Source organism: Tachyglossus aculeatus, chromosome 5, assembly GCF_015852505.1.
Source record: "Tachyglossus aculeatus isolate mTacAcu1 chromosome 5, mTacAcu1.pri, whole genome shotgun sequence".
NCBI lineage: Eukaryota > Metazoa > Chordata > Mammalia > Monotremata > Tachyglossidae > Tachyglossus > Tachyglossus aculeatus.
The window spans coordinates 93,028,751-93,100,839 of record NC_052070.1 but is presented as its reverse complement, the minus strand read 5'-3'; positions in this window follow the sequence as shown (position 1 = coordinate 93,100,839).

The following is a 72,089-nucleotide window of genomic DNA, read 5'->3' as shown; positions in this document are numbered from 1 at the left end:
CGGTAGGACTCCATTTGAGTTACACACACTGTGGGAAGCCCCTAGCTCCCACCCACGAGGATTTTCCACTTGGAAGGAATCCATTCATGTGTTCCATACCCTTGGGGAAGCGCATGGCTTCCAGCCCCACGAGCGTCCAGCGGGACGGGACCCTCACCCATCCATCCCACGGTTCCTCACTTGGTGCAGGCAGAGGGGGCTTATCACGCTCTGGACAGAGGCGCCCTGCAGCCGTCTGCTGCAAGTCTCGATCCTCAGATACTGATGTGGAGCAAGTTACAGGGTTAAAATGATAACCTGGCATAGAGAGACCATTGCCTAAAGGAGAGGTGGAGAAATGAGGCTGCTTGGAGAAGCAGCGTGGCTCAGTGGAAAGAGCACGGGCTTTGGAGTCAGAGGTCATGGGTTCAATTGTCAGCTGTGTGACTTTGGGCAAGTCACTTAACTTCTCTGTGCCTGTTACCTCATCTGTAAAATGGGGATTAAGACTGTGAGCCCCGCGTGGGACAACCTGCTCACCTTGTAACCTCTCCAGTGCTTAAAACAGTGCTTTGCACATAGTAAGTGCTTAATAAATGTTATCATTATTATTATTATTTGACATGTTTTATTCATTTCATTTGATAGTATTTATTGAGAGCTTACTGTGTGCAGAGCACTGCACTAAGCGCTTGGAAAGTACAATTCAGCACTAGAGAGAGACATATAATAATGATAATTATAATGATGGTATTTGTTAAGTGCTATATGCAAAGCACTGTTCTAAGCACTGGGGGGAGACAAAGTGATCAAGTTGTCCCACGTGGGGCTCACAGTCTTAATCCCCATTTTACAGATGAGGTAACTGAGGCTCAGAGAAGTTGTGACTTGCCCAGGTCACACAGCAGACATGTGGTGGAGCCAGAATTTGAACCCATGACCTCTGACTCCAAAGTTGAGCTTTCTGGAGGTGGCAAAAGATACTGAAGTCAAAGTTGGAAGTCACTTGGAAAATGTTTACTTGTACATATTTATTATTCTATTTATTTTATTAATGATGTATATATCTATAATTCCTTTTATTTATTTTGATGCTATTGATGCCTACATGTTTTGTTTTGTTATCTGTGTCCTCCATTCTAGACTGTGAGCCTGTTGTTGGGTAGGGAAGCAGCGTGGCTTAGTGGAAAGAGCCCGGGCTTGGGAGTCAGAGGTCATGAGTTCTAATCCCAGCTCTGCCACTTAGCTGTGTGATTTTGGGCAAGTCACTTCACTTCTCTGGGCCTCAGTTCCCTCATCTGTAAAATGAAGATGAAGACTGTGAGCCCCATGTGGGACAACCTGATTACCTTGTATCTACCCCAGTGCTTAGAACAGTCCTTGGCACATAGTAAGCGCTTAAAAAATGCCAACATTATTATTATTATTATTAGGGATTGTCTCTATCTGTTGCCGAATTGTACTTTCCAAGCACTTAGTACAGTGCTGTGCGTACAGTAAACTCTCAATAAACACGATTGAATGAATGAATGAAAGAGGACTCATGGAACAATGATAATGCTGATACTATTGGTAAAACTGGGAAGGGAAAGCTTTGAAGAAAAGACAAGAAGCTACCAGCTTAGTGAGAGTTTGAACCAAATGGAATGATACTAGGCCAATGCAATGGGAAAATGTTTAATAATAACAATAATAAAAATGGCATCTGTTAAGTGCTTCCTGTGTCAAGCACTGTTCTAAATGCTGGGGTAGACACAAGCTAATGAGGTTGGACATATTCCCTGTCCCACATGAGTGTTACAGTCTTAATCTGTATTTTACAGGTGAGGTAAACGAGGCACAGGGAAGTTAAATGAAGTTAAGGATAAACAATACCAGGCCTATCTCCCCAAACAGAGTGAGGCAGGTTTTGGTAGGAAGATGCTCACACAAGAATCTGAAGAGTATTGCAATGTGGAAGGACTATTAATGAAAGTTCGGCAGAAAGGCTAATAGCTTGGCAGTCCCCATGGTCCTGGTAGAGGTGGTGAGAGAGGATTAAGGGGTAAAGACTGTTCAGGTAAAAGAAGTCCAGATTCTAACTCCCCACTCAGAGCCGCTACTCTGGACGAGCACATCCAAACCAATGTTTCTGTAAAATGTCTCTCTTTCTGTCAAACCCCCTATACCATCACCCCTTAGTGCTCTACTAAATGTGGTAGCCTTGCTGTTTGATAGGTGATTCCCACAGCAGGAATACTGGGCCCCACAATTGCAAGGCTAGAGAAAGATCTGGATCCCTTTAACTGATTCCATTTTCAGTACAGAGGGAGAGTGAAGAAATATGTTCTGCACCCTTCCAGCTAAAGAGGCAGGTGAGAAAAGAGAGGAAGATTCCCCTCAAACTGTGAGGGGCTCACAGTCCTAATCCCCATTTAACAGATGAGGTAACTGAGGCACCGAGAAGTGAAGTGGTCTCCCCTTTCTAGACTGTGAGCCCGTTGATGGGTAGGGACCGTCTCTATATGTTGCCAACTTGTACTTCCCAAGCGCTTAGTGCAGTGCTCTGTGATGGCGGTGGTTGTTCCGGATGGCCTCCAAGTCGCTGGGCGACTAAAGAATTAGACAGCATGTGACTGCCGAAAGTTTTAATAAAGTTTTATTGGTAAGGCCGAAGACCGAATAGGGGGTAACGCACCTGGCGGGCTCATTTCCTTAAGGGAAAAGGCCCCGAGTGCCCGATACAACAGGCTTATATACCACTGTTGCTGATCACAGTGATTGGTAGATTTGAAAACAGTGGGGACTGGATTGGTGCAGATTTGGTACAGAGCTGGGCGGAGTCTACCTCCTTATTTGGTTTGGTTCCTGGACCCAGCCAGTGGGCTGCAGGGTCTAAGGCCCATACCAGATATGGCAACAGAACCGTGTACATTCAAACAATATCTGCAACCTTTCCATGGTGCATGGGGGGGGGGGGGGGGGGCATCATTCTGCACACAGTAAACGCTCAATAAATATGAATGAATGAATGAATTTGCCCAAGGTCACACAGCAGGCAAATCAATCAATCAATCATATTTATTGAGCGCTTACTGTGTGCAGAGCACTGTACTAAGTGCTTGGGAAGTACAAGTTGCCAACATATAGAGATGGTCCCTACCCATCAGTGGGCTCACAGTCTAGAAGGGGGAGACAGAGAACAAAACATATTAACAAAATAAAATAAATAGAATAGATGTGTACAAGTAAAATAGAGTAATAAATATGTACAAACATACATATATACAGGTGCTGTGGGGAAGGGAAGGAGGTAAGGCGGGGGTGGATGGAGAGGCAGAGGGGGGGGAGAGGAAGGAGGGGGCTCAGTCTCGGAAGGCCTCCTGGAGGAGGTGAGCTCTCAGTAGGGCCTTGAAGGGAGGAAGAGAGCTAGCTTAGTGGATGTGGGGAGGGAGGGCATTCCAGGCCAGGGGGATGACGTGGGCTGGGGTCGACAGCGGGACAGGCGAGAACGAGGCATGGTGAGGAGATTAGTGGCAGAGGAGCGGAGGGTGTGGGCTGGGCTGTAGAAGGAGAGAAGGGAGGTGAGGTAGGAGGGGACGAGGTGATGGAGAGCCTTGAAGCCGAGGGTGAGGAGTCTCTGCCTGATGCGTAGGTTGATTGGTAGCCACTGGAGATTTTTGAGGCAAAGACTCCAGTCCACAATGGCCTGTCAGTTGACTGGCCCATTTGAGGGGAATCTTCCTCTCTTTTCTCACCTGCCACTTTAGCTGGAAGGGTGCAGAAGATATTTTTTCACTCTCCCTCTGCACTGAAACCGGAATCAGTTAAAGGGATCTAGATCTTTCTCTAGCCCTGCAATTGTGGGGCCTGGTATTTCTGCTGTGGGAGTCACCTATCCAACAGCAAGGCTACCACATTTAGTAGAGCACTAAGGGGTGATGGTATAGGGAGTTTGACAGAAAGAGAGACATTTTACAGAAACATTGGTTTGGATGTGCTTGTCCAGAGTAGCGGCTCTGAGTGGGGAGTTAGAATCTGGCCTTCTTTTACCTGAACAGTCTTTCCTCTACCCCTTAATCCTCTCTCACCACCTCTACCAGGACCATGAGGACTGCCAAGCTATTAGCCTTTCTGCCAAACTTTCATTAAGAGTCCTTCCACATAGCAATACTCTTCAGATTCTTGTGTAAGCGTCTTCCTACCAAAACCTGCCTCACTCTGTTTGGGGAGATATGGCCTGGTATTGTTTATCCTTAACTTCATTTAACTTCCCTGTGCCTTAGTTTACCTCATCTGTAAAATACAGATTAAGACTGTAACACCCATGTGAGACATGGACTATGTCCAATTTGATTAGCTCGTATCTATCCCAACACTTAGTACAGTTCCAGGCACGTACTAAGTGCTTTACAAACACCATAAATACACAATTTCATTTTTTAATTGGCTTAACACATACCATTATTTTTATTATTGGAATAAGAGCTGGAGATACAAAAGGAAGTAGAATATGTATGCCCTCCCTGAGGGCCTCTGATGAGAGTATACTATCTCCAAACAGTTCATTCATTCAATTGTATATATTGAGCACTTACTGTGTGCAGAGCACTGTACTAAGTGCTTGGGAAGTACAAGTTGGCAAAATATAGAGATGGTCCCGTACCCAACAGCAGGCTCACAGTCTAGAAGAACTATTCAACAACAGAATCCAAGATGTGTTAGTAATTTTAGTTTCTATTAAGCTCTCACTAGGTTCTAAGCTTTGGGGCAAGTGACCAGTCAACATTTTAGGATATCTGAAAAACATTGACTCAAAGCACAGATTACAAGTCTTTTTGACAAACATTTTTAAGGACAGCTTAGACTGAGGCACCTTTTTTTTTTCCCAAACTGATATATGTGCCCTTCTACATTTAAAATGAAAAGTCCTCAGACAATCCTAATCACATTGTCAGTCAGATAGTCATCTTCTGAGAGGGAATCCTTCACCTTTAAGAATGCATGTACAATAGTGATATGTAAGCAGCTCAAAGACTCAATACCCCCTTTTTTTCTGAAAAGCAAGTCTGGGTTAGGAAAAAATCAATATGTTGGAAGTAAAGGTCATACGAGGAAAAGTGACATGAAACAGAACTAAGGGAACAATATCCTTCATGAAGCCTGTTTGAAGTTTTCTTTCCCCTTGTGCTAGTGTCTGTGCAAATATACTTTCTCTTAGAATAGAAGGCTATATTCTTCCCCCAAAAGCCATATTTTAAATATTGATCTACTTTACAGGGTCCTTCTTGTATATTATATTTGTCCCATTGACTGATTCTGTACATTTTCAAAGTATAAATGGTAAAGGGTGTACGGTTATCAGAATTTTTAGCAATATGAGTATACCCCACCCACGTACTGCCTATCTTATAACAGTTCTCCATTTACTTTTTCAAGTGGGCCAGCTGTACGACTATAGTCCTTAAAAGGGTCAGGAACATCTCCTTATTTCCCCACTCTCTATACTTATTGCTTGGGTATAGTTTTAAAGTAGTCCATGAACCCTTTTCACTCTTGCAACACATTTACCCACAATTAACAATCAAGCCGTCCTCACTCCATTCAGACTCCCATTCTCTCTAGGCCTCATTTTCTCTGCCTCTCTCTTGATCTGCCATTGTGCCGAAAGCTGTTTGTGCCATCGCAATCTGCCCTCCTTACCAGCCGCACAAGTATGGGGAGGAGGGGGAAAGCACATAGCATTCAGATGCTGAATAGCAAATTGCTCTTGAGTGTCCTTGCTTCCCCCATCGCTCCCCCTCCCTCCAGGAGAACAAGGGGGGCCCTGAAAGCAACTATACATTTTGCTTAGTGCTCTTGAAAACAAGCGTTTCACACCTGAAGCCTTTCACGGCAGCCCAGAAGCACCCCTTCAAACCACTTAATTGCCAATTGCTTCAGAGCTCGTTGTAAAAGTCCATTATGTCAGCCAGCTCCATGGCGAGTGACAAAGTATGGGAAATGAAAGAGCGCTTCTTCTTCCAGGGCCAGTGCAGCATTAAATGTCCCCAGATCACTAGTTTTCTTCTTCCTGGACAGCGATTGGCTCCAGTAGAAGGTATACACAGAATTCCATCTAGTACGATTTTTAAATGAAAGATGCAATTTTCCTTGTGTTCTTTGTCAAAATAAAATAAAATAGATTCCAAATGGAGTCAAGAAAAATATCTTCACACTTAGCACATCTGTGTTCATGGACCTAGGCTGGTGTCATTATCAAAAATGAGCTGCTTATCTACTTTTCATTGGGGAGAGGGAGGGAGGAAAGATGCTTTATCCTTGAGGGCCTATGAACCAACAATGAGACAGCCATTTGAAAAGAAAGATTACCTTGAATACAAATGCAACTGAACACTTATTTTGTATACAATCATTTTAAAGTTGCAGTTCTGAAAATTATTTATGAATATCCAGCTTTTCTTTTTCAGTGAGCACAATTTAAAAAAAAAGAAAAACAGTTTCCTCTAAACTTCTGTTTCTATAAAATGGTTAACAAAGGAAAGTAAATCCCTTGGATGCAAACTTTATTCATTATTATTAGGAAACTGATGCTGCACAGGTTATAGAGTCACATTAATAAAATATGATATGAGGAGAGAGGGAGAAATAGTTCAAAACTGCAAAAGGCTCACCTTAGGTATCTTTACATTTCCTTAGTGTCACATGTTTCTTTTTTTTTCCTTTATAAACATTCTAATTTGTTATGCTGCTACTCTGTTTTAGGATTCCAAAAAATCTGATTGGCTGTGTTTAAGGAACGTTCCTTAGGGATGTTTTAAAATGATCTTAGGCTTGGAGCATATTATGTCTTTTGGCTTTAGGCACATTTATAATTCTGTACTTTGACTTGTACCTTTGAAATTTGGGCTTTTATAGAATTTCTTGATCTCAAAATAGTATGGTTTAGTAAATATTAGAAATTGATTTTGGCATAAAATAAATACAATTCAGCTTATATCAAATTTAACATTTTTCTGTAGTAAATATGTTACGTTGCATATACATAACTCAGCCCTACACATCACCTTCTTTAGTGTAACCTTTCCTATTGAAGAGTATTCCTGTGCTTTCTTTTGCCTCCCACCTCTTCAGTGCTATTTCCCTGCACCTACCTCCATACTCCTCTAATAAATTGGGTCAGAGCAACTATTTCAGATGTCTCTGGCTGGTTTTGCTAGATTCTTCTCCTCCTGCCTCCCTGCCTTCCTGTCATGATATGCTCCTGTACACTGGCACTGCCCTCTTCTCATTGAATTATGCATACTGTGACCTGCATTGGATTTTAGCTGTGCCATGCTTCGGTCTTTGAATGAAATAGAATAGCGAGTATAGCAAACTAAGATGCCTGGTGAATTAGAGAAAGTACTTTAGAGTGAAAGGTGGAAAATACAAGATTAAAAGTCTTAAACAACATGAGTATGTAGACTGTTTCATTAAAAAAATCCCATGCTCATTCTAAAAAGGGACTCCTTTCTACAACTGGCTGCTGCAGTTATCTGCAGTGACCACATCTAGTATTTCTGAAATCTATTGTCCATTTCATGAATTTGGCACATTAAGGTGGGAATAAATTTTGATCAACGATGTGATTCTTTTCTTTATAACTATTCTCAAATTACTCTTTGTTCATGTTCATCAATTTTCCTGACAGAAATGACTGAAGGATATATCCTCCCAGTTGATTTCCAGGGTGCTTATTTATGCTATGATATATAGATTTAGACACCTGTGAATATTTTTATTCTGGTTTTATGATGGAGGTGATGAATATTTCTGAAGCTGGGGTTCTCAAAATAAGGCCATGTTTACACAGGGCAAATACAACAACCACTTGAAAAAAATGAATGCACTCTATCAAGGTTATTGATGGCACAAATGACATTTGATTTGTCATCCAGCTAACATTACATGCTTTGCCTCTAGTATTTTTTGTAGCAGTGCAGTAAAATTAGGACTCAGTATGTGTGGCTCAGTGGAAAGAGTATGGGCTTGAGAGTCAGAGGTCATGGGTTCTAATCCCAGCTCCGCCCCATGTCTGCTGTGTGACTTTGGGCAAATCACTTAATTTCTCTGTGCCTCAGTTACCTCATCTGTAAAATGGGGATTAAGAATGTGAGCCCCACGTGGGACAACCTAATCACCTTGTATCCCCCTCAGCACTTCACACATAGTAAGCGGTTAACAAAAACCATCATCATCATATATTGTATCTTTTCCATGAAGTTGTGTCATCATGGGTACCTCTTAAATGGACTGGTGTTTTCCAATTTTGAGCCCTACTCCAAGGGTACTGGTGATCCTATGCTCCCCATTAGCTCTCTGCTGGGCATTAGATGAAGAGATAGAAAATTTATGAATGAATCTCAGTCTGTTCCACTGAAGTGAGTCTCAAATTGTACAAAAACTACCTCTAACTAATAATCTTCTCCTATTCACTGGAGACTGATAAGAGTAAATGAAAGGAACTATATTTAACATTTCCTCCACTGGTGTCAGTGATGTTGTTTACATTCAGAGTGGATAGGCATTTACATTAGATGACAGACTTTTTTCTTGGCATTTGTTAAGCACTTACTATGCTCCAGGCACTGTACTAAGTGCCTGAACTCTGGAGTAGATACATGATAATCTGGTTGGACACAGTTCCTGTCCCACATAGGGCTCATAGTCTTAATCCCCACTTTACATATGAGGTAACTGAGGCACAGAGAAGTTAAGTGACTTGTCCAAGGTCACACAGCAGACAAATGGTGGAGCTAGGATTAGAACCTAGGTCTTCTATGTCCCAGGCCTGCGCTCTTACCACTAGGCCATGCTGCTTCTCTGCCAGCTGTTAAATAGATATTCCCAACTCTCTTTTTACAGAGGTACTGTGGCCTTCCTTTGCACCATGACCCTCAGAAATGTCACTGTGGTGATAAATCCTCATAGTAAACTATCAACATGAACAACTTCTAGATTCTTGTAGGAGTCTTTTATATTGTCAGTCAGAATTACTTCTGATCATCTTCCTTGACTGTCTCTTCTTCCAGATCAGCAGTATTTGAACAGAGCCAGGCATTACTGATCCATAAAGGGACAATTCCCTTAAATGGGAGTTCCAGGCAGAAGAGAGGATAGGAACTCTTAGTCAACTGTGAGAGAGATGAGACTGAAGCTCAGTGAGTAGGCTGGTACTACAGTGAAGTGTGTGAGGTGGGTTGTAGTGGAGGGGGAGCAAGGATAGGATGGGGAGATAGCTGATTGAATGATTTGAAGCTGATAGGTGTTTCTATTTCGATGTAGATATGGATGGACAGCCCTTAGAGGCTACTGAGGAGGAGGGAGATATGTACACAATGATTTTTTTTTAAATGAAGATTGGAGAGGAGAGAGGCTAGCCACAGGGAGTTCAGCTAGGGGCCTGGTGCTGTAATTGAGTTAGGATATGACAAGTGCTTGGATCTGCATGTGGTATTGTGGATGGAAAGTAAAGGGTGAAAGATGAACTGACAGGACTGAATATGACTGGATAAGACTGACTGAATATGTGGGTTCAAAGAAAGAAGTCAAGGATAATGCTTAGGTTGGGTGCTTGAGAGACGGGTAGGATGGTGATGTCAGCAGTGATGGGAAAGACAGGAGGATGAGAAGCTTCTCGAGGGAAGGTGAGGAATTCATGTATTAACTGAATTTAAACTGAAAAAATTGATATATAACTTGATATATATTGGCCTTGAATAATCTTTATCACTGGGAAACCCCATGATGACTTTCATCATGAACCTTTCTTGTGTCATCCCTATTTAGCAGAGCCAATTACATTGTCTTTATGTTGGAAAGAACTAACAGGGATAACCTCTACCCTATTGTAACTTTCTGTCATCTGAAGCCTTTGGTTCCATTAAAAATAAAAATGCAAAATGAGAAGTTGATTCACCAAAATCCTACATTTGCACAGTTAAAATAAAGCCATTTTATGAAATCTCCAAGCAGTATATGTGCTTTCAAGCAGTTCCCTGGTGGAGATGAAAAAATATACAAAAACAAAAGATTGTCATGTAAAAATATATTTTAGCAATATTTCTAGCTTGGTCCCAAATTACAGAGATAAGTATTAGCACTACATAAAGAAAATGAAATCTTAATGTTATTATCCAAAGCTATCCAAGCATCAGACTGAGAAAAACTTGTCATTTTTGTCTTTTAGATTTAAGTGGATTTTAGGATCAAACTCTCTAAATGAAACAGAACCTTGGTAATTTTTGGCGGTTTAGCTTTTTATGAAAAATGATAAAATATCCTCAAAAATGCTTCAGTGAGGAAAGTTCACTGAAGTAGAAATTTTAACAAGAATTTCTTTAGTGAAGATTCCACCTCCGACAAAATCTCTTTGAGGATGCATATTTTCGCCCCCACTCTCAAATCTAATTTTAATGTGTGTACAAGTAAGTGTTGTTTAAGGAAAGTAAGTATGTACGTGTGGGTGACTGGCTTAAATACTTGGGAGGTTTAAATACTTCCTTTCTTTATAAAATTACCAAACACAAATATTTGGGAACTAGATGAGCTCACATCCCAACGAAAGCAACATGACCTTATTCTTTGATGACGCAAATTTTAGTAATAAATTATTGCAGATTTGGGTGTTTACTTTTTGTGAAGATAAACTAGGTCATGATCTCCTCAGCACATGTTTCATTCCTAGGGTACAGTTGCCTTTGAAGTCACAAAGTCAGATGATTCTTTTTGATTTTTATAAAATTCAAAATACAAGTTTTTCAAAGGCAGGCAGTCTTTGGAATGCTGTGTGCAATGCCAGCACTGCATGGATGTTCAATAGCTACTAATTGATGGTTCAGTTATATCTAGAACAAAGCAGTCAGTCATAAAGAGAGCTTAATAAACTATACGACCTGAGACTTGAAACTGTTGCATCTTTGTGGAGAACCACAAAATCCATGGCTGTTGGCCTGATTTGAGACTCAGTTCTCTGGATTTTCAAGAAACTATTCTCCACCCTCCTGAAAATCTGGTTTCACTTATTCTAAAAGTCACTGGATCAATAGACTCTCAACTGCTTCCCAAGATGGTCTTGATAGAGGAACTCTTAGAAAGGATGTGCTTTCACCATTCATCTCTTCACCATGAACCCAGTCTTAGAAAACTGGTCATTCATTGTGCACTCATAGTGACTTATATTGAGTGTGTTCTGAGGACAATTCACTGCAACAAGGGCTTGGTAAAGTGTAACAGCACAGACTATCCCCTCTCCACAAATAGCTAATACTCTGAGGGGAAGGGGAAGCCTACATTTAATCTAAGAATATGGCAGTCTCTCATCAGTCAATAAATGGAATTTATTGAGCTTTTACTAAGTGCAGAGTACTGCACTAAGCAGCTGGGAGAGCATAATACTTGGAGAAGCAGTGTGGCTCAGTGGAAAGAGCACGGGCTTTGGAGTCAGAGGTCAGGGGTTCAAATCCAGGCTCCACCAATTCCAGGACAGATGCAGGGAGTAGGCAAGGAGTCAGTGGTGAGAAAGATAAGATTGGGACACAGTGAGCAGGCTGACGCTAGAGGAGCTAAGTGTGTGGGCTGGGCTATAGTAGGAAAGCAGCAAGGTAAAGTCAGAGGGAGCAAATGATTGTATACTTTGAAGCTGATGGTAAAGAGTTTCTGTTTGCTACACAGGTGAATGGGCAACCACTGGAGTTTCTTGAGGAGTGGGGAAATATGGACTGAACATTTTTGTAAAAAAATGATCTGATGACATAATTGGGGAAGGCCTCTTGAAAGAGATTCATTTATTCAATCATTTGTTGAGTGCTTACTATGATCAGAGCACTGTACTATGTGATGCTAGTAATTCTTTGAAGGTGGAGAGAGTGGTGATCTGGTATATATGGAGTAGGAGGGAGTTCCGGGCTAGGGGGAGGATGTAGGAAAAGTGTTGGCAGCAAGATAGATGAGATTGAAGCACAGTGAGTAAGTTGGAGCTAGAGGAGCACAGTGTGCAGGTTGGGCTGTAGTAGGAGATGAGTGAGGTGAGGTAGGATGGGGCTAGCTGGTTGAGTGCTTTAAAGCCAAGGGTAAGGAGTTTCTGTTTGATGTGAAGGTGGATGGGCAGTCACTGGAAGTTCTTGAGAAGTTGGGGAACATGGACTGAAAATTTGTGTTGAAAAATGATCTGTTCAGTAGAGTGAAGTACGGACTGGAGTGCTGAGAGATAGAAGACAGGGAGGCCAGTGCAGAGGCTGATGCCAAAATTAAAGAGGGATGGGATTAGTGCTTGGTTCAGCATGGTAGAATTTCGGGGGCAGATAGGAAAGGGAGGATTTAAGCAGTGCTATGAAGGTAGAACTGACAGGATTTGGGTGACAGACTGAATATGTGGGAGGAATGAGAGATGAGTCAAGGACAATACTAAGACAAGCCAAGGGAGCAAATGAGTTCTCCAAGAGAATGGGTGTAGATGGGAAGTAAAAGAGGACTTAAAGCTGAGCCTTGATGGACTCCCCACTGTCAGAGAGTTGGGGGCAGAGGAGGAGTCAGCAAAAGAAATTGAGGAGAGGGCAGAAATAGGAGAACTAAGGCAGTGTTAGTGAGGCCAAGTTTGGATACAGTTTCAAGGAGAATGGGGTGGTATACAGTGTCATAGGCAGCTGTGAGGTCTAGGAGGATTAAGGTAGTGGAGAAACTGTTAAATTTATTGAGAAGACCCAACTTTAGGGAGGGTTGTTTCTGTGGAGTGAAGGGAGTAGAAGTCAGATTGGAGGGCATATAGGAGAGTATAGTAGGAGAGGAAGTGGAGATAGTGGGTGTAACCAACTTTCTCAAGAAGTTTGGAGAGAAATGGTAGGAGGGAACTTAGGTTACTTTTAAGAAGGGGTTATACAAGAATACTTGAAAGCAGAGGGATGGAAGCTGTTGGAAAGTGAGCAGTTGAAAATGGCAGTCAAGGACGGAAGAAGGGAGGGGGCAAGTATCTTAAAATTTATGAAGGTGTGGGGTCTGTACAGTGCTCTTCACACAGTAAACTCTTTATAAATATGATTGAATGAATGGGGTCATAAGCACAGGTGGAGGGGGGAGATTTAGAGAAGAGGTAAGAAATCTTGTCTTGAGTTATTGCAGGGAATATAGGGAGAGTGAAAGAGGGTGGAGTGGGTGGAGACTGGAGAAGAGCAGGGGAGATTTTATGAGGATCACATCTGATGTTTTCAGTTTTTTAGATGAAGTATGTGGCCAGGTCATTTTGGGGAAGAGATTTTGGGGTGGGGGTCAGGAGGTTTCAGGAGGGAGTTAAATTTCTGAAACAGTTGGTGGCAGCAGTGAGTATAGGATTGAATTATGAGGAAATATTGTTGGTGGGTAGTGGAGAGGGGTGAATCGAAGCAGATAAGAATGAATTTAAAGTGGACAAGGTTAAAGAGATGTTTGTACTTCCTTCAACAACACTCCGCAGCTCGGGCACAGGAGTGAAGGAAGTGTAGCGTGGAGGTGATCCAGGGCTGTGGGTTAGTGGTACTAGACTGGCAGAGGGACAGGGGAATGAGGGCGTTTAATTCAGAGAAGAGGGTGGTATTGAGTGTGTGGATTTGTGCATCAGGAGAAGGTAGTTTGGGTATGGAGACCAAATGGGGCAGAGGTAGTTGTATATTAGAGGGAATCAAAAGAACTGGCGGTCTCGGTGGGAGAGACAAATCTGTGGGGGGTGGGTGTAAGGAAAAGAGACCAGCTGAGGAGGTTGTGGTTTAATAAAGGATTTTCATCATTGGTGAGAGTAGAGATTGTACTGTTACCAGAGATTATCAAATCAAGAGTTTGTCCAGGTTGGTGAGTGTGTGAGGTCGGATGGGGCAGGAAGTCATTGGAATAGAGGAGTGAGAGGAAGTGGACAGTGGAAAGATCATCAGGGACATTCAGATACATATTGAAGTCCCCAAGGATCAATCTAGGGGTGGAGAATGAGAGATGTGAGAAAGGGGTCAAAATGGGTAAGAAAGTTGAAGGAGAGGCTTGGGGAGTGGTAGATGACAGTGACTAGTAATTGGAGTGGGTGAGAAAAGGTGGATGATATGGGCTTCAGAGGAAAGGAAGAGGGGGATGGGGGAGGTGGAATGATGCAAAACAGCCCTGAGAATTAAGAAGAAAGCCTACTCCTCTCCCTGTTTCAGTGAGTCTGGGGGAATGGGAGAAGATAAGGCCTCCTTCTAGAGAGAGTAGCAGGAGAGGCTGTCTCATCTGGGAGAGCCAGATTTCACTGGTGGTGAGGAGGAGCAGTGATTGGGTTAGGAACAGGTCACTGGTGAAGGGAAGCTTCCCTATAATGGAGTGGGGCTTCCAAGGCCACAGATGGCCGAGGGTGTGTGGGGTGGGGATGGTGCAAGGGGTAGGAAGGTGTTGAATGGGAGTGAGCTGGTAGGGGTGGGCAGAGATCAAGGAGGATGGGTATTGGGCAGGGATGGGGGGGTATCAGAGGGAGGGGATTTAGGGTGGTGCTAGGGCATAAGAGAAAAAAAGTACAAGAGCTGCTGTAGTTGATCTGTAGACCCGGGGACCAAGACAGGTTATCTCTAATAGGTGAAAACATAGATGGGGGAATCCACAAGTTCTGAGCTGTGATTAGCAAGTCATTAAAGTGTCTATCCAGAGTGAATGGGCCAGCACTATCAAGTAGCATGGTCTAGTGGGAAGAACCCTGACTAGGAGTTAGAGGACCTGAGTTTTAAGCCCGTTTCTGACAATTGCTTGCTGTGTGGCCTTGGGCAAATCACTTAACTTCTCTGTGCCCCAGTTCTCCTGTTCTCATGTTCTCCGTCCCACACAGACTATGAGACTATAGTAGAAGTAGCATGGTGAAGTGGATAGAGCGCGGGCATGGGAGTAAGAAGGTCAGGGGTTCTAATCCTGCTCTGCCACTTGTCTGCTGTGTGACTGTGGGCAAGTCACTTCACTTCTCTGGGCCTCAGTTCCCTCATCTGTAAAATGGAGATTGACACTGTGAGCCTCACATTGGACGGGGACTGTGTCCAAGTTGAGATGCTTGCATCTACCCCAGCGCATGGTACAGGGCCTGACACATAGTAAGTGCTTAACAAAAACCATTATTATGCACCCCATGAGGGATGGGAACTACATCCAACCTGATCAATTTGTATCTACCCCAGCACCTAACATAGTAAGCACTTAAAAAATACCATTAAAAAAAGTTGCAGTTATTGATGGGTGATTTTCACCTTATCTCCTTGGTGATAGCCACACTCATTGTGTGAGGGAATGGAAGATAGATGGAGGAAGTGGAGGGATTGGTGATTCTTTACTCAAGCAGTCACAGGTCCCTGGTACATGGATAGGAATGGGGAGAATGAGGGTGCCTGTGTCTCCTCTCTTGGTGCAGTTCTAGGCCCCCGGTTCACCTGGGGGAAGTGATGAGAGGGAGGGGTCCAGGGGGCCGGGGTAACTTCCTGCTGGGCAGTCCCAAACCTCCAGTGATCAGGGTCGGAGGGGAGGGGGAATGACTCTCCCCTTTGCTCAGTTCTCAGGCACCCATGTGCAAAGGGCAACTCTTCCCCTCTAATTGTAGTTTCTCCAAGCCAAATCATTTTTGCATTCCACAAGCTATACTATTGTTTTAGCCAGGAACTACTCTCTGTCTTTATTATTACTATATTATAATCATCATCATTATTATATTTAAGTGCTTACTGTATGTCAAGCACTATTCTAAGCACTAGAGTAAGTATATATTAATCAGGTCAGATGTGATCCCTGTCCCACATGGGGCTCACAGTCTTAAGTAGGGCAGAATAGGAATTCAATTTCCATTTTACAGATGAACAGAATGAGACACAAGAGAAGTTAAATGACTTCTCCAAGGTCACATAGCAGGCAGCTAACAGCTGGAGTAAGAACACCGATCCTCTGACTCCCAGGCCCCTGCTCTTCCCATTAAACCACACTTTTTCTAATATTATATAGTTTAGTAGATCATTCAGGAGTATTTATTGAACACACACTTTATGCAGTGGATATCTTCAAACATTAGTCTGAAATTTTCCTAGATTTTCATCCTTACATTCTCTGAAGAGGAAAAATATGCCCTGGTTTTATGGTCAGATGGAGTTGCATGAAGATTGCAGTTTTATACAATGTGATCCATCAACTCATGCACAATTCCAATGTCAGTGACAGGAGGATAATTGGGTCAAGGATTTATATGTGGTTAAATGATTTAAGTTATTTTAACCAGATTAGTGGTTAGAGAACATCAGTTAAAAAATAAGTGGAACCCAGTGATGTCCAAGGGCATTTCTGTTTTAATCCACTGCCTGCCATTGTCACTGTACAGGTATTTTGACTCACATATTTTTGTGAGGCCAAAATTCATGTTGAGTTCAACTGGATGTAAATTCTCTAGAGGTGGTTTCTGCCTTTTTAGCAGCCACCTTCAGAACTGACTCAAATGGGACTTGTGTCTTTGGAAAATCCATTGGTTGGGCAATAGGTCTTGGGGCGTGATTTTCATTGGTGGGAATCTCAACCCAGTTATGGAGAAGGCTTGAGAACGAGAACATTAACAGCATAAAAACGTTCCGTTAACCCAAATGCCCTCTTGGTGTGGACTTTCCAGTTCATTCATTCAGTTGTATTTATTGAGTGTTTACTTATGTCCAAGACTGAACTCCTTGTCTTCCCTCCCAAACCCTGCCCTCTCCCTGACTTTCCCATCACTGTTGACGGCACTACCATCCTTCCTGTCTCACAAGCCCGCAACCTTGGTGTCATCCTCGACTCCGCTCTCTCATTCACCCCTCACATCCAAGCTGTCACCAAAACCTGCCGGTCTCAGCTCCGCAACATTGCCAAGATCCACCCTTTCCTCTCCATCCAAACCGCTACCCTGCTCTTTCAAGCTCTCATCCTATTCCGTCTGGACTACTGCACCAGCCTTCTCTCTGATCTCCCATCCTCGTGTCTCTCTCCACTTCAATCCATACTTCATGCTGCTGCCCGGGTTGTCTTTGTCCAGAAACGCTCTGGGCATGTTACTCCCCTCCTCAAAAATCTCCAGTGGCTACCAATCAATCTGCACATCAGGCAGAAACTCCTCACCCTCGGCTTCAAGGCTCTCCATCACCTTGCCCCCTCCTACCTCACCTCCCTTCTCTCCTTCTACAGCCCAGCCCGCACCCTCCGCTCCTCTGCCACTAATCTCCTCACTGTGCCTCATTCTCGCCTGTCCCGCCGTTGACCCCCAGCCCACGTCATCCCCCGGGCCTGGAATGCCCTCCCTCTGCCCATCCACCAAGCTAGCTCTCTTCCTCCCTTCAAGGCCCTACTGAGAGCTCACCTCCTCCAGGAGGCCTTCCCAGACTGAGCCCCCTCCTTCCTCTCCCCCTCGTCTCCCTCTCCATCCCTCCCGTCTTACCTCCTTCCCTTCCCCACAGCACCTGTATATATGTATATATGTTTGTACATATTTATTACTCTATTTTACTTGTACCTATCTATTCTATTTATTTTATTTTGTTAGTATGTTTGGTTTTATTCTCTGTCTTCCCCTTCTAGACTGTGAGCCCGCTGTTGGGTAGGGATGGTCTCTATGTGTTGCCAACTTGTACTTACCAAGCGCTTAGTACAGTGCTCTGCCCACAGTAAGTGCTCAATAAATACGATTGATTGATTGATTGTGTGCAGAGCACTGTACTAAGTGCTTGGAAAGTATAATTCGGCAACGATTCGGCCAAGACAGGTCTCTTTTCCAGAGCCTGAGGGTGTGCAGGTTGACCCTGCAGACAGGACTGTGCATGCAGGGAGGTTTAACCCAGGTATAGACTTAAGGGCCCTGGGTCTTCTCAGTCTCACAGTCAAGTCAGACAGAACCAATTCGCTGCATAGATTCCCAAGTCCTGTTTCCAGAACCAGCCTCCATACTTCGAGTGCAGCTTTGTCTTAACTATCCTTCCCCAAAAACTTAACCCCTTCACACATGGTCCACAGTTCAATCGCTCACTGGTGGGGCAAGTCTGGGAATTGACTTGACTGTGTCCAAACTACAAGGGGATAGTCCTCAAGGCCAGGGAGCTGCATCCAACAGCATCACAAAGACCTCCTCCCCCAGCTCTGTCACTTGTCCGCTGTGTGACTTTGGGCAAGTCACTTCACTTCTCTGGGCCTCAATTACCTCATCTGTAAAATGGGGATTTAGACTGTGAGCCCCACATGGGACAACCTTATTACCTTGTATCCACCTCCCAGTGCTTAGAACAGTGCTTGGAACATAGTAAATGCTTAACAAATATCATTATTATTATTATAAGTAGTAACCCCTCAAACGATGCCGTAACTCACTAGGTAATCAAAATGATGGAGCTTTGGAGAGTTAAAATGTTTGATGAATTCCCAGCCTGCTTAAGGAACATTTCCAGACTAAGCCCCCCTTTTCCTCAGCTTTCTCTCCCCAGTGCCCCCACTCGCTCTCTTTGCTCTCCCCCTCCTCCACAGCACTTTTATATGTACATATCTATAATTCTATTTATATTAATGTCAGTTTACTTGTTTCAATATGTATATATCTATAATTCTATTTATTTATATTGATGCTATTGATGACCGTTTGCTTGTTTTGATGTCTGTCTCCCCCCTTCTAGACTTTAAGCCTGTTGTGCGCAGGGACTGTCTCTATTGCTGAATTGTACTTCCTAAGAGCCCAGTACAGTGCTCTGTGCACGGTAAGTGCTCAATAAATATGATTGAGTTATCTCCAGTTGACTTGATCCAGGATTTACATTCTGAAAGACCCCACAGAACATCTAAAATAATATGCATAAGTGTGCAGTTGGTTAAACCCCACATTGATATGTGAGAAAATGAGCATATTTTTGTAGTTGGGGATGAAAACCATATGATCTTTTAGACTGTGAGCCCACTTTAAGACTGTGAGCCCACCTTTTAGACTGTGAGCCCACTCTTTTAGACTGTGAGCCCACTGTTGGGTAGGGACTATCTCTATATATTGCCAATTTGTACTTCCCAAGCGCTTAGTACAGTGCTCTGCACACAGTAAGTGCTCAATAAATATGATTGATGATGATGATGATCTTTTAAGGTGAATTCCATTTTGAAGGTGTGTTTGATTGGAACATGATTCGACATGGGAGAAGGCAGGCAATAGCAAGAAGATGTATTTAAGTATATTTATTGAGTGCTTACTATGTGCAGAGCACTGTACTAAGCGCTTGGGAGAACAATATAACAATAAACAGACACATTCCCTGCCCACAACATGTACGATGGTACATAGCTTAGTGTTGGGGGACAAGAAGTTCAGGGGCAAAGGGAGAGTAGATATGCCTGGATGCAGGATTGGGCTGGGTGTAATAGGAGATGAAGAAAGTTAGTTACCAAGGGACCAGTAATGAAAGTGCAATGAAATCCACCATCAAGAAGTGATGCTGACCCAGCTAGGGTGGACTTTAGAAGGGCAGACTTTGCCAAGGGCAAAGCAGAGATTGAGGATGATAATTCTTGAGAAAAGAAAAAGCAAGAAAATCGATCCTTAGCCGAGGTGAAAGAGAACAGAAATGAACAGAACAGATAGCCCAGAGAGTATGTGGAAGAAGCATCAGTGTGACTTGCTGCTTCTTCATAGCATGCAACCTGGACATTTTCCTCAACTTACCTCTCTCATTTAGTCCACATAATCTGACACCAAATTCTATTGGTTTTATCTTCACGATATCTCTCCATCTAAACATCTACTACATTGACTTAAGCACTTATCATATCCTGCCCTTGATTACTGCATAAGCCTCAGTCAATCATATCTACTGAGCATATACTGTGTGCAGAGCACCATGCTAAGCGCTTGGGAGAGAACAATATTACAGACACATTCCCTGTCCACAATGATTATACAATGGAGAGGGAAAAGAAACATGATGAGGATGCTGACCTTGATGATATCCCTGCTACCTGTCTCTTTCCACTCCAGTCCATACTAAACTCTGCTTCCTGGATCACTTTTATGAGAAATGATTCTGTGCATGTCTCCCCAAACTCAAAAACCTCCCACAGTGATTACCCATCTAACTCCACATAAAATGGAAACTCCTCACCATCAGCGTTAAGGCACTAAATCAGCTTGCCTTGCACCACTTCTTCTACAACCCAGCTGGCACCCTTCGCTCTTCTAACATCAACCTATTTATGATACCTCAATCTTATCTTTCTTATCAGTGGCCCCTTAATTTCATCCTCCCTCAGGTGTGGAACTCCTGCTCCCTTCATATCTGGACAGATCACTACTCTTCCCATCTTCCAATCCTCACTAAAATCTTATCTCCTCCGGGAAGCTTCCCCTAAGTCACCTCTCATCTCCCCACACTGTATTCCAGGTTGGAAACTCCCTTCTTCCCTCTCCACATACAACAGACCAAACTATTCCTGCATTAAAATCTCTCCAATATCCAACCTTCTTCCACAAGCTTTTCTTAATTAATTTCACAGGATTCTGAACTTTATCAGGGAATGTGACTGCTTATTGTTATATTGTACTCTCCCAAGTGCTTAGTACAGTACTGTGCATGCAGTAAGTGCTCAATAAATACGACTGAATAAATATTATTGAATGAATACCAGCCCTTAAGTCAACTCTAACACTGTTGATTTTTTTTTACACTTTCTTTAGCACCTTCTTTAGCACTTTAGCACTATTTGTACTCATTTCATTTTGACCACTCTATTATAAATATTATTGTGTTTGTGGGCAAGGAACATGTCCATTTTGCATTCTGTACTTACTAAATGCTTAGTACAGTGTACTGCAACAAGTAGGCTCTCAGTATGTGCTACTTTACTACTTCCAGCAATTATCACATGGAAACAAGTGTCCGATGACTTTTTCTTTAACTGAAGCAAATTCTGGCTTGTTCCAGTTTACTTTCAGCAGTGGGTACTGGCAAGGATATAGTTGTCAGTGTAGTCAAGCAGCTGCCCACCAGAAGCCTCTGTAATAGTAGATATTTATTCCATAGAACCAGCCTGTTCCAGCCCTGGATCTTGGAAAGCATAACACACAAGGGACAGTTTCCAGGAATAATAATAATAATGATGGCATTTATTAAGCACTTACTATGTGCAAATCACAAAGAAAGTAAAGAGAAAACGTGCCTACCAACTCTGTTGCATTGTACTCTCACAAGTGCATAATACAGTGCTCTGTGCAAAATAAACTCTCAATAATAAATGTAATTGATTGATTGAGAAGGAGCGTGACTTAGTGGGAAGAGCATGGACGTGGGAGTCAGATGATGTGGGTTATAATGCCGGCTCCACCACTTATCTGCTTGTCTCTACCACTTAACTTTTCTGTGTCTCAGTTCCCTCATCTGTAAAATGGGGATCAAAACTGTGAGCCCCACGTGGGACAACCTGATTGCCTTGTAACTACCCCAGCACTTAGAACAGTGCTTAGCACATAGTAAGCGCTGAACAATGAGAAGCAGCGTGGCATAGTAGATAGAACATGGGACTGGGAGTCAGAAGGTCATGGGTTCTAATCCTGGCTCCACCATTTATGTGACCTTGGGCAAGTCACTTCACTTCTCTGTGCTTCAGTTACCTCATCTGTAAAATGGGGATTGAGACTGTGAGCCCCCTGTGGGACAAGGGACTCTGTCCAACCCAATTTGCTTGTACACACTCCAGTGCTTAGTACAGTGTCTGGCACATAGTAAGTGATTAACAAATCTTATAATTATTATTATTATTCTTATTAAGGAACCAGGTTTGAACCTTGACTCACACCCACAGTTAATGAGGAAAGCTTTCTGATTGCGGTATAAACTGGTTAAGTTAGGAGAAACTTTTAATAGTTTCATCAATAGCTTCCGTCCCCTTCATTCCACGGAAACTGCCCTCTCAAAGGTCACCAATGACCTCCTGCTTGCCAAATCCAACGGCTCATACTCTGTCCTAATCCTCCTCGACCTCTCGGCTGCCTTTGACACTGTGGACCACCCCCTTCTCCTCAACACGCTATCTGACCTTGGCTTCACAGAATCTGTCCTCTCCTGGTTCTCCTCTTATCTCTCCAGTCATTCTTTCTCAGTCTCTTTTGCAGGCTCCTCCTCCCCCTCCCATCCTCTTACTGTGGGGGTTCCCCAAGGTTCAGTGCTTGGTCCCCTTCTGTTCTCAATCTACACTCACTCCCTTGGTGACCTCATTCGCTCCCACGGCTTCAACTATCATCTCTACGCTGATGACACCCAGATCTACATATCTGCCCCTGCTCTCTCCCCCTCCCTCCAGGCTCGCATCTCCTCCTGCCTTCAGGACATCTCCATCTGGATGTCTGCCCGCCACCTAAAGCTCAACATGTCGAAGACTGAGCTCCTTGTCTTCCCTCCCAAACCTTGTCCTCTCCCAGACTTTCCCATCTCTGTTGACGGCACTACCATCCTTCCCGTCTCACAAGCCCGCAACCTTGGTGTCATCCTCGACTCCGCTCTCTCATTCACCCCTCACATCCAAGCCGTCACCAAAACCTGCCGGTCTCATCTCCGCAACATTGCCAAGATCCGCCCTTTCCTCTCCATCCCAACCCGCTACCCTGCTCATTCAAGCTCTCATCCTATCCCGTCTGGACTACTGCACCAGCCTTCTCTCTGATCTCCCATCCTCGTGTCTCTCTCCACTTCAATCCATACTTCATGCTGCTGCCCGGATTATCTTTGTCCAGAAACGCTCTGGGCATATTATTCCCTTCCTCAAAAACCTCCAATGGCTACCAATCAATCTGCGCATCAGGCAGAAACTCCTCACCCTGGACTTCAAGGCTGTCCATCACCTTGCCCCCTCCTACCTCACCTCCCTTCTCTCCTTCTACTGCCCAGCCCGCACCCTCCGCTCCTCCACCGCTAATCTCCTCACTGTACCTCGTTCTCGCCTGTCCCGCCATCGACCCCCGGGCCTGGAATGCCCTCCCTCTGCCCCTCCACCAAGCTAGCTCTCTTCCTCCCTTCAAGGCCCTGCTGAGAGCTCACCTCCTCCAGGAGGCCTTCCCAAACTGAGCCCCTTCCTTCCTCTCCCCCTCATCCCCCTCTCCATCCCCCCATCGTACCTGCTTCCCTTCCCCACAGCACCTGTATATATGTATATATGGTTGTACATATTTATTACTCTATTTATTTATTTATTTATTTTACTTGTACATTTCTATCCTATTTATTTTATTTTTTTGGTATGTTTGGCTTTGTTCTCTGCCTCCCCCTTTTAAACTGTGAGCCCACTGTTGGGTAGGGACTGTCTCTATGTGTTGCCAATTTGTACTTCCCAAGCGCTTAGTACAGTGCTCTGCACATAGTAAGCGCTCAATAAATACGATTGATTGATTTGATTGATTGATCAGGTTCACTATCAAATATTAATGTTATATTTCTATATATCCATACATGTGTTTGTGTGTGTATATCTAACCGTTTTTAACAGTTGCTAGCTGAGGACAGTGTGTTCCTATTTGCCCACCATCATCATTATCAATGAATATTTCTAGTAAGCTATCTATTCATTTTTACTGACTGGCAAATTTAACCTCTGAAAATTGCTTATCACTGCTTATTCTACATCTCTTCTAGACTGTGAGCCCATTGTTGTGTAGGGACCGTATCTATATGTTGTCAACTTGTACTTCCCAAGCACTTAGTACAGTGCTCTGCACACAGTAAGCACTCAATAAATACGATTGAATGAATCTCTGTCACATATCATTCTGTTTTCTCATATATTTCATCTTTATTTTTCTTTTAGACTGTAACTGTCTTGAAGGCAAAAGCTTGTGATTTCTTCTATCCTAATGATTCTCTCAGTGTCAAGTACAGTTTCCTGCACTTAGAATTGTGGGAAGATCAGGATTAAAGACCCAAGGTAGATTTGTTGTATGTGATCAGTGAGGTCTTGAGTCATTTTGAATATTAGTAAGGAAATGGGAAAAGTGTTAAATTTGGTCTTGTCTTATGCTGTTGAGTCGTCTCCAACCCATATTGACCCCATGGACACTTATCTCCCCCTTCTAGACTGTGAGACCGTTGTGGGGTAGGGATTGTCTCTATATGTTGCCGATTTGTACTTCCCAAGCGCTTAGTACAGTGCTCATACAGTAACTGCTCAATAAATATGATTGAATGAATGAATCTCCCAGAATGCCCCGCTCCATCTGGTAGTGTATCCATAGAGTTTTCTTGGTAAAAATATGTAAGTGGTTTACCACTGCCTCCTTCCACACAGTAAACATGAGTCTCCACCTCATTCATTCATTCATTCAATCACATTTATTGAGCACTTACTGTGTGCAGAGCACTGTACTAAGCACTTGGGAAGTACAAGAGAAGCAGCATGGCTCAGTGGATAGATCATGGGCTTGGGAGTCAGAGGACATGGGTTCAAATCCCAGCCCCACCAGTTGTCAGCTGTGTGATTTGGGGCAAGTCACTTCACTTCTCTGTGCCTCAGTTCCCTCATCTGCAAAATGGGGATTAAGACTGTGAGCCCCACGTGGGACAACCTGATCACCTTGTGTTCTCCCCAGCACTTAGAACAGTGCTTTGCACATAGTAAGTGCTTAACAAATGCCATCATTATTATTATTACAAGTCAGCAACAAAAAAAGACGGTCCCTACCCAACCTCGACTACTTGCCGCTGCTGCCCAGCACAGGGAAGTCTTGACTTGTAGCAGATTGCCTTCCACTAGCTAGCCACTGGCCAAGCTAGGAATGGAATTGATATGCCTCTGCTTGACTGTCCCTCTCATAGTCAAAACTGGTAGTGAACTGGAAACTTTCCATGTGTGACACTACGGGGGTAAAATTTGGTAGATAGCATTAAACATATTAATAATACTGACAATGAGGGTGGCCCTGAATTCACTCAAAAATTCTGGACAAGGAGACACACAAGACATCATCTGAATTATACCCAGAATTTAGCATAACCCAATGAGATCATAAATGTCATAAATTACATATAAATTATTTGTTCACATAAATGTCAGTCTCCCGCTCTAGGCTGTAAGCTCAATGCGGGCAGGGAATGTTTCTACCAACTCTGTTATACCGTACTCTCCCAAGCACTTAGTACAGTTTTCCACATATCATAAGAGCTCAATTAATACCATTGATGATGATGTCATTTTGTGGCAGTGCACCAGCTTGGTTTTAGCATAGAGTGTTCCATTGGAGGACCCTGAACTTCACAATTTCATCCGGAAGTGTTTTATTCCAAATTCCTCTGAACACACAACTCAGCAGCAGGGGCTTTGAGAGGAGAAAGCCTGAACTCTGAAAATAAAGGCATCAGATGCCCCACCTGTACTGGACAGTTAGGTGTGAAACTGGACTGTTTGGTGTGAAACTGGGCTAGTCATCCTTCAACAAAGATATCACAATGAAGATGAAGGCCCTTCACATGAACCCATAAAAAGCAAAAACTTCGAACCAACACAGTAGTGACACATTTGAGATAGATGGAATCATCTGAAGCTGAATTTAGTAAATAATTATTGACACACATACTTAATCAAAAATGCAGAACACTTAAACAATTGGAAGATGTTTAACCCTCTAGCTTCATTGGGTCCATGATCAGAATACAGCAAGGTCAAATTGAAAGGCAGAATGTCCTTTAATAATGCTGAGCTTATGAACTTGAAGAACTCCAGGTAAAGAGAGAGGAAGCGTGGCTCAGTGGAAAGACCCCGGGCTTTGGAGTCAGAGGTCATGGGTTCAAATCCCGGCTCCACCAATTGTCGGCTGTGTGACTTTGGGCAAGATGCTTAACTTCTCTGTGCCTCATTTACCTCATCTGTAAAATGGGGATTAAGACTGTGAGCCTGCCATGGGACAACCTGATCACCTTGTTACCTCCCCAGTGCTTAGAACAGTGCTTTGCACAGAGTAAGCACTTAATAAATGCCATTATTATTATTATTATTATTATTATTATTATTATTATAGAGAAGCAGCGTGGCTCAGTGGAAAGAGCCCGGGCTTTGGAGTCAGAGGTCATGGGTTTGAATCCCAACTCAGTCACATATCTGCTGTGTGATCTTGGGCAAGTCACTTAACTTCTCTGGGCCTCAGTTACCTCACCTGTAAAATGGGGATTAAGACTGTGAGCCCCACATGGGACAACCTGATCACCCTGTATCCTCCCCAGCGCTTAGAACAGTGCTTAGCACATAGTAAGCGCTTAACAAATGCCAATTATTATTATTATTATTAAAGGAAAACTCACATTCTAGGAGCATGGCCTAGTGGAAAGAGCATGGGCTTGGAAGTCAGAGAAACTGGGTTCTAATCCTGACTCTACCACTTGTCTTCTGTGTGACCTTACCTGCTCTGTGCCTCAGTTTCCTCATCTTTTCTCCCTCCTACTTAGGGAGCAAGCCCCCCATGTGATCAGGGACTGTCTGACCTGATTATCTTGTATTTTTCCCAGCACTTATTAACTGTGGCTTTTTTATGACATTTACTAAGTGTTTACTATATGCAAAGCACTGTTCTAAGCGCTGGGGAGGTTACAAGGTGATCACGTTGTCCCACAGGGGGCTCACAGTCTTAATCCCCATTTTACAGATGAGGTAACTGAGGCACAGAGAAGTTAAGTGATGTGCCCAAAGTCACACAGCTGACAATTGGTGGAACCAGGATTTGAACACATGACCTCTGACTCCAAAGCCCGGGCTCTTTTCACTGAGCCATGCTGCTTCTCTTTCTGTGTGTGACTTGCCACACAGCAGACAAGTGGACGAGCCAGGATTAGAACCCATAACCTTCTGACTCCCAGGTCCATGCTCAATCCACTACACCAAGTGCTTGAAACAGTAAGCATTTAACAGATACATTAATTATCAATCACATCACCATTGGATTGATGCCAAAAGCATGCACTCAGCTACTTCTTCATTGTATCCTAACAGATGAGTGTTGTAGGAAGAATATTTCCTCATTTCCCCACAAGGTTTTATTTGAGTGGTAGTAGTAATTGCTCTTATTGAGTGCCTGCTGGATTCTCTCCTTCTTTATAGTCTTGTATTTCTTCTACCTTCAGGAGATCCCTACTTGGATGTCCAGTTGATCGTGGCTTAGTGGAAAGAGCATGGATTTGGGAGTCAAAGGTCATGGGTTCTAATTCCGGCTCCTCCACTTATCAGCTGTGTGACTTTGGGCAAGTCACTTAACTTCCCTGTGCCTCAGTTACCTCATTTGTAAAATGGAGATTAAGATTGTGAGCCCCATATGGGGCAACTTGATTGCCTTGTATTTACCCCAGAGCTTAGAACAGTGCTTGGCACATAGTAAGCGCTTAACGAATACCATCATCATTATTATTATTATCTCAAACTTTATATGTCAAACAGAACTCATCTTCCCACCCAAATCCTGTCCTTCTCCGGGTTCTCTCTCATAAGAGTAGACAACACCTTACCTGTTAAGACCACAATCTTAGCATTTTCCTACACTTACCTCTCCCTCATTCAAGCCACATATTCACTGTCACCAAATCCTGTTGGTTCAACCTTCATGACATCTCTAGACTCCTCCCCTTCCTTCCATATAACAACTACTATGCTGACCTTATACCCCTCCTTGACTGGCTGGATGATCCCCCTGCCTCCTCTCTCTCTATTCTCATTCTTCATTCTGTTGCCCAGATGATTATTCAATCATATTTATTGATTAAAAAAAACAAAATAACCAAAAAAATAAGGCTCGGCCACATCTCCTTTCTCCTCAAAAATCTCCAATGGTTAATCATTCATCTCAGTATCAAAGAGAAATCCTTCACATAAGCTCTGAGGCACTTAATCATCTCTCCTCCCTCCAACCTTATCTCACTCATTTCCTACTGCAACCCAGCCTGCAAGTTTTGCTCCTCTGACACCAGTCTACTTACTGGACCTGTCTCTGGCAGGAACCCTCCCCTCATTCATATCTGACAGACTACCACTTCTAACTTCAAAGTCTTACTCAGATCATATCACCTCCAAGCGATCTTTCCTAACTAAGCCCTCACTTCCCCATTTGCCCTCCCTTCTCAGTTGCCTATTCACTTGGATCTGTAATCCTTAAGTGCTTTGATTTTCACCTCTCTCCCATGGCACTTACAGACATATCCATCTGTCACTTATTTCAATATTTGTCTCCCCTTCTAGTCTGTAAGGGATTTTATCTATCTCCCCTATTGTATTATATTCTTCCAAGGCCTTGATACAATGCTCTGCACACAGTAAATATCACTGATTGATTGATTGCCCAAAGTATTAAATAAATTCCATTCATTGTTTGACTATATTCTGGTACTAAGCAAAATAGTATAGTGGATAGAGCACAGGATGGGAAGTCAAAAGGTCATGGGTTCTAATCCTGGCTTTGCCACTTGTCTGCTGGGTGGCGTAGGGCGAGTTACTTCACTTCTCTTTGTCTCAGTGACCTCATGTGTAAAATTTAGATTGAGACTGTGAGCCCCAACTGGGGCAAGGACTGTGACCAACCCTATTTGCTTGTATCCACACAAGCGCTATTACAGTGCCTGACACATAGTAAGTGCTTAACAAATATTACAATTATTATTATTATTAAGCACTATTTCCTGCCCACAAGAAATGGGGGAGAAAATGTATGAATATTTATAAATAGAATAATCAAAATAAGTAATTGAATTCACAGTTGAATAAACATAATCATGTAAGAGCTGAAGATGGATGAAGGTATGTTTGTGTTAGAGATAGATGATGGGTCTATACAACTTGGGTTGCTAGGCTTAAATAAAGGAAGTCTTATTTAGGAGGTGGGATTTCATGAGGATTTTAAGTATAGGGAGTGCTCTAGTCTGTCATACTTGGGAAGAAAAGATTTTCCAAGCCAGGGAATAGCATGAGCTAGGAGTTTGGGATGGGGAAGTCAGTCAGGCAGTCAATCGTATTTATTGAGCACTTGCTATGTGCACAGCACTGTACTAAGTGCTTGGGAGAGTAAAACATAACAGTCTAGCAGATACATTCCCTGCCCACAGCAAACATACAGTCTAGAGCACGAATTTATAGACTAGAAAACAAGCTTACAATCCAGAGGACAATCTTACATAGAGGTATAATGAGAAAGTTACATTTAGAGGGAAGGAGAGAAAATTAGTGAGTAAGGGTGGAGAGAGCAGGCGTGGAGGTGGGGTGAATTGGTGGAGAGTTTTGAATTTGATTTGAGTTTTCACTCATTTAATGTGGAGAGACTAGAATAGCCATTGAAGGGTTTTAAGAAATTGAGTCACAGTTTAAGATGGTGATTCATGCAGCAGTGTTTAGTAGAGGTTGGAGGATAAAAGGGCTAATACAGTAGTTCAGCCACAATATGACCAGTACTTGTATCAGGGTGGCAAGTTGAGCAAAGAGGAAGGAGCAGAACTGGGAGAGGCTGTGTAGGAAGAACTGGCAGTATTTGGTAGTAGATTCAGATGTGATGCTTGAAGGGCAATGAGCAGTTGAGGATGGCACTGTGACAGGGAAGATGGTAGTGCTGGGGGAACTGACCCGTTTTCAAAATAACATATACTTATTTGACTTCATTCTGAAGGAACTTGTGTAAACTGTCTTACATCTGAAGAAATTTGAAATATAAGAAGAAAGCAGTAATATGGAAAATCATTATTGATATTTAGTATGTGAAAATTAATGTGTAGTGGTCTATGCAAGCATTAGCAAGAAACCCCATTAATCTTATTATTAATTGTTTAGAAATTTGAAGACTACAAACTGTTGGCTGTTCATTTTTATCTCAGGTGCTTCTTTTCTGATGAAACACACTGTAGTTTCCATGAATCCTTTAAATTTCAGGGAAAACATTGATATAAAACAAGCTACTGGCATCAAGAAGAATTGTAGCCATGGGAGAGATTAGAATGTGTATGTAATGCTTTTGATTTCTCCTTTGTATAACTGCAATGCAATGTGCTAATCACTGAACAAGTCTATTTGTATGTGTTTGTGAGATTTCTGCTGTGGTAGAGGGTCTGATTGGTCCCAGACCTCATAGTTTTCCAGGTGGAAACAGTCTTCTTGCTTGTGTTTATGTGTTTGTGTATGTGTGTGTGTGTGTATGTGTGCACACACAGTAAGTGCTCAATAAATAGGATTGAATGAATGTGTGTGGTGTTCACGTACACTTATGCATTCACACATGGTCTTCAGTCTTGGTATAAATTTTAAAGTGATAGAAATACCTATTACTCATGTTAAAGTAGGTTTTAATATGTTCCTACTCACCGAGTTACCTATAAATTCACTTCAGAACAATGAGGGTAAGCGTACAGTTTCATTTGAAAAAAATTGCTATTTCCAAATTTAAATATTAAAGCCCTTTCCATTGGGAACCTGAATTTCTAAAGTAATCGTAACATCTAATATGCTTTATTAGTTCCTTCAAACTATTTGAAGTACTGGAACTTTAGGGGAATTTTAGAACAATGTCCAAGCAGAAAAGTGAAACTTGCAGAGACTTCCTCTTAATATTTTATAACATCCTTTGCCTGAAATTCCAGGCCAGGTTCTTTCTTTTTTGTTTGTTTTCTTTTCTTTTCTTTTTTTTTTTTCCAGGCACCCTCTCTACCTTCCATCAATTTTGCTACTTCTTTTTACTCTCTAAGCTTGACTGCTGCTATCTTTCAGAGTTGAGACCTTCTGGCCCAGCAGAATTCATGCGTATGGATGGGGGCTTCCTAAAGTTCTGAAAGAGAAAATTTAATCTGAAAAATAATCATCTCTGCTGTGTTAGAGAAAAGAGGGCCCAGCATGCCCAGCAGAACAGCTGTGGACCACCAAAAAAGTCAACTGGAGCTGGAAGGAGGTAGAACTCAAAAAAAAAAAATGCTCCCAGGGCATATCGTTAAAAAAGAGAATGCATCAGAAAAGAGTAGTGGAGTGCCAGAATACACTGGCTAATAACTTTAAATAGTCCACTGAGTCTTCCGGAATTTTTTTTGTTCTTCTTCAAGAATAATCTGCTTACATCGTTAAGACCTCAGCTAAGCTCAGTAACACAAATTACCAGATGTTGTATCCCCTAGTTTTTCCATCAAAAGACCAACCACCAAGCTTGTTGAAAGGAAAAGGTCATTGTCCCTCCTTTGCAATAAAACTATTTTTGCAACTCCTAACAAATGAAATGAGAATACCTTTCAGCTGTAGAGAGAACCTATCTCCCGCTTCTTCCAAGTCTCTCTATTTGGCTTTGTTATTTTCTAATAATGCACTCATGTGTAAGCTAATAATGTGAACAGAGGGAAAATGAAGAGACTTAAAAAAAAAAGAAAAAAGCAGAATGAATTAGGGCAATTGAGGTCGCTCTGTCTCATTTTTGCTGGAAGGATTTTAGCCCTAGTTTTTACCTTATCGCTTATTACACAATTTACGATAAAATGAGATGTGATTCCATTCTTATTGTTGTGCTATAGCCTATTGAACATGCATATATAGAATTCATTTCAGATTTAAACACTATCTTAATTATAAACTGAATCAAATGGACAACCTATCAGGTTCTCTAAATTGCATTCTTACAAATAATTTCATGTTCTATCACATTTTTACTGTTGATATATTGAACATAGTGATGTTCAGTAAGCATTCTGTTTCTTATACACTTTCTTTTAATTGTGCCCCACATTTTCCCTTTCACCTCTGTCAGTGGTCCTCTAAGTTTTCAAACTTGAGTCATGGAACTTACTTTCCATGGTATTCAGTTATGCTGGATGTATTTGTGTATGCTTATAGTATTACATATACCCCTATTTTAAATATGCAGAAACCTATATAATCTGAAGAAAATATTTTATCACTACTGAAAGACAGTGTCTTAACATAGTTTGCTATGAAATTTTTTTGCTGAAAACTTTCATTTTATAACAAAATAGTTGGTCCTATTGAATGACAGTGTTCTAATATAGTTTGCGGTGAAATTATTTTCTTTGCTGAAAACTTTCATTTTATAAAAAATGATTGTTCTTTTCAATGTTTTTAATAAGCCTGTATTTTAAAATGCATGTTGCATTGACTAATAAAATGCATATACCAAGACTTCTGATGGAATTTAAAAACTTAAAAATTCAAATATATATCCTGAAGTTATATATAATTCAAAAGTGACTGTTGAAAGCAACAAATAAGTTGAAATAAAGAAAGTTCCAAGTTTAGTTTCTTTTGAAAGGTGTAAATTATTGTTTAATCTCATTCATAGTATTGTATCTCTAGTTTCAGTATCGGTAAGTACGAAGTTGTAAAAAGAATTGTATCACTTTGAAATATTCATTTCTATAACCAGGGACATTTGATATTAGATCGAAGAGAAATACACCATTTACATGAGAATACGAGATACATTTATTTTTGCAGGTAGGAACATAAAGAGATACGATGGGGTTCTTAAACCTGCAATTGGTTGTTAAGAAATTTCCTGAATGAGAAAATGTTATTGTACAGAGATATATGAAAACCTGTGTATTTGAGATTGTAGTCTTGAACTAGCAAGTTTCATATTTTTTTCTAATTCCAGATATTTTTCCATACCTTCTTTTGAATTGAGCCATATTCTTTAATTTTTTTTAAATTTTAATATAGCACCAGAAAGTTATTTTAAACAAAGAAACAAATCAAAAGGAACTCTTTCATTCCAATGCCCAGAGTTGCTTGCATCGTGCATTATTGTAATCTTCTCAATTATTATGCTACCATATTATTTTTGTTTTTCTATTTCAGATAAGGTCTTTGCTTTGACTTTTCTTCTTCTTCTTCTTCATAAAGTTAATAGGAATGAGGAACACATGTATCTAAATATGCCTAAAACAAGACTACTTAGAAAAGTTTGCAACTCCATCATTAAATAAAGTAGTTACTCTGAAATTCTGCAGTTTACCAATGAGGGTCAGCAGCAAAGCCTTCTGAGCAATGCCAGTAAAAGTCTATTAATTTATTTCCCTCTACTTTTAGCGGGTAGTTGTTCAACACAATAAAATACAATTTTTAGTCTTTTTTTCTTTCAATTTAAATGATTTGCTATCACAGTTACTCCATCTTTTATCTCTAAAATAGTTTCAACCCTGTTAATGTGTGCATGTACTTTTTTCTTATCAGCCTCTCGGCAGCATTTGTGATTCATAGCAGTCATCAAAGTGATAATAAACTCATTCACAATACTAACAAACATGGGGCTCCCAGTTATTTACGAGGCAAATTCACTGCGATGCTGGGCAGTGGAACAGGGGAGAATCAAGATGGTGTTGATTGATAAATTGACAGGTTAATTTACAAGTGGATAATAGGAGTTAAACCCAGAGGGAAAGAATGAAGGTCTATATTCTAGCTTGGTTGCACTGCCATCTGTCTTATGCCAGGAAATCTGCAAGAGCAGTGTTCTTCAAGATCAAACACATACACAGTCTTCCTAACTTAAAGACAAAGACCCCCATTTACTGCTAGTTGATGTGTTTGTTGGTTTGGCACGTCACACAACTGACCCCCAATATGTCAAGAAAAAATTCCATTTCGCTGCTTGTTTTTTGCAAAGCAGTACTTGGAAACATGATTTGGACTCTCCGCTTGTGATAAGCAATGGAATAACCGTTTTTCTGACTTCCATTTCGCTTACATTAATGGCTGAAATTGCTGCTTTGCTTTTACTTTAATGTTTCTTTTCTCTTGTTTTCAGTGATCTAAATCCTTAGTTCCAGTTTTGCAGGTGAATAAATGCAGCACTGAATAGCTATTTAAACAGGGTGGAACTTTGAAGTTTTTACAGTATAAGCTGAAACTACAACAGTATAGCAATGCCTTATATTGTTATTACCTTCTATTTTATTACTCTACTACAGTTTCTCTTAGATTTGAGCAATTTCAGTTTGGGGATGTATTTGGTAATCCTTACATTGAAATACTCAATAGGTTGCTTCAAAAATGTCTGCAAAGAACTAAAATTTCTCAGGAATTGACTGCCAGCAAATGACAGATAAGTTTGGATTTTCTTATTAAGTGGGTGATATCCATCGTTTTGTTATATGTAGTAAGTGCTTAACAAATGCCATTATTATTATTGTCATACAGATTTACATATTCATACCAATGACTTCCTTGAAATCAAGTCATATATGAAGATACTTGGATTTAGCAGGGAGATTTTGTCTCTCAGTGTTGCCTGCTTTGTGTCAAATAGTTCAAGTTCTACTGCAGTTGCTAGTACTATTTTCTTGCAATTGCAAATAACTGCTGCCGCTTTGAGTTTCCAAACCAGCAACTAGAAGGTGGGGAATAAAAAAATGCAGATGAGGCCTTTCACTGACCACAATCTCTTTGGTTTAGTAAGTGCTTGGAAGCTTGAAACTTAGTACGGTGCTAAGCACTCTTGTTTCCCAGCACTTGATTCCAGGGGCAATCTCGTTCAGTGTATAAAGTTTGTTTTATGTTCTCGCCTATGTTCCAAAGTGGTGGGGTGAACTACAGAGATATAATGTATTGGACTCCCCACTGCAATTCATTAACTGCATACTAATAGTCACATTGTTTATTAAGCTATTAGAAAACTCTTATTAAACTTTTACAAGTTTGGATTGACCTCTGATGTATTCTGTGATGAAATACATAAGAATTAAGTGTTCGATTTGAAAGTTAATTTCAGAAAAATTCTGTATTTGAGGGATAAGTAATGATGGTGTCCTGGGGGGAAAAAAAGAAATCTCAAAAAAGATTTGAAACATTGCAATTGTGTTTGAAGTCTTTGGTTTATACAATCTATATTTTATATCTAAATAATATAATGCAAATTACTCCCTATAAAAATTATTAAAGTGTAACTTAATACTATAAAAATTTATCCCAGTTAATATTGACAATTCATTACATTATTAGTGATGTCTTTAATTTTCAGTTGAAAGTACACCTGTAAAACCCACTATTTTTTATTCCAGAAATAAAATCTAGTATGAAACCAAATATTAGAAATATATGACTATATTTACATTAACCTGAAATTCAGGAAGGACCGACTCCTTTGTTAGAGTATCTTTTATACTTTACAAAGGTTTTTATCATTCCATTAAGCACTTGAATAGTGAGCATGGTATAACTGTAAAACATCAAATGACAATTTCTAATAATTTACACAGCTTATATATAGGAGGCCATAATTCAAGTACTGGAGATAGTCAATATAACATTTTTCCTGTCATAATTCCCCTGAGAGCTTTCATAAAGAAAAACATTACATAGTATATAGTTCAAGGTTTTTAGCCTTACTTTTATGAATTCTGAAGATGTCACTTGCTTCCACCATTTCCCTAGTATTATATATTTAAAATTTAAGCAATGCATTTTCTATAAAATAAAATTTGGTTTCATTTATACAGTTTGGAAGACTTGATAGTCAAGCTTCTATATAGAAAACATTTTATACAAGAAGTTGATTTTGCTGGGGTGGGGGAGGAATACAGATTGAATATCAGAAAGTTAAAATTGATGCCTGGATCTGGATCTGAAATGATATGAGCACCTGCTGATTTCTGCTTTCAGCCAGGTTGACAGGTGTGTTCTAGGACAACCTGACAGGATTATTTTGCTTTTTCTTCTTATTTCACATGTGCAATCAAGATCAGAAAATGAAATGAATGTAGGAACCAGAACTGGGTGGTTGGTTTTTTTTCCTACAGACTTCCAAATTGAATCAGCTGAATTTACCTTGAAAGAAATTCTATGCCTCCCTCCTGACAGATCAAATGTCGCTACCCAGCCAAACCTTGAGGCTCTAGCTTACTATATATAGTCATCTACTTTAAACCAACCTTGTTCCTTTAAAAAAAAAAAATACTTATCTGGACCATCTTTACTTTCAGTTGTCTTTGTTCCTCCCATTATTCAAAATTCTTTGAAATAAAAGTGCTCTGCAAATCTTGGTAAACACATTTTATGAAGCAATCCATGCAAGTAATACATTTTTTCAATTCTATGTTTCCTAAGATATGTTGACATCTAATCATCCAGTTTTGAAGAGTTTTTATTAATAAATAATAATCAATGCTACTGACTGAAGGATCAATCATATTATATTTATTTTAACTCAGGAAATTATTTCCATGGTGTATAGCTGTCCTAGTGATTTTTCCCATTTACTCTAAAGTATGCATTAGTCTAATTGGCAATGCAATTGTTGACTTCTGATTGAGACTAAATTCTGCTTTCCCTGCAACAAAAATTGCATTCTATTTTGTGAAAATCTAAAAATATTGTCATGGTCCTTGAATTTGTATAAGGAGACTCGTGTCATAAATATGAGAGAATTGAGGAACAGATCTCCTGAAGAAATAGACTCAACATATTTATTTCACTTTATTGCACTGAAGTCGAGAAAGATTGCATGAAATTTGGGTCATAACCTACCTCCTCCCCGCACTCCCACCCCAACAACAATAACAAAACAACCAAACAAGTTCAGGGAATTATCAAGAAGTTACAAATTAAGCTTCTTCAGAAAAGAAGATGGTTATTTAGCAGCAGCAAATTTCCAGCCTATTTTGAGGCAACAACTGAAAACACTGTCATTTCATTCAAGAAGGCACTAGAATGAACTGTGTATCTGAAGTACAGTGATGAATACTCAAAAAGCAAGCGGGTTTTAAATGCATGGAGCTGTTGAAGTAGACTCTGAATCCAGTCTCACCGAAGAGACACTGCAATTTAATAGACATTGCCTCAACTATACAAATGTTCCAGGGACATTTTGAGGGGGGACAAAAAGATCACAGATGTCATTGTTGTGGAACAAAGACATTCTCTCTTCAGAGAATATAAAATTCCTCTCCAGCCTGTGTCCTGTCTTAAGCCTCTAAGAAATAGTATTTGAGCCCATAGGGAGTAAGAGCTTGCTAAGTTGTAATTTCATATGATTTGAAATGTGGCACTTGCAGGCCTCCTAGGTAAGATCACTCAGGAGAAACACTGAATGTCTGTAAGACTGGGTTATCTACCTAGCCATTTTGAGCTAAAATCCCCCTTAACAAGGTGTCATAGTCTTAAAATATGTGCAGATCTTTTTTTTTTTTTGGCAGTGGGATATGGAAACATGCTAATTATGTAATAGGAGATGTGATTTTAAAATTTATATTTAACCTTGAGAAATGAAATGTTCTTGCAGTCATGTTACTCCATAGAAATAGAAAAAATGAATTATAGAAAATAAATAAATAATTAACTTGCATTGGGCACAAAAATGAGAACCAGAAGAAAGGTAATTGTATTAGCTGAGGTGTAAAAGTATGACAACTGGTGCAGAATAGATTTGTAACTTTCTAGCTAGTGTGAGAACATTCAAAATGAATAGAGATAGTAAACAATATTTTAGGGCCTATCATAATGTGATCTGTGATGAAAGGACTGACATTTTATGACAAGATCACTGAATTTTCTTAGGTGAGGGTTAAAAGAAAACTGTCTCACAATGTTCAGCTGCTGTCTCTGTAAAATAAGCAGGCTAATTCCACTTACCATCCTTGATAAGCATTTTAATTTTGGATTATTATCTTCAAAATTTTGGGTTTATGGGGAAAGAGGCTACAAGAGAAAAAAAATTGGTTTGAATTGGGGGCTTGAGAGTCTTCTCCATTGGGCAGATTAAAAAAGGGGAAGAAATGTTGAATGTGCCACTTCTCTTCTTTGTGACCTTGGGCAAGTAACTTAGCTTCTCTGTGCCTCAGTTCCCCCTCTAGATTGTAACTTCATTGTGGGCAGAGAATATGTCTTTTTTATTGTTATATTGTACTCTCCCAAGTGCTTAGTACAGTGCTCCATATATAAGTGCTCAATAAATATGATTGAATGAATAAAATTGGGATTAAAACTGTGAGCCCCATGTCGGACATAGACAATATCCAACCTGATTAGCTTATATCAATCAATCAATTGTATTGAGCACTTACTGTGTGCAGAGCACTGTATTAAGTGCTTGGGAAGTACAAGTTGGCAACATATCTACCCCAGTTCTTAGTACAGTACCTAGATCATAGTAAGTACTTCACAGACCCCCCCCAAAAAAAAAAAGAAAAAAAAGAAAAGAAAAGAAATACTGGGTCCTAGATATCCCTGAGCCTACATTTTTCATAACTTCTGCTAACCCCCAGTCCTCCCTAACCTTGGGCATGTAACCCTAGAAGGATGCATGTCAGCAGGATGCATTTTTGAGTCTGTGGTATTACAAGCATTTTTCCTGTTGATAGTGCATTTCTCTAGAAGCTCTAGTAAATTCTAATTGCAGGGAAATTGCTAAGAGGCTATTCTTCCTTCGGAACCCAATGTCTCTCATCCCAAATTTGTTGAGACGCAAGTGCATCTTTTAGAAGTAAGGCTTCACCTGGTGGCACTTTGCCTGTGCAAAGGAATTGAGTTCAGATCATCCCATAGTCACAGGTGAAAAATGAAATGATGTGACGTTGGGTAAGTCACTTGACTTCTCTGTGCCTCAATTGCATCATCTGTAAAATGGGGGTGAAGAATGTGAACCCCATGTGGGACAACCTGGTAATCTTGTATCCTCCCCAGCACTTAGAACAGTGCTTTGCTCATAGTAAGTGCTTAATAAATGCCATTATTATTATTATTATGTGTCACACCTTAATTTCCATACATAATCACTGAGTCATCCTTATGACCAAATTAGAGGTAGAGCTGTGACTGCAAACAAAAGAAAAAATATAAGGTAAATTCACAGCTACTGTCTCCACTATCCCTTTAGGACACTACATTTAGGGAGTTGTGGTTTATGGTTATGAGCTATGGGACTCCTATAAGCTTACAACCATACATGGTCATATCTGTATTGAGAAATATAAACTAGAATTAAGGAAGTAGTGGGGGAATCCTACACCATGCTAGTAGGAACATCATACAAAAGGAAGTGTTTTTTGATTTCACAATTGTGTGACCTAATACAGGTTTAATATTCAGGAAATGAGGGCATTTGAATAGAACACATTCAACATGCATTCAACATTAGATGGTAACTTCTTAACACTGAAATACTTTTCCTGAAGAGAATTCCCACAAAATATCAGCACATATACTTGAACCATTGTTTCAAGAAGATAGACACTTGAAGGGAAGAGAAATGGGGAAGATAACTATCATTTTATCTTATATCCTATGTCCCTATTTTTATACACTTGCTATTTTGTTAGAGATAGTGTTTTTTATTATTATTATTATTTTATGTATTTAAGTACTTACTAGCATGGTTTCTAAGCACTGGGGTAGATACAAGTTAATTAGGTCAGACACAGTCTTAGTCCCATATGGGGCTCACAGTAAGTTGCTTTTATGGTGAAAGTAGCTTTCATATTATTTTGGGGGCTCTTTTGGAATCGATCACATCTTTAATAATGACAAACGTCTATGTACAAAACTCAAGAACACTGAGTGATTGTATTCTTCATTAGTGTTTTTTCAAAGGAAGTAAATGAATGAGGTTCCTGCCATCAAGAAGCTTATAATGGGGGAAGGCCTGGGGAATAAATTAACAAATATGCCATAGTAAGAGAATATATCTTAGTTAAGATTTTTGTAAAAAGGACTTGAAAAAAGTAAGAATTACTCACTAGCATTCCCAATATTCACTTTGAGAATTTGTTCTTTCTGAACTGCCTCGTGGGTATTTTTTGCCTTTAGTTGCCAAGTTATGAAAGGAAGGTACACAGGAAAACTTATTACAGAAAGTTCTAAAGAAAGTCCTAGAAATACCTGGAAGTACCCTGTCTAGCTATGTACACAGCCTCATTTTATTCCAATCACTACTCATTATTCTTATTACATTTATTCCAATATCATTAGGAAACCAAGCAACTCCCTTCTGGATCAGCCCAATCCTACAGGTCCTACAAAAGAGTAAGAGTACATTTTTCTTGGATTAAGTAATGAGGACAAAATTTGTCTCCAGAGGTATGAGATAAGCCTGAGGGCTGCATTATGCTCTTTTCATAGCAATCCTGTAGTAGAGGTTTCCCATCCTTAATGAATTACCCAACTTTCACAGTTCTAGGTGTATATAGAATTGACAGAATTTTGTTAAGGAAATCTTATCCACATTTTATGGCTTTTATGATATAGGATTCATGCCTTAATGTTTAAAGTTTAATGATTACTGCATCAGCCTCCTTGCTGACTTCCCTGATTCTTCCCACTCCAGTCTATACTTCACTCTGCTGCCTGGATCATTTCTCTGTAAAAATGTTCAGTCCATGTTTACCCACTCCTCAAGAATCTCCAGTGGTTGCCCATCCACCTCTGCAACAAACAGGAACTTCTTGCAATAGGCTTTAAAAGTGTTCAATCACCTTGCCTCCTCCTTCCTTACCTCTTTGATTTCCTATTACAACACAGCTCACATACTTCTCTCCTCTAATGCCAACCTGTTCTCTGTACCTTGAGCTGATCAATCTTGCCCCTGACTGCTCACCCATATCCTGCCTCTGGCCTGGAAGGCCTTCCCTCTTCGAATCCTACAGATGATCCCTCTCCCCACCTTCAAAGCCTTATTAAAAGCACATCTTCTCCTTTTCTAACAGCCCTCATTTCCTCTTCTCTCACTTCCTTCTGGGTCACCTTTGCACTTGGATTTGCACCCTTTACTCAATGTTCCCTCAGACACACAGCATTTATGTATGTATCAGTAATTAATTTATATTAATGTCTGTCTCTCTCTTTAGACTGTAAGCTCATTGTGGTCAGGGAATGTCTCTACCAATTCTGTTGTATTATACTCTCCCAAGGACTTAGAACAGTGCCCTGCACATTGTAAGTACTCAGTAAATACAATTGATTGATACTATGAATTTATCTCAGCCCTTAGCACAGTGGACAGCACAGAATAAACAGTAAGTAAACACCATAACTCATTCACTTATGCATATATATTCTGATGCAGGTCCATTCTAGACTGCGAGCCCACTGTTGGGTAAGGACCGCCTCTATATGTTGCCAACTTGTACTTCCCAAGCGCTTAGTACAGTGCTCTGCACACAGTAAGCGCTCAATAAATATGATTGAATGAATTAATTAGCCATTTTAATAGCCTCCCATTGGTCCAATGCAGCTTTTTAGAGAACCCCTATTCAGTAACAGAAGGGGGAAAATAAATGATGACTTCATTCATTTCCTTCCCCACTAGAGGAATTTACTTGGGACCGGGGAGACCGTCACATATATGACAAACACAGATGCATTCATTCTCTCAGCATCTCACTCACATGCACACATTGATATAGCATAAAAGTTGTTGTTATTGTGTCACAAAGTAGGAGGGTCAGCAGCAAGTCATTTTACATCTTAAAGTGGCGGTGGAAGTGTTCTCCCACCGCAACTTGAGTTGAGTTGATCCCTCATGTTCGGCAGTGAATATAAACATCGACTCTTACCACACAGGAGGAAGGTGAATTTTGAGACACTAGGCATTTTGCAGGGCATGGCAAGAGATTTTTAAACCATGGTGGGGGTGGCAATATGATGAGATGTTCTGACTCACTCTGCATCCTGCTGAGGATGGTGAGAACACAACAGATACCTGGGATTGCCAAGAGGCTGTGTCCACCAGACCAAAAGAGTGGTATTCATTCATTCATTCAATTATATTTATTGAGCACTTATTGTGCACAGAGCACTGTACTAAGCACTTAGGAGAGTACAATATAACAATAAGCAGACACATTCCCTGCCCACAATGTATCAGCAGGAGTGCAGATTGCTTTTCCCCAACCCCTTCCTGGAGGGACCCCTCTGCCCCCACCAAAAAATAAAGAGCCAGACCAGCTGTGCTTCTGCTTGCCTGTGATTGACATGGACCATCTTCAGTTGAGGTCAGAGCTGAGGCCACTCCTTGGCATATGCAATTGGGCTAGTGAGGGGCAATCCAGCTCCAATGCTTCCCTGTAGATCTTCAGCCAGGGCACCAAAAAAAAAAAAAAGAGTACGTTTGAAAAAAAAAATAACAAAAAACCATGTATCTGAAGAGATACAGCAGTACTTGAGTTTTACTAGTACACTATTATGGTTCTGGCTTACTTCCACCCCCGCTCCTTTTCCTTCCTCTGGGGGTAGATGAGGATTCATTACTAACATGAAATGGGGCATAAACTTTATGGACTTAATGGCAAAAGTGGTCATGAGACGGTAGACTCACTGAGTTCTGTAATAGAGCACCTCATAGGAAAGGGACCTTAAAATACAACTTTCTGATTCCTGCATTTGTCCAGCACAGTACCATTGAGGTCTAAAATATGATTATTAGTTTTATATTTATGCAATTTTTAGAACTATTTTGCAAAGTCAAAACTGTAAGGGGAAAACAATAGTCATTAGAGAAGGAATACAAAATCATTTTTAATTGTGATGGCACAAACTGACCTCTGCTTCCTAAATCTTCTGTTATCAAAATAGTGGAACATAGAAATGATTCCCAGATATCATGCTATCTTCTTTAACAGGAAGTTAGACTATATATGTATTTATAAAGACAGAATATGTGTACAAATAAGAAATGAAAATTAAGAATAAATCAATCAATGGTATTTATTAAGTACATTGTGCAAAACACTTTACTGAGCTCTTGAAAGAGTACAATATAATGGAGTAGGTAGTCAAATATGTTAATCAGTCACATTTAATGAGCACTTATTGTGTGCAAAACACTGTATTAAGTGCTTAGGAAAGTACAATATAATAGAGTTGGTAGACACGTTCCCTGCCCACAGTGAGCTTCTAAAATCTCCTAGGATTTATTGGTAAAATTTTTACTTGGGTCAAATGTCACCCAGTTTTTGCCTTGCAGATTAAAAAGGATTAAAATGAGTAAGATTCAAGATTCAAGTAAGATTAATGGCAAAAATTAGAATGGCTGGGGCAGCTGTTTTGTCCCACGTGGCTGATATTCAGCAGAAGGTTATTTACTCTCAGTAGAATATTTTTGATATATCTATTCACAGCTAATTGTCATTTACTCTGGTTTTGTGTGGGCAGGAAGAAACATGTCAGGGAGAGACACATAATAGAAATATTGAATCACAGAATATTGTATGTGGACTAGCTTTGGGGAAAACAGTTTTAGATTGAACAGGAAAATTGTTGACTAGTGTAAGCATAAAGGGCATACGCAAAAGATATAGTCTGTTGTTTCCTCTGAGCTGAGGCGAAGGAAGAAATTTAGCAGCTGTGTGTTGTGGCAGAAAATCATTCCTGATTGTTTGTGGAATAGAGGCCCAGAGTCAAGCAGATACAGTAGCTCAAAAAAGATAAATCCTGACCTATATTGTATACAGCTATGCACCTGTTACAACTGTATTTTTATGGAAAAACATTCTCTAAACCATGAGAACAAAAGGAAAAATTAAAAATGATAGTCAAGTTAGTTGTGAGGCAAAATGTATAGGCTTGCAAGAATAGTCTATATATTTTATTTTGCTATTGACAATTTTATGCACTCGGTATTGTTCAGTCCTTTACTGCATATGTGTTGAAATCAGGGGAACATTCTCAGCATTTCATGCTGGAGGAATCTGTCCAGTGGACAGCCCGCCCTGATCAGACACTCTAAATGTATGGTTCTTAGAGATTCCCTTGCTTATTCCTTCTCTGACATCTAAGGTTAATGCCAAGAGCATGATGAAGAGCTCAATATGACTTGTTCTGGAACAGGAAGAATGCAGCATTTTATTGTTAATAATGATAATAATAATGACAATTTGTTAAGCGCTTACTATGTGTTAAGCCCTGTTCTAAGCACTAATCAGGTTGGACATAGTCCCTCTCCCTAATGGGGCTCACAGTCCTACTCCCCATTTTACAGATGAGGTAACTGAGGCACAGATAAATGAAGTGACTTGCCCAAGATCACACAGCAGACAAGTAGTGAAGCTGGGATTAGAACCCAGGTCCTTCTGACTCCCAGGCTATCCACTGGGCTATGCTGCTTCCCCTACTTTGTAGCCAACTTCTTCCTAAACACTTTGGATAATAAACTTGTCCCTCCTTTAAGGTCTTGTTGAGGAAGAAAATGTACCACAAGGTTTTCTGGATAAAGGGGTTTATGAAACTCTACCTGGCCATTGCTCAGTTTAATGATTTATGTAAGTTTGACTATATTTTGAAATAGTGATCCTTCATTTGGCTTTATATAAAACCTTGCTTCAAGGATCCAAAAGCACTTTATAATTACATGCCTTTCTTCCATAACTTGAGGGTTGTATTCTTGAAAAACTGCTATTTAACTACAATCCCACCCACCCTGATTATTTCTCTCCTCTGCAGTCTTGCATCATCGCCTCCTTTAAGTGCATCTCTATTTGGATTTCCCACTGTCACCTCATGTTCAATAAGTCCAAAACTGAACTTCTTATCTTCCCTTCAAACTCCTCTTTTCCTTCAACTTTTTCATCCCTGTAGACAACACGATCATTCTCCCCTTATCTCAAGCCTCAAACTTGGCAGTATCCTTGACTTTTCTTCTTTAGACCCCATATTCAGTTAGTCACCAAACCCTGTCAGTTGTTTCTTTACATCTCCATAACCTGCTGCTTTCTCTGTATCCAAATTGTCACTATGCTTGCTGGTTCAAGCACCTGTCAAATTCTGGCTTGTCTTCTGCTTCAGCCTCCTCACAGATCACCCAGCCCCCATTCTCTCCACTCTCCAGTCCATACTTCACACTGCTGACCAGATGATATTTCTAAAATTTTGTTTTGCAAATATTTTGAGGGCAAAAATCCTCCAAAATTGCTCATTCCTCTCCACAAAAATCTGAAACTTCTTATCAATTATTATATAATAATAATAATTGTGGTACTTCTTGAGTGCTTACTATAGGAGTAGATACAAGGTCATTGAGTTGGACAGAGTCCCTGTCCCACATATGACTCACAGTCTTAATTTCCATTTTCCAGCAGAGGTAACTGAGGCCCAGAGAATTGAAGCAACTTGCTCAAGGTCAGACAGCAGACATCTGGCAGAGGAAGGATTAGAACCCAAGTCCTTCTGACTCCCAGGTCTGTGCTCTATCCACTAAGCCACAGCACTTCTCCAATTGCTTTAAAGTCCTAAATCAGCTTTCTCCTCATACATATCCTTGCTCCTCTCCCACTGCAACCCAGCTCATGTTTCACTTACCTCAATTCCATTTACTCACTGTGCTTCATTCTTTTTTCTCTGTCCATCAACCACCTGTTCATGCCCTATCTTATGCTCGGAACTGCTTCCCCTTTAGATCTGGCAGATCTCCCCATCTTCAAAACCCTTATCTCAAATCAAATTTCCTCCAGATCGTCTTTGCTAATTAATCTCTCATTACCCCACCCTATTTCTGGGTCTACTTTCACTTCAGCCCTTCTGCATCGCTTAAGTGTTGAATACACACAACTTTGTCTCACATCACACTTATGTATTTATCTTTATGCTCTGTTACTTCCCCCAACCTGTAATTTATTTTAGTGTCTCTATCCTCCACTAGATTGACAGAGCAAGTGTGAAGCAGCATGGCCTTAAGGATAGAGCATGGGCCTGAGAATCAGAAGGATCTGGGTTCTAATCCCCATTCTGCTACTTGTCTGCTGTGTGACCCAGGGCAAGTCAGTTAACTTCTCTGTGCCTCAGTTACTTCAGCTGTAAAATCAAAATTAAGACTGTGAGCCCCATTTGTGACATGAACGGTGTTGAACCTGTTTAGTTTGTACCTACCCCAGTGCTTAGTACACTGTCTGGAACATGATTAACAAATATCATTAAAAAAATAACAAAATACGGTTATATTGTACACTCGTAAGTACTTGAACAGTACTTATTGTAAAGTTCTCTGCCCTCAATAAATATGATTAATGATTATTAGACTGTAAACTCCTTGAGGGAAGGGTACATGTCTACTAACGCTATCGTACTCTCCCAAACTCATAGTACAGTGCTCTACCCACTAAGTAGAGGCTTTATCAAAGGAGGATTCCTAATCAGTTCTTGGGGCTCTGCACACAGCAAGTGCTCAATAAATATGATTCATTGATTGCTAGACTGTAAACTCCTTGATGGCAGGGAGCATGTCTTCTAACTCTATTATAACTCTTTCAAACTCATAGTACAGAGGAGGATTTCTAATCAGATCACAGCACTCTGCACACAGTAAATGCTCAATAAAGAGAAGCAGTCAGGCCTAGTGGAAAGAGCACAAGCCTAGTAATCAGAGTACTTGGTTTCTAATCCCGGCTCTGCCAGTTGCATGCTGTGTGATCTTGGACAAGTCACTTAACTTCTCTGTGTCTACCCCATCTCTTAGAACAGTGTTTGACACATAGTAAGCACTTATGAAATACCATAAAAAAAGTTGAACGATTGTTAACTCCTTGAGGGCAGGGAGCATGTCTACTAACTCTACCACAATGAGATATACAATTTTTGAAACAGGGCTGGAGTGCTCAATTGGCCAAAGGACTTCCAGGGCCTTCCATTATGAAAAACAAAAGAATTTAAGAAGATCCAGTGAAGGAGATGCCTTCCAAACATTGCAGTAAGAATTGTTTTCAAAATTTGCAGTACTTACCACTAAGACATAATATTTTGAGGATGGGGACTCATTCATTCATTCAATTGTATTTATTGAATGCTTACTGTGTGCAGAGCAGTACTTACCACTAAGACATAATGTTTTGAGGATGGGGATTCATTCATTTATTCATTCAATTGTATTTATTGAGCGCTTACTGTGTGCAGAGCACTGTACTAAGCACTTGGGAAGTGCAAGTTGGTATCATATAGAGACAGTCCCTACCCAACAATGGGCTCACAGTCTAGAAGGGGGAGACAGACAACAAAACAAAACATGGGGAACATGTCTGCTCACTTGTAATGTCATGTCACAAGTGATTAATATAGTGATCTGCACACAGGAAGTACTCATTTAATGCTATTGATTCACTGATTGATTACGAGGTCAAGATATAATAATAATAATAATAATGGTTTTTGTTAAGCATTTACTATGTGCCAGGCACTGTACTAAGCCCTGGGGTGGACACAAGCAAATCAGGTTGGACACAGTCTCTTTCCCATGTGGGACTCACAGTCTCAATCCACATTTTACAGATGAGGTAACTGAGGCACAGAGTAAGTTAAGTGACTTGCCTAAGGTCGCACAACAGGCAAGTGGCAGAGTCAGGATTAGAACCTTCTGACTCCCAGGCCTGAGCTCTAGCCATTACACCATGCTGCTTCTCCTGTTACTCCCAGATTGTTGGGACTTGTAGTCCTCCAAATCTCACCACATTCAGTCTGCAAAGAAATCCATCTGACTGTAAGTTTCTTAAGGGCAAATAATCTTGTCTTTTTATTGTACTGTCCCCAGTCCCATAGTATCATCTATTCTTATTAGGTACCCAATAAATGTAATTAAATGAGGGAATGAATGAATGAATAAAATATCTGTTATAGTTGAGGAAAAGAGGGAGAAGAATAAGGAACAGTAGTAGGAAGTGGAAAATTATTGAAGGATGGCACATATTTTCTTCTTCTTCTGTCAACTTTCTTGTGGGACCTTAAGGATACATTTCTTTCCTGGAAGGAGGCAGTTATTTTTTCACTCCCTAAATCTAGCCACCATATTCCTTCCCAGTCTATTGGAAAAAAATGTAAATTTTCATTGCTACAGGGACAGATAACAGCTCATGAGACACTATCTCTCATCTTTCATTCTGTTCATCCACTGTACAACTCTGTGATCTCTCTCTAATATAAATTTTTCCCCAGGAAAATACTTTAGTACCTAAACTGTCCAAAACCCATTTGATGTCTAGACATTTTTTTTTCAATCATCAAATAACGAGTCTCTGGGGGGAGCTCGTTTCTTACTGATGTAGGCAGTGGGTTGTTCCTGACTATTTTCTTTCTGTACCAGCTAAGCTTCTAACTCTACCTGCCCTTTAGAAAGAATCTCAAAGTCTGGTTTAATTAGTGTGAGTTTAAAATATAAAAAGACTTGGGAATGTCATCTCACCTTCTGCACTCCATGCAGTTTTGTAGATCTCTTTAGATAATTTCCAGAATCCAATATTTAATACGAAAAACCTTCCATTTTACATTTTTGGGGTGGACTTTACTCCAGACATTCTAAATCCTTGTAAATCACTTCTACCTTTAATAACATCTTTATTTTCTGAAATGAGGAGCTCAAGCAACTAACCACATTCCTTCAAAGTCAAGTTTGTCCTTTGTATCCAGATCTGTGTCTATTTCCACTACCGTATTTTAAGATTCTTGAGCGAAGGGAACCTGTCTCTTGTTCAGTTGTTGTCTCCCAAGAACTACATACTGCTAAATCATCATCATCATCATCATCATCATCATCAATCATATTTATTGAGTGCTTACTATGTGCAGAGCACTGTACTAAGCACTTGGGAAGTACAAATTGGCAACATATAGAGACAGTCCCTACCCAACATTGAGCTCACAGTCTAAATAAAAATGATTGATTGATAGTAGGATTTCTTAGAATTTCTGAACAAATTCATACTAACTATTCTTTGAAATTATATCACATATTTCAAAGAAATTCCAAGAAACTATTGATTAGGTGGTGGGACTATGGATAATCCAGATTGCATAACAGAAATTTGAAAATTTCCTAGAGGAGGTTTGTGGCCTGCCTAGAACTCTTTCCTTGTTCACACTCACTGGAATGAATAGGCTCAGAAAAGCAAAAATAAATGAATAGAGGAGGAGGTCTCTAATAATCATCACTGACAACCATTATCAACAACATTTCAGAGTTAATTGGATAATTTTAGATGAGTGGTCCACAGTGGGTTAAGGGAAGATAAAGTTATTGGTGTTTAAAGAAAAAGTTAAATATCTTTTCAGGCTTGGGAATTGCAGGTAAATTCACAGATAAAAGATTTGTGAAAGGCTATTAGAGGGAAATGCTTGGAATGTTGAATCCTAATAATGGTATTTGTTAAGCAAGCACATATTACGTGCCAAGTAATAATAATAATGGCATTTGTTAAGTGCTTACTATGTGCCAAGCACTGTTCTAAGCACTGGATTACACTAACTGTTTGGATACATACAGGGTAATCAGGCCAGACTCAATCCCTGTTCCACATTGAGTTCACAGTCTATGTAGTAGAGTGAACAAGTATTGAGTTCTCAGTTTAAAGATGAGGAAACTGAAACTAGAGAGAAGTTGTTAGTTGTCCAAGATCACTCAGCAAACAAGTGGCAGAGCTGGGATTAGAACCCAGGCCCTCTGACTCCAAGGCCTGTGCTCTTTCCACCAGGCCACACTATTTCTCAGCTTCTAAATGGTACTTAATAGGATGAATGTAAGGAGAGAAACCTTTACACTGTCCCTATCACCAACTAAGGCAGAATCCTTCAGGTAGACCATTCTTCTGACTGAGGCATCCTTTATACACTTAAGTTCTTGTTTCTCCATGACCAAAATTATTTAGGAATATTTTCCCTCTCCACACCTTGCCCCATCTCTCAGCCAGACTTTGATCCAGAGGTGGATAGTTGTGGTATTTTAAGAAAAAATCCCTGTATGTAGATAATGGCATCCTCGAAGCTCCTTTAACAGGAATGTGAAGATTATTTAATGGAGGGATTGATTCTATTTTTTCTCTCTTTGTTCAAGATTATCACTCTTGAATTTTCTTTTTCAGGTCATCAAAGTCTTAAATATGCTCTCAAACACACCTTTCAGAAATGCTGTGTTAGTGATGCAGGCCCTGCACACAACTAAGAAAGCATCCAAATAATTCTTATAAGTGATTAGCAATGCTTTGGGGCTTTCCTCAGGAACCATTATTGCATCACATTGACCTGAGTGATGAGGCACCTTGGACTATTGAGCTCCCAGCATCCTTTTCCCCCCAAACTGTTAACAGTCTTGGGGGCCTCAGGGCAGTCACCAGAGTGAGGTTATGAGAGAGTTGCCAGCTTCCTCAGGCATCAAATATCAGGGTTATCCCACTCTAGATTGTAAGCTCATTGTGGGCAGGGAATGTGCCTAGCAACTCTGTTATGTTGTACTCTCCCAGTCAATCAATTGTATTTTTGGAGCACTTACTGTGTAGGGTACTTTACTAAGAGCTTTGGAAAGTACAACACAACAAGATAACACACACATTCCCTGCCCACAGTGAGATTACCGTTTAGAGGGGGAGACAGACATTAATATAAATAAATTATGGTTATGTCCATAAATGCTGTGTGATTGGAGGTGGTGGTGAGTAAAAGGAGGAGATCAAAGTGACACAGAAGGGTGTGGGAAAAGAGGAAATAAGGGCTTAGTCAGAGAAGGTCTCTTGAAGGAGCTGTGTCAATAAATCAGTCAATCAATCAATCATATTTATTGAGTGCTTACTGTGTGCAGAGCACTGTACTAAGTGCTTGGGAAGTACAAGTTGACAACATATAGAGACGGTCCCTACCCAACGGTGGGCTCACAGTCTAGAAGGGGGAGACAGAGAACAAAACAAAACATATTAACAAAATAAAATAAATAGAATAGATATGTACAAGTAAAATAAATAAATAAGGCTTTAAAGTTGGGCAGAATTCAGTATGAAATGGGAGGGCGTTCTAGGCCATAGACAGGATGTGGGTGAGAGGTTGGTAGTGAGATAGATGAGACTGAGGTATAGTGAGTACGTTGGCATTAGAGGAGCTAAGTATGCAGGCTAAGTAGAAGAAGTAGAAGTAGAAGAAGAGCAAGGTGAGTTGGAGTGGTCAAGGTGATGGAGCGCTTTCAAGCTGATGGCAAGGAGTTTCTCTTTGATGCAGAAGTGGATGGGCAACCACTGAAAGATCTTGAGGAGTGGGGAAACATGGACTGAATGTTTTATAGAAAAGTGATCCAGTCAGCAGACTGAAGAATGGACTAGAGTCAGGGAGGTCAGCAAGAAGGCTGATACGGTAATCAAGATGGGATAGGGTAAATGGTTTGATTAACATGGTAGCAGTTTGGTGGAGAGGAAGGGTTGGATTTTAGCTCTATTGTAAAGGTCGAATTGACAGAATTTAGTAATATATTGAATATATGGGTTGAATGAGAGAGACGAGTAAAGGGTAATGCCAAGATTATGTGCTTGTGAGACAGGAAGGATGGTGGTGCAGTCTATGGGAAGGGAAAGCCAGGGGAAGACAGGGTTTGGGAGGTTAAGATAAGGAGTCCTGTTTTTGACATGTTAAGTTTGAGGTGACAGCAGGACATCCAAGTAGAGATGTTTTGAAGTCAGGAGGAAATGTTAGATGGCAGAGAGGGAGAGAGATCAGGAATATAGATTAGGGGATCATCCACATAGAGGTGATAGTTGAAGCCATGGGAGCAAATGCATTCTCCAAGGGAGTGGGTGTAGATGAAAAACAGAAAGGGACTCAGGACTGAACCTTGAGGGATCCTCACAGTTAGGGGATGGAAGGCAGAGGAGGAGCCTGCTAAAAAGCCTGAGAATGAGCAGCCAGAGACCTAGGAGGAGAACCAGAAGGGGACAGTGTCAGTGAAACTGAAGTTGGATAATTTCTCCAGGAGAAGGGGGTGGTCAACAATGTTGAAGGAAGTTGAGAGGTTGAAAGTGCTCAGTACAGTGCTCTGCACATAGTAAACACTCAATAAATGTGGTTGATGTATACAGTGCTTTCAATAAATGCTATTGACTGATTGAAACAAGACCATAGACACTGAAATCAGTGTGGCTCAGTGGAAAGAGCCCGGTCTTGGGAGTCAGAGGTCGTGGGTTCTAATCCTGGCTCTTCCACATGTCGGCTGTGTGATTTTGGGCAAGTCACTTCTTTGAGCCTCAGTTACCTCATCTGTAAAATGGGGATTAAGACTGTGAGTCCCACAGGGGACAACCTGATCACCTTGTACCCCCGCCCCCAGCACTTAGAACAGAGTTTCACACGTAGTAAGCTCTTAAAAAATGCTATTATTATTATTATTATTATTAACCCATAGACAGAATCCACTCAGATGCTTTTGAGTGCTGCAACCTGGCTATCCATGCAGTATGCCCAGTGCAGACATGCCATCAGTGTCTTTTAGGGCTGTAGATGTCTATTAGCCCTACTCTTTTTTCAGAGTTTAATTCTCAAACTCTATTTTGCCCTTGTAATTACAAAAATCTCTGCCTTTATATTTTGGGGAATAACTGCTCAGATTAGGAAAGAAGAGAATCTGCAGCTCTTACTCAGACAAAGCTGGAGATTTCTTTTTTAAAGAGGGAAGCAGCATGGCCTATGGGAAAGGTCATGGGCCTGGGAGTCAGATGGAATATAGTTCTAATCCCAGCATTTGTCTGGACCTCGGTTTCCTCATCTGTGAAAAGGAGATTCAATATCTGTTCTCCCTCCCGCTTAGACCATGAGCCCTATATGGTACAGGGATTGTGTCCAAACTGTTTATCTTGTGTCTATCACAGTGCTTGGCATATGGTAAGCATTTAACAAATGCCATTGTAATCATTTTATTATTATTATTAGTATTATTGATAGATGACATGACAGAGAGCAATTACTTGGCCAGATTCTTCAGCAAAAGATGTTAGTGTGCCTAAGGCTGAAGTTGATTTAAATGTGGCCTGGGGAAAGGAAGAGAAGAGGGAGTGTGTCAAAGGGAAGTACTTCCACCTTCTCCCCAATTGTTAAGAGTTTTCAGCCAAATCCTTCAGGCATCTCATAAAAATCAAGTTTGGCTTTTCTTTCAGAATTCATCATAGGTCTGTGCCACAAGTTTTAAGGATGCAGCTCCAGCTCCAAGTTGAAGAAACTTGCTGTTCCTGGGATCTGACATAGGTCAATCAATCAATCAGTCGTATTTATTCTGCACCTACTGTCTGCAGAGCACTGTACTACGCACTTGGGAGATTACAATATAACAGAGTTGGTAGACATGATCCCTGCCCATAATGAGCTTACAGTCTCAAGATCCTCAGTCTTAATTGGATAAAGATCCTTAAGATGGGGTCTTGTGGAGAATGGCTATAACTTGGCCCTGAACTCTATGGACCTTTCCATGCTCTCCTACATGATTTGTAGGGCCAGCTTTGAGCTTAAAATGAAAACTATGCAGAATTTGTTTTGATGTGGCTGTTCATATTTTGATGAAGAGTTTAGTGAAGTGGGAGAAATTTTAGTTTTGTTTTTTTAATTTCAATCCTTCTCACACAGAAGAGAGAAAGTAAAGAGCTGCGGAGTGGCCTCTGCTGGATCTCCAGGTATGCTGGAAATCACGTGTCACACTGGATATGTAATATTCTGGTACTTGTTAAGTATGTGCCAAGCACTGTTCTAAGGACTGGGATAGATACATGTTGCTCAGGTTGGACATAATCCCTACCTCACATCAGGCTCATAGTCTAAGTAGAAGGGAATAGGATTTAATCCACATTTTAGAGATGAGGTGATGGAAGCACAGAGAAGTTAAGTGACTTGCCCAAAGTCACACAGCAGTCACATGGCAGAGTCAGGATTAGAATTCAGGTCCTCTGACTCAAGGCCATTTGAACCTGGAGTGTTTCTCCAGGAGAAATCCTGACAGCCCCCACCTCCCATCCCCTACCCATTAAGCCCTTCACATGCGCGCGCGCACACACACACACACACACACACACACACTCTTTCCAGAACATTTGAGTTACCTTCCCATGTCTCTATGATCACAAGTACTATTTCTAAGACATAGAAATTGAAGACAGGAGCTGAAGTCGGGAGAGGCTGAAATAAATAAAAATGTCAGATATAAAGGTATCTGGCACTGTATCTATACCACTCAAGCACAGACCAGTTGAAAACCAGACTTCTGGTTTAAATCAAATGAATGGCCACCCTAAAGAGCTGGGCATTAAAGATTAACATCAGCAAAAGCTGACAAAACCCCAAATTTTCAGGATGACAAAATGACTCAATTCCATTATAATTTCAGTTCTTATTCTAATAATGTAGTGAATATTTTGTTACACAAAACACTCCAGAAAAAGTGATCAAAAGACCATTGAGAGTGTGCCCTAATTTCCTTAAATTTACAACGTGTTGACACTACCAGTTAATGCATGTATTCAGCATATTGACTCAGTGCCGATTGGTAGTTTGGCAGACAAGGAGGCAAAAAGAAACTCATTTATGTCACCTGCAGCACAAGGAAGGATTTTTTTCTGATAAACATTAATGTTCTCCTGTGTTTCTCCAAATTATCCATTGGGTAGGATAAGAACTAATTTCTTATAGTGAATATAAATTTCGAAGGCATTCTGCTAATTCAAAATTTTCATTCACTTCTGATATATGTCCTAGCCGTGCCTAAACTCTTATTTGTATAAACTACAGTTAAATTAGAAAAGAGACACTTTTGTGTTCATGTGTTCTCCGCAAATTGTCATTTTGAGAGTTAGAAAAGTGAGACATTGATAAGGAAGATTTTTGACAAATGTGCTTCAATTATAAGGTTATTGTTTATTTTAAGTCAATTTAGTTATAAATTTGAAGGGCTTGACTTCACGTTTGAAGTTCTGTTAATAAATAAGCAAATATTTTAAAAGAACAGAAGGTTTTCCCTGTGCTGACTACGTCTTCACATCATTATTGCCCCTTTAGTGATAGTAATCCCCTTTGTCTACATCTTTCTCACTTCTGAACCAATACCCACCATTTGGAGTCCAAAGATGCAGTAAGATTAATATCTCTACTTTGACAATACTATTTCCTTTATTGTGAATCTTACTCCTTTAAATAATTTTAAAATAGATCTTTTCACTTTTGATTCAGGCATCCCTTCCTCTAAAAAAAAGCTTCATGATATAAACTTCATGACAAACTTCAGAAATCCTAAATGATCCCCTTCCCCAAGATCAGTAAGAAAGAGTCATGAATGCTTAGCATAGATAGGATATGTCTGCTTGGGACAATATCCTGCGTCTCTCAGACTGCTAATGAGTCATACAGTGAAATTCAGACTTCTGCCTTTTAATACTTTGAGTTCTCTGCATAGTAATGCTATCTTACACAATGCAGTCAGATTTGTCTGATATGATCTATTCCATTCATATTGATCCATTTCTTGTAAAATAGCTGGGCTTTGTTACATGTAAGGAAATTTCCTGGAAGTGATCTTTAGGCAAGGAATAACTAAATTAACGTTACTAAGATAATGTTTAATAATAAAGTTCAGCTCTGGCAATTGAGTGTTGTATGAAGTTGTTTACCAACTATATACTTTGTTTCTTTGCATTATCACAAAGATGTTTCTTTAGGGTGAAGTTGGAATACTGTTGTTAAATAACTCTGAATGTTTTGATAAAAAAATCCAAAGACTGAGTAAAGCTTACTCAGTTTAATGAATTTCAAATTGGGTCACTAGTGTTCTAATGAATTATCCTTGAATAAAATCTCTAAAATGAATTTCTTAATGAGTTGAGATTCTAAATTAGCTACAGGCCTTTTTCTTCTTTTAAATCAAGAATAGTGAAGAGTATGTTATGAAAGAGCTGATCATATTTAAGGGTGAAATCTGGAGCCATAGAACAGGACAGAGCAGTGTGCTCTCCACAAAGGTTGACTTTGCTATACCCTCCACTGGTTTTTTATGCCATCATTCAGTATGGCACTTAAATCCTCCATCGAGACTTTTGATGTCCTTTTTTTCCCCCCAATTATTTACTCAAGATACTTTATTGGAGATTCTTGTTGGTGAATGGACATAATTAGCCCATGGGAATTTTGGAAGGTAGTAGGGGTTGGAAACAGCAAAAAGGGAAATACAACAAAAGTAGATCTAAAACCCTGAAACTTCAGGGACACTCATGAGCTTCCTTTTAAAGTTTGGATTGTTTTCTCTGGTTTGGAGCTCCTTCCCCCTTAATATACGATAAAACACCATTCTCTCCATGTTCCATGTCTTACTATCAATCAATCGTATTTATTGAGCGCTTACTATGTGCAGAGCACTGTACTAAGCGCTTGGGAAGTACAAATTGGCATCACATAGAGACAGTCCCTACCCAACAGTGGGCTCACAGTCTAAAAGGGGGAGACAGAGAACAGAACCAAACATACCAACAAAATAAAATAAGTAGGATAGAAGTGTACAAGTAAAATAAATAAATAAATAAATAAATAGAGTAATAAATATGTACAACCATATATACATATATACAGGTGCTGTGGGGAAGGGAAGGAGGTAAGACGGGAGGGATGGAGAGGGGGACGAGGGGGAGAGGAAAGAAGGGGCTCAGTCTGGGAAGGCCTCCTGGAGGAGGTGAGCTCTCAGCAGGGCCTTGAAGGGAGGAAGAGAGCTAGCTTGGCGGATGGGCAGAGGGAGGGCATTCCAGGCCCGGGGGATGACGTGGACCGGGGGTCGATGGCGGGACAGGCGAGAGCGAAGTACAGTGAGGAGATTAGTGGTGGAGGAGCGGAGGGTGCGGGCTGGGCAGTAGAAGGAGAGAAGGGAGGTGAGGTAGGAGGGGGCGAGGTGATGGAGAGCCTTGAAGCCCAGGGTGAGGAGTTTCTGCTTGATGCGCAGATTGATCGGTAGCCATTGGAGGTTTTTGAGGAGGGGAGTAATATGTCCAGAGCGTTTCTGGACAAAGATAATCCGGGCAGCAGCATGAAGTATGGATTGAAGTGGAGAGAGACACGAGGATGGGAGATCAGAGAGAAGGCTAGTGCAGTAGTCCAGACGGGATAGGATGAGAGCTTGAATTAGCAGGGTAGCGGTTTGGATGGAGAGGAAAGGGCGGATCTTGGCAATGTTGCGGAGCTGAGACCGGCAGGTTTTGGTGACGGCTTGGATGTGAGGGGTGAATGAGAGAGCGGAGTCGAGGATGACACCAAGGTTGCGGGCTTGTGAGACGGGAAGGATGGTAGTGCCGTCAACAGAGATGGGAAAGTCAGGGAGAGGACAAGGTTTGGGAGGGAAGACAAGGAGCTCAGTCTTCGACATGTTGAGCTTTAGGTGGCGGGCGGACATCCAGATGGAGATGTCCTGAAGGCAGGAGGAGATGCGAGCCTGGAGGGAGGGGGAGAGAGCAGGGGCAGAGATGTAGATCTGGGTGTCATCAGCGTAGAGATGATAGTTGAAGCCGTGGGAGCGAATGAGGTCACCAAGGGAGTGAGTGTATATTGAGAACAGAAGGGGACCAAGCACTGAACCTTGGGGAACCCCCACAGTAAGAGGATGGGAGGGGGAGGAGGAGCCTGCAAAAGAGACTGAGAAAGAACGACCGGAGAGATAAGAGGAGAACCAGGAGAGGACGGAGTCTGTGAAGCCAAGGTCAGATAACGTGTTGAGGAGAAGGGGGTGGTCCATAGTGTCGAAGGCAGCTGAGAGGTCGAGGAGGATTAGGACAGAGTATGAGCCGTTGGATTTGGCAAGCAGGAGGTCATTGGTGACCTTTGAGAGTGCAGTTTCCGTGGAATGAAGGGGACGGAAGCCAGACTGGAGGGGGTCGAGGAGAGAGTTGTTGTTGAGGAATTCTAGGCAGCGCGTGTAGACAACTCGTTACTAATATAAAATCTTTTCCAAGAAGTCTTTACTGCCAACCCTTCATTTCCCCCACCCTATTTACTCTCTCTTCTGTGTAACCTATGCACTTTGGAATGTATTCCTAAACATTTTAATACTCACCCAACCCCCAGCCCTGCTTCACTCACCTGCATATTCTTAAACTCTACTGTTTCCCCTATCTGTAATTCATTTCAATTTCTGCCTCCCTCATTAGATTGAGGGCAGGGATCATGTCTTCCAACTCTATGTCTATTGTATGTGGCACAAGGACTGTTTCCAACCAGATGATCTAGTGTCTAACCAAGCACTTAGTACAGTGCCTGGTTCATAGTAATCACTTAACAAATACCATAAAAAAATCATATCCAACACAGTCCCTGTCCCACACAGGGCTAAAGATCTAAGAGGGGGAAGAGAACAGGAGTTTAATCCCCATTATAAAGATAAAGAAATTGATGCAGAGAGAAGTTAAACTTGCCCATAGTCACACAGCAGGCAAAAGACAAAACCAGAACTGGAACTTTGCATCTCCTGACTCCCAATACTGTACTCTTTTCACCGGGCCAGGGTGCCTCCCTCAAAGTGGTGAAGTAATTGGAAAACGTGTTCTTGTCACTAGCTGCTTCTCGAAACTACAACTGGTTCGAGGGAGACTTTAAGCAATCCATTAATCATTTATATTTATTGAGCACTTACTGTTTGCAGAGCACTATGCTAAGTGCTTGGGAGAATACAATATAACAAATTAGCAGACACATTCCATGCATATAACGAGCTTACAATCTAGCAGAGACATTAATAGAAAAATGTAATTTACAGATATGTATGTAAGTACTATAGGGCTGAGGAGGTGGTGAATAAATAGAGCAAATCAAGGCAATGCAGATGGGAGTGGGAGAAAAGGAAATGAGGGATTAATCAAGGAATGCCTCTTGGAGAAGATGTACCTTCAGTAAGGCTTTGTAGGTGGGGAGATTAATCATTATTGCTGAATTGTATTTTCCAAGCACATTGTACTATGTTCTGCACACAATAAATGCTAAGTAAATATGATTGAATGAACTGAATGATTACATGAATCTGTCAGGTATGAAGAAGGATGTTGTTCCAGGTAAGAATCAGGACATGGGCAAGAGGTCGGCAGTGAGATAGAGAAGATAGTGAGTAGGTTGGCATTAGAGAAGGAAGTGTGGGGGTTGGGTTGTGGTAGGAGAGTAGCCAGGTGATGTAGGAGAGGGCAAGGTGATTGAATTCTGTCAAGCTGATAATAAGGAGTTTCTGTTTGATGCAGAGATGGATGGCATGAGACGAGATTTTCATGAGATTTTCTCATGAAATCTCTCGCTCCATCCCTTCTCCCCTCCTTAACTTCCATCTTCAACTGCTCACTCTCCACTGGTTCCTTCCCCTCTGCCTTCAAACATGCCCATGTCTCTCCCATCCTAAAAAAACCCTCTCTTGACCCCACCTCACCTTCTAGTTATCGCCCCATATCCCTCCTACCATTCCTTTCCAAACTCCTTGAACGAGTTGTCTGCACGCGCTGCTTCGAATTCCTCAACACCAACTCTCTCCTCGCCCCCTCCAGTCTGGCTTCCGTCCCCTACATTCCATGGAAACTGCCCTCTCAAAGGTCACCAGTGACCTCCTGCTTGCCAAATCGAACGGCTCATACTCTGTCCTAATCCTCCTCGACCTCTCAGCTGCCTTCGATACTGTGGACCACCCCCTTCTCCTCAACACGCTATCTGACCTTGGCTTCACAGACTCCATCCTCTCCTGGTTCTCCTCTTATCTGTCTGGTCGTTCATTCTCAGTCTCTTTTGCCGGCTCCTCCTCCCCCTCCCATCCCCTTACTGTGGGGGTTCCCCAAGGTTCGGTGCTTGGTCCCCTTCTGTTCTCGATCTACACGCACTCCCTTGGTGACCTCAATCGCTCCCACGGCTTCAACTATCACCTCTACACTGATGACACCTAGATCTACATCTCTGCCCCAGCTCTCTCCCCCTCCCTCCAGGCTCGCATCTCCTCCTGTCTTCAGGACATCTCCATCTGGATGTCTGCCCGCCACCTAAAGCTCAACATGTCCAAGACTGAACTCCTTGTCTTCCCTCCCAAACCCTGCCCTCTCCCTGACTTTCCCATCTCTATTGACGGCACTACCATCCTTCCCGTTTCACAAGCCCGCAAACTTGGGTGTCATCCTCGACTCCGCTCTCTCATTCACCCCTCACATCCAAGCCATCACCAAAACCTGCCGGTCTCATCTCCGCAACATTGCCAAGATCCGCCCTTTTCTCTCCATCCAAACCACTACCCTGCTCGTTCAAGCTCTCATCCTATCCTGTCTGGACTACTGCATCAGCCTTCTCTCTGATCTCCCATCCTCGTGTCTCTCCCCACTTCAATCCATACTTCATACTGCTGCCCAGATTGTCTTTGTCCAGAAACGCTCTGGGCATGTTACTCCTCTCCTCAAAAATCTCCAGTGGCTACCAATCAATCTGCACATCAGGCAGAAGCTCCTCACCCTGGGCTTCAAGGCTCTCCATCACCTCGCCCCCTCCTACCTCACCTCCCTTCTCTCCTTCTACAGCCCACCCCGCACCCTCCGCTCCTCCGCCGCTAATCTCCTCACCCTTCCTCATTCTCGCCTGTCCCGCCATCGACCCCCGGCCCACGTCATCCCCCGGGCCTGGAATGCCCTCCCTCTGCCCATCCGCCGCGCTAGCTCTCTTCCTCCCTTCAAGGCCCTGCTGAGAGCTCACCTCCTCCAGGAGGCCTTCCCAGACTGAGCCCCTTCCTTCCTCTCCCCCTCGTCCCCCTGTCCGTCCCCCCATCCTACCTCTTTCCCTTCCCCACAGCACCTGCATATATGTATATATGTTTGTGCATATTTATTACTCTATTTATTTATTTATTTTATTTGTACATATCTATTCTATTTATTTTATTGTGTTAGTATGTTTGGTTTTGTTCTCTGTCTCCCCCTTTTAGACTGTGAGCCCACTGTTGGGTAGGGACTGTCTCTATATGTTGCCAACTTGTACTTCCCAAGCGCTTAGTACAGTGCTCTGCACACAGTAAGCACTCAATAAATACAATTGATTGATTGATTGATGGCAACCACTGGAGGGTTTTAAGGAGTGGAGAAACATAGACTAAACATTTTTGAAGAAAAATGATCTGGACCCCAGAGTGGGGAGAGACAGGAGGAGGGGAGGTCAGCAAGGAGGCTGATACTGTAATCAAATTGAGATACGGTAAGTGCTTGGATTAATGTGTTAGTAGTTTAGATGGAGAGGAAAGTTTGGATTTTAGTGATGTTGTGAAGGTTGAACCAAAAGGACTTAGTGATAGAGTGAATATGTTGGTTGAATGAGAAAGAGGAGTAAAGGGTAATGCCAAGGTCATGGGCTTGTGAGACAGGAAGGATGGTGGTGTTGTTTAAAGTGATGGGAAAGTTAGGGAGAAGACAGGTTTTGGGTGGGAAGATAAGGACTATGTCATAGGATTTCACTGAATAAACAGAAACAAAGACAAGCCTGCATAAGACAAACTCATTAGTATAAAAATCATCTCTTTTTACAAACAAAAAATGCTCTAAAGAGTGTCAGTCACACACTTTTCAGCCATGCTGTCATTCATGGATGGGGATACCACTTTAGTAACATTATATCTGAAAATGAAGGACTAACATATATATAGTATTTACTCACATAATTGTCCAACTTTGATGTTCATTCATTCAGTTGTATTTATTTGAGCGCTTACTGTGTGCACTATACTATGTGCTTGGAAATATACAATACAACAATAAACAGTGACATTCACTGTCCACAGTGAGCTCACAGTCTAGAGTAGGGGAGACAGACACTTAAACAAAATTACAGATCTGTACATAAGTGCTTTGGGGCTGGGAGGGGGGAAGAGCAAAGGGAGAAAGTCAGGGCAACACAGAAGGGAGTGGGAGATGAGGAAAAATGGGGGTTAGTTGGGAAGGGCTGTTGGAGAAGATGTGCCTTTAATAAGACTTTGAAGTGGGGAAGAGTGGTTTTCTGTCAGATTAGGGGAGGGAGGGTGTAACATTAAAACAGGCGATGGGCTTTTAGAGGTGGCATATGAGAATTTAACCTAGCAATAAGAGAAGGAATAGAAAAAAAGAGGAGGAAGGGAGGAGAGAAAGAAGAGGAAAGAAAGAGGATACTTGAGACTAATAATAATAACAGTAATATTAATAATAATAATTGTGATGTTTGTTAAGCACTTGCTATATGTCAGGCACTTTACTAAGCATGGAGTGGATACAAATAAATTAGGTTGGATACACTCCCTGTCCCACATGGGGCTCACAGTCTTAATGCCCATTCTACAGATGAGGTAACAGGCACAGAAAAGTGATGTGACTTGCCCAGGCCACACAGCAGACATGTCGGAGCCGATACCTTATATATATATAAAAGGTATGTATATAATATATACATTTTTCACATTCCTTAAACCACTACTCTCACAACATTTTAACTTGGCCAAACAGCAGAGTTTTATGGAGTTTTCAATCCAGTAATTCATTATATAATATATATCAATTATATATTATTATATTATACATTAAAATTATATATTAATATTAATTAATATTAATATTATATATTATATATAATGATTTATTGGACTGAAAAATTCCATAAAACTCTGCTGTTTGTCCAAGTTAAAATGTTGTGAGAGTAGTGGTTTAAGGAATGTGAAAAATGTAAATGTGAAAACTGCTATGGAAATAACATCCTAACTAAATACTTGATGGTTCCATTTCCTAGTTTTCCATTACAACTTGTTTATTGTATTTATAAAATCTTCCAGACAAGTTCAAACAAAGTCTATCTCTATTATTCACTAATTTACCACTAAGACTAGCCCAGGACTTACAATTTCTGATCTTAACCTAGCCTGTAATATGACTTTTAACCAATTCATTCATTCATTCATTCATTCAATCATATTTATTGAGCGCTTACTGTGTGCAGAGCACTGTACTAAGTGCTTGGGAAGTACAAGTTGGCAACATAGAGAGACGGTCCCTACCCAACAACGGGCTCACAGTCTAGAAGGGGGAGACAGAAAACAAACCAATATTACTGATCGTGGACTAAATATCTTTAAAATAACATTACAGAACAAATATCCTCAGCAGTTTTGTATTTAGGTATGTCCAGATTACAACGACCCCAGGGATGCAACCAGGATTATTAGGTGTCTGACCTCAGTTTACCCCCTCTTTGGTCCAACACTGGGAGGTAAATTAGGAAATACAAAAGCAGCGCAGGCAGCAGGAATAAGGATGGGCTTTGAAGGACACTGTCTGCTTCCCTTTTTCCCTTCTCTCTTCGTTTCTCTCCTAGTGATATCTAAGGGAAGAAAGGACTATGGAGGCTGCAGACAGGAACAAGGCTCACTACCCACCTCTTGATGAGACATTTCCCTCAAGTGTTTTCTCCAAACACACTTTTCCTCTGTACTTTCTATTAAGATTTCCTCCTGAATTCGTGAATATTGGTCAGCGAATTCACCCTCATCATGTTTCTTCTGCTTCACTTCTGTTTCTCACCTTCAGCTCAAGTCATCACTGTCTGCTCAATAGCTTCCAACCCCAATAAAAATGGAGCAATATGATGTACTACTTTTTAAACATAGACAACACATGACTCAGGCCCAATAATTCACTTGCCTTCATTCAATCAGTGAATTATTAGGTGTGACATAGTCAATGCCAATAGTGTATTTTTGATAAACCACAGTTGTCTGGTATGAACTCTACATCTGTATATTTCACACTAAGGGCACCTGTCACAGTCAAGAAAAACAGATGTGAAACCCACCAGTTGTGCAAAGTTGACAGGTGAGAGAAGCTCTACTAGTTACTCTACTCTAAATGTATCTGTTTAACAAAAATAGCACATGACACATTTGGATCACTTTTTAATCAGTGTTCACTTGAGAAACATCTGGAAAATATTCAGGCACACTCCAATTTCCAATGAGGAAAGTGAAAAAGTCCGAATTCATGGACTGTAAGCCCGCTGTTGGGTAAGGGCCGTCTCTATATGTTGCCAACTTGTACTTCCCAAGCACTTAGTACAGTGCTCTGCACACAGTAAGCGCTCAATAAATACGATTGAATGAATGAATGAATACATTTTATTTTGGGTGTGTAAAGCCTACCAAAAATGCCCCATATATTAATCTCAGCATTTTATTTACTTCATTTAGAATGGTTGACCAAATTCAAGTTGTAGGGTTGACTTTATTTTTTTTGGTAAGGCATTTGGGGTCTACCAGCTTTGAAACTCTATCAAAACAATTTTAAGCACTATTATTGTCACACATTTTCAAAAAAACTCTACTTTGGCAGAAAACAGTCATTTGAGTTAAGTCTTTCTCATGCATCCATTCCATTTCAGTTCCTCAGATCATTATTTAAATCCTGAATCCAGAAAAAAATATTTTTGATTCCTGTATCATTTGTAGCAATGCAGTCAAGCAGGAACATTTTTTACCTAAATTTTCTCCAAAATTGATCTGAATCAGTCTAGCAATAAATAATGAAAAATCATGATAATTAAAATTATTTATTGACTAACTCCATTGGACAGAGTGGTGTCCTAGTTGCTTGATGCTATACAGATGAAAATAATTTAATGTAGTACCTGCTTCCAAGGAGCTCATAATCTAGGATGAAGACAAACTGAAGCAAAACTCCAAAACTGTAAATTCACATTTCAGATATTAGCCAAATATAAGAAATGCCCATCAGTGACACTCAGGAAAGCACAATATTGTCCCTCTGTATCCCACACTCCCATAGTTCTGTCAACAGTAGATTTGGTTGATGGCAAAAAGTTTATTAAAGTAGAAATTTAGGCATACCTCCACTGGAGAAGCCATCTTGGGATGATATTGGCATATCATCTAAGGTCTCAAAGCCTCATTTTAGCTAAGCTCCAGGCCTAGAATTTTTTTTCTTTCTTTTTTTTGGCAACACATGCTTGCTGCATACTTCTTCAATTTGAATCTATTCTGTCTCCTGGCTTATATTAAAAATATGAAATTGAGAATTAAGGCATTTACCTGGATAATTCAATCTTAAAGTTCCTATTATCTCAGTTATCTGGGCATATTTAGTCAACATATGTTGAATTACCCTGATAAGTGCATGTAGTCCCCTCTTCCAATTGCTAATGCAGGTGAAATGCAAGGTTTTTGACTCAAATTAACCACATGTTTATACAACTCCCATCACTTTATCAGTGTAGAGGCAGATGTTGGAGGCCTAGCTTCACACTGAAAGTGTACCTAGTTGTACAGGGGTAAATGCTGCATCATCCACTGGCACCCTAACAGGGTAATTAAACCTTTCAAGGTTAAAATTGAGCTTATTCTTTTCAGATACTGTAATTACAGTAACTGTTTGATTTTGAAGGAGTAAACAGTAGGAATTTACTGAATCCTTGATCGGTAGAATTAAAATCAGTTTCCATGTTTGGCTTGTTTCCTCTTATGCTGTAAAATCACAGTTCATTATCTGGTATATTTTTTATTTTCTGGTAGGCCAAAAAGGGTTAAGAAGCTGAGTACAGCTAAAATGATGAAATGGATGAAAAGACAGTAAAAATTCAAGGATATGAGAGAGCAGAAGAATGAGACTAGGGAATAATAAAATAAGAGAGAAGTTAAACTGCTGACCCTTGTCAGCAGTGAAAAGCGGGAGATTAGAAAATGTTTCATGCTAATTTCCATGGAGATTTCTTTAATTTATCGAAAATTACTTTCTTCTGCTTTGATTTGTCCAACTGCCTGCCCCCTCACAGCTTTCTCGGGGTGGTCCTACCCGTCACGCCATGCTGAAGATGGGCCCTGTTTGCCCCCACACTGGGCCGAAGTGTCGTGAGATTACTGAAGCGACTCTGACGTCTCTATCAGCTTGCACCACCACAATGCCCTTTCCCTTTTTTTCTCCCTCTTCTCTCTCTCCCGTTCCTTTTTTTTTTTCCCCTTTCTGCAGCGGAATCTTAAGATTCTTGTCACATGATGGCTTCATTGGGGGCCCCTTGCCAAAGTGTTTTCACTTTCCTCATGATCCTTTCAGCAAGATTCTCTCTGCTGCCTGGCATATCAAAGGAGATTTGAGGATCACTGAGCCATGGATGCAAAATATAAAGTCATCAGGCTACCTGGCACCACCAAAACAAAAATCACATACCACATTGATTTTTCTAGCAAGAGATGGCTGGGTCTTTCTAGTAACCAGATGAAAAGATTGAATCCATAAAAATGTTAATGAACAAAGACATACAAAATCAAGAGCTTTGAAGAAGAGAGCCCTTTTTCAAAGGATATATATTTCAGTGTTGAGAATGGGGTACTGCTTAAATCAGTTTTGTACTGAACTAATACTGTACAAAACTGACAAGAAAATTAAATCTTGTAAATTTCATCATTTTTGTTTTGGGATCTGGGTTTTTTTTTTAAGGACTAATTTAAGATAAGCACGTCCAGTAGATGACAAAAATAATTAGGGGAAATGCAGCATTTATTTCCTAACATATTTTTGTTTTTATTTACCCTTGAATAGACAACATTTGCAATATTTCAAAGAGCCTAATTTCTATATGAAGGTTTTTGTTACTTTGAACCGGACAGGCCAAAGAAAGATCTAGTTTCCTTAGCACCTTTCTGATTCTCTCATATCTCAGTCCTGCTCTCTACACACCAGTGATGGGTAGAATTCCCCTTGAAGTTAAACACTGAAGCCTGAGGCACTGACTTCAGTGGAAAATTTGTTAGAGTAAAAACTCTTCTACGAAGTCCTTATTGATCAAAGATTCTCACTCAGCTGCTTCTTCTGTGTTCTGCCTTTCACCTTAAATGAATTTTGAAATACAATAGGGCAGTGTCCCTCTGACTTCAGGTTTTCTAGGCCAGCTTTTCAATGGACTGTTTTATCAAGGCCCTGGTCTTATAGACATAGTTAGTCTGCCTCCTCATTGCACTGAATCCTACTGCAGCTAATTTAATTTTCAACAGTGCAATGGCCAGGAAAAATGAAACAATCCTGTGAAAACTCGTGCCCCTTTAAGGTAGGAAGAAATGATATATTCAGGATCTTTTTGTGTATCCATGTAAAAATTAGTATTCAAATACTTTTCAAATTCCTAATCATCATTATGGATAGTTATATCCCCTAAATGAAGCAAATGCATAAATATATATAATGAAAAGTATACAGAGTTGAATTAAGCTGGAAACTTCTTTTGCATATAATTTGTTTTTGCTTCATGGATAGAAATAATTTATACTTTTTTCACATTTGCAAGTATTCTTTGGTGTATATATCTACACACACACACACACACACACATATGTATTATATATAATAATAATACATTTATTTAAATAAACACTGTTTGAAAAGCAGCGTGACCAAGTGGAAAAAGCAGGGGCCTGGGAGTTGGAAGACCTAGGTTCTAATTCCAGCTCTGCCACTTTTTTATGGTATTTGTTAATTTGTTCATCACTTACTGTGTTCCAGGCACTGTATTAAGTACTGAGGTAGATAGAAGCTAATCAGGTCAGACTCAGTCCCTGTCATTCATTCAATCATATTTATTGAGTGCTTACTGTGTGCTTAGGCATGTCCCACTTGGGGCTCATAGTCTTAATTTCCATTTTACAGATGAGGTAATTGAGACACAGAGAAGTTACATGACTTGCCCAAGGTCACACAGTGGACAAGTGTAGGATCAGGATTAGAACCCAGGTCCGACTGATTCTCAGGCCTGCGCTCTATCCACTACACCACACTGCTTCTCTGCCGTGTGACCTCGGGCATATCACTTCTTGTGGCCTCAGTTTCCTCATCTGTAAAATGGAGATTAAATCTTACTCCCTCCCGCTTAGCCTATGAGCTCCATGTGGGCCAGGGATTGTGTCACACTCGATGACCTTGTATCTTTCCCAGTGCTTATAGCAGCAGTGCTTGATACAGAGTAAGTATTTAAAAAATGACATAAAAAATTGCTAGTCTCATAATCTTTAATTATAACCAGCAATATATTTTTCCACACCAAAAATTTCAAAAGCAGCAGATCTTGTAATTTTTTCAGGTCTAGAAATAGAGCGACCACTGAATGTATTCTAGCTTACCAGACATTCCACTTAAAATGACCTGTACGAAGCAGATGAAAGTCATATTATGTCACCTATGAGACATGCGTAATGTTAGTAAGGATTTCCTCTATTTTCAGTAGACACCCTCTCCTTGGATTTTAGCTACCACCTCTATGTAGATAACTCCCATATCTACCTCACTGTCTCTTATTCTCTCCTTTGCAGTCTTGCATCTCTTTCCACCTTCAAGACATCTCTAAATGTCCCACCAATGCCTTGAGCTCAACAAGTTCAAAACTGAACTCCTTAACGCCCCTCCCAAATCCTCTTCTAAGACTTTCCCATCACTGTGACAACTCCATCATCATTTCTTTTCTCAATCCTGAAATCTTGGCATTATCTTTGACTCCTTTCTCTTTCACTTGGCATATTATTAGTTTCTAAATTTTTTCATCTGTTTATTCACAACATCACCAGAATCCATCCCTTCCTTTGCATCTATGCTGGTCCAGGCACCTATCATATTCTGGTTCAATTACTTCTTCAGCCTCCTTGCAAACCTCCCTGCCTCCACCCTCTCCCCTGTCCAGTCCATTCTTCACTCTGCTGCCCAGAACATTTTTTTGAAACATGGTTTATCACACTATTCCCCACTCCTCAAAATATTTCAATGGCTTCCCATTCCTCTCCTTATTAAGCAGGAACCCCTGACCATTGGCTTTAAGATACTCAATCAGCTTTATCCCTCCTACTGATCCTCTCTCCTTTTCCACTACATCCTAGCTTAAATGCTTCTCTTCTTTCAAGTCAGCCTATTCAGTGTGTCTTATTCTCATCTCTTTTGTTGCTTGCCTCTTGCCCTCACCCTCCCTTATACCTGGAATACCCTCTCCCGTCATCCACTGACCACATACAGTTCTCCCCATCCTCAAACCTCTGCTTAAAGCACATTTTCTCCAGGAGGCCTTATTTCCCCATCATATTTCCTCCCCTACTGTCACTACAGCTCTTCCACATCATCTAAATACTTGGGTGTGCATCACTACCATGCCCCATAGCACTTATGTATGTACCTTGAAACTCTGTTGCTTTCCCCTATCCATAATTTGTTTTAGTGTCTCCCAGCTAGATTATAAATTCCTTGATTGTATCCACTAGCACTATTTTACCCCCCCACCAAATACTTAGTATAGTGTTCTTTATGGAGTAAGTGCGCAATAAACACTATTGATGGTTTGATTTCTTGACACACAAACATTTTATTTGGAAAAATCTGTGGAATTTATAATGTGTAGCCATCAGAGACCCTGAGCACTTATCTCACTAAAGAGCTGTTGTGTTCTTTTTGTAGATCCTTAGAAACACAGATACTGCTTGGATACACATCCGATCTCATGACCTCTAGTCACCAAACAATCTTTACTTTCACCAACTCTGAAATCCCTCCATCTGACCACCATGTCCTCACCTGTCTTCTCTTCTCCACATTCTCTCCCAACAAATCTGTCCTTTTCCCCCACAGAAACCTCCGATCTTTTGACCTTATCCAATTTTCTCAGTCACCAAGCCCTATTTAGTGTCCATGTCCAAACTACCTTCCCTTGATGACCAAATTGATGCCCACCCCCCATTTCGACCCTCTCTAAAGGACTCAACTCACTTGTCTCCTATCCTTTCATTTATCTCACATCACATTATTTCTCCATTCTTACTGATCAGGTGTGATCTCCCTAAAATCTCCCCAGCTTCTCTCCAGTCCCTCCCTCCTCCTGCCCCTTCTTCAACTCTCCCATCTTTCTCAACAGTATCTCGAGATCTCTTGCCTTCTTTCAAAATCCACCCCCTCGACCTCCCATCTCCATAATTTCTTTATTTACATTAATGTCTGTCTCCCATGCTAGACTGCAAACTTTTTGTTGGCAGGGAAAGTGTCTCCCAAGCGTTTAGTACAGTATTCTGCACACAGTAAGTGCTCAATTAATATGATTGAGCATAGTCACAGGATCAGGAACTGAGTTGGAGGGACACAGGTGTTTAAAGTAAAAATACTAGCCACAAGGGGCTTAGTGCTGTATCAGAACCAGATAGTAATAATAATAATAGCAACTGTGGTATTTGTTAGCAGCTTATTATGTGCCAAGCAGTGTACTAAGTGCTGGTGTAGATCCAGCACTTAGAACAGTGCTTGGCACATAGTAAGCGCTTAACAAATGCCATCATTATTATTATTAGAAATGATTATCAGGTTAGACACAGTCCCTGTCTCAAGGGGGAGAGCGAATAGGTATTGAATCCCCATTTTACAGATGAGAAATCTGGGGCAGTAAAGTGACTTCCTGTCCAAGATCACAGAGCAGGTAAGTGGCAGAGACAAAATAGACTGTGTTATCTAGTTTAAAAACAGAAGAATGAGCACCTAACTTCAGAATACATACTTATAATTTGAAATTTTAAAGTAGCTTTTAAAGGGAAAACTTGTTTGATGTATTTCCCCCACACGTATGAACACAAGATGTATGGTTGCAATATGAAAATAGAAGAACTTGCCGAATATCTTTCCTATTAGTACTTAAAATAATAACATTGCATTGTCAATTGGGTATCAGCTGTTTTAAGAGTGAGGCAAAGAAGTTTGTAGAGCAGTGTTACCAGCATATAACCACTTCCACACACTTCTAGCAACTCTTTGATAAATCCTTGGAAAATGGTCTCTAAAAAGGTCAGCAAACCTAATGGAATTCTGTTTAATAGCATGCCAGTATAAGCCTGCTTTTGGCTTAACCTAAATTTGGGGTAAATGGAGCTATTAATGACAAGTTCCCCTTTTTGCCTTCCATGCGTTTCTAGGCATATGACAAAGCTAATGTAAAACATAATGATGTGCATAACTAAGTGACTGTTCTACGGATTTATTTGTATATCGTTTATGTAATACATGTAGCCTTGGCTTAATGCAAGGACAAATCTGACAGGATTTGAGATTTGGCATTCCCTGTCTTGGGGTACCAGGTCACTGCTGGAGAAATGAATGTATGACTAGCATGTGCAGAAGGGATTTTTTTTTTCCTGAAAGGCTCGTATTTAGCACATATCTTGAATATATATGCATGTCTCCTTGTCATCTCCTCACCATTTTAGATCTCTCTTGCATTTAAATCTGGGTTTAACAACTTCTCATTCCTGCATGATCAAATAACATCAGGAAGAATTTAAAGTTGGAAGAAATGTTAAGTGTAATATAATTAATTGCATAAATATGCAATGGTAAAATGAAGTGTTAACTAGTGATAACTGCATTCCGTAAATTCTCTCAGCATATGCTGAATATATTAGCTGACCATGAGCCTGGGATATTGGATATTAGCACTTTATAAGAAGATTTTCCAAAGGTGATTTTTTTTCCCTTTATGCTTTGTTCAAGGGTTGTATGGATTGTCAAGATAAGAAATGAGAAAAGAGGATTTTATACTATGTCTTAGTGCCAAAACCAATTTTCACTGGAAATATTCTCTGTGGAATCAGAATCTTTATGACATTCTTTGATCCTAGTGCATGAGGAGTAGACATAGTAAGTCACAAACTGATTTATCAAGTCTTTAAAGCTGAAAGTGTATGCAGGAGAGTTTCCATATCGATTTTTAAGTTGATTGAAGAGCTTTTATAGAACTTGCTCTGTTTAGATAATCCCCCTAATTTGAATCCATCTTTTTGATATGCAGCTTCTCTTTCACCCACAAGGTTGATTCTCAAGACATCATTGACTTTCTGTGTCACCACTGGTTCTGGCTCACAGGAGGTCCTCTGAGAGTGGCAGTGGTCATGTTCTGGCTCTCCTGGGGATCTCTGCCTGGGGGTTTGGGCTCTGGGTGCTAATTTGATATCCTGTCCTTCCTATCTTTGTTCCTTTCAAGCTAGACTTCTAGCTGTACCTTACTTTTGATTCTCGTAACTCTCTTGCTCATGCTTCTGCACTAGCCTGGAGCTTCCTGCCCACCTAATCTGACAGACCACAGCTCTCTCCACCCTCAAAGCCCTCCTAAAACCCCACATCCTCCATCAAGCCTTCCCTGAATGATTTCCAACATCCAAATGACATCAACGCATCACCCACCTCTAGTACTGACAAACACACATGTGCGTGCACACACACACTCCCTATTATCATATCTTAAAATATCTTTATGTTTGTCTTCTCTGTTAGAATGGAAACTTCATATGGGTAGTGCATGTATGCTATTTTTCTGTGGTATTTTCCTTTGTGCTTAGTGGGTGCTCAATAAATAAGTTTATTACTACTACTAGCATGGCCTAGTGGCAAGAACACAGGCTTGGGAGT